Source organism: Capsicum annuum, chromosome 1, assembly GCF_002878395.1.
Source record: "Capsicum annuum cultivar UCD-10X-F1 chromosome 1, UCD10Xv1.1, whole genome shotgun sequence".
In the NCBI taxonomy this organism is placed as follows: Eukaryota; Viridiplantae; Streptophyta; class Magnoliopsida; order Solanales; family Solanaceae; genus Capsicum; species Capsicum annuum.
Window position 1 is genome coordinate 11,875,702 of NC_061111.1, and position 71,558 is coordinate 11,947,259.

A 71,558-nucleotide genomic window follows, 5' to 3' on the forward strand; every position below is an offset into this window, starting at 1 on the left:
GGACCCTCCTAGAAAATGGGAATTTACTTTATATTCAGGACCCTCCTGGAAAATGGGAATTTACTTTCAATTCAGGACCCTCCTGAAAAATGAGAATTTACTTTATGTTCAGGACCCTCCTAGAAAATGGGAATTTACTTTCAATTCAGGACCCTTTTGGAAAATGATAATTTACTTTATGTTCAGGACCCTCCTGAAAAATGGAAATTTACTTTATATTCAGGATCCCCCTGGAAAATGAGAATTTACTTTCAATTCAGCACCCTCCTGAAAAATGGGAATTTACTTTATGTTCAGGACCCTCATCGAAAATGGGAATTTACTTTATATTCAGGACCCTCCTGGAAAATGGAAATTTACTTTCAATTCAGGACCCTCCTGAAAAATGGAAATTTACTTTCAATTCAGGACCTTTGGAAAATGGGAATTTACTTATGTTTAGGACCCTCCTGAAAAATGAGAATTTACTTCTATTCAGGACCCTCCTGGAAAATTGGACTTTATTTTCAGAAACATGGAATCTTTCTTTATCATAATATTTGTTTAGATTAATCTTGTTCTAGTTTGGACTTTGATATCAGGATCCTTCCCGAAGAACAGGGTGATGAAATTGCAAGTCAGGAGCCATCCTGAAGAATAGGGTGATGAAATTGCAAGTCAGGAGCCTTCCTGAAGAACAGGGTGATGAAATGAAAAGTCAGGAGCTCGCCTGAAGAACAGGGTGATGAAATTGAAAGTCAAGCAACAAAGTGAAATTGAAAGTAAAGCAACAAAGTGAAAAAATTGAAAGCCGAAGCATAGGGCGAATAAATGGAAATTAAGCAACAATGTGAAACAATTGAAAACCAAGCAACAAGTGATGAAATTACAAGTCAGGAGCCCGCCTGAAGAATAGGGTGATGAAACTTAAGTCAGGAGCTCAACAGAAGCTGTATAGATAGGATTTTGTAATTTCATTTATGTTTTAACTTATAATTTTTATTTTTTGATGTAATGACAGAGCCGCGGACCGGAACCTCGATGGAACCTCACTCGACTCTCCAGCTTGGTATAGTTCACCTCCTTTCCATCTTGTAAGATACCGGTCACTTGATTCCCTCATAACTTGGGTAGGTAGGATGTCCATCAAGACTCGGTTGTCCTTCTTTCTTCAGTTTCTTTCTTCGAATAATGATTGGGACAAAATTCGGTCTCGTTGCCTACTTCTTTGTATGAAAACACTAGGTGTTTACATTCAAAGGGGGCATGATGTAGACACATAATTTTGTCCCGTCGATAATATTTTTATTTCCGATATCACATAATTTAAGCTCACTTTTTATAATTTTTCGCCAAGAAAATAAATACCCACCTCACCTTTACTTATTTATGCATTTATTTTTTGTTTTGTTTTTATCCAAATAACAAACCCACTAACAAACTTAATCCTCAAATATTCTTTTGGTAACAAAATTAACCACTCCTCCGATCAATTTTGGACAACACATCACCACCCCATACCTTACCCCACTACCCACCCACGTAACCCCTCACACTATCACCTCTCATATATATATCATAATATCCACGCACAAGAGGAGGATATTGAGGCATCACTCTCACAATCTCTCAAAAACACCCCATATTCTCACACTTTATTCTTCCACAACAAAACAGAATCGTCACAACCCTCACAACACACACAATTCACTCTACACAGAATCACACACACAGAGTTCACGGGAATACACAGATCGGAGAAGAAGAAAAATGCTCATCCTTTTCTTTCTATATACACATATAGGCATCCACTGAAATCGGGACGGAGAGCAACACAGTGAAGAAAATGAGCGAAATCAAGGAACTAAAATAGAGAGGTAGATCGAAAGGGAGAAAGAGATTGAGGGAGAGAGAGCGAGAGAGAGGTCGAGAGAGAGAGAGAGAACGAAAAGAGGAGAAAACGACGGGGGTGGTGTTTGACAGAAATTTGGTGGAGAAATCGGAAAACATCGAGAGACCGATTCTTTTTCGTGTTTTTCATTGATATTTGCACCGAAATCAGCACTATCGGGGGTACAATTCATCCGTTCAACGAGTTCAGTTTGAAATCCCCAAAAAATTTTCTCCATTTTTCGTTGGTTTTCAGCTGAATCTGGCCGAAAATAGTGAACCCGCAGTTGGGGTGATGCAATCGGAGTTGTTTCAGTCTATTCCAACCAACTCCCATCTGACAGAGATCAAAAAAATCAAACGGGTCAGTTGGTTCATTCGGTTCAATTCGAATTTTTGTTGGTTTGTTCAAGTTGGGGTTCGACGTTGAGGGTCCAGTTGGGTTGAGGTTCCGTTGCTCCGTGAATTCTGATCCATCACTGATTGTTTGGAGTAAAATCAACGAGAAGGTCAACTCTACTCTTTCTCTCTTTTATTTCAACGTTCATGATATTTCGTGCTTCGAATCGAATATTCATGTGTGGTTTTGATCTTCGTTGGTGATGAATGATTGGTTGTTGATTCTGTTGGGTACGAATTATGTGTGATTTGAATGACGAATATTGAGTTCATAGTGGTTGTGGATCGTTAATCTTGAATTGTGGAAAGTTTAGTGTTAAAAAAAATCGGGGTTGAATGGTAGGAATTGAAAAATAAATGAATATCGTTTTATTCTGATTTGTGGTCGTTGCTTATTTTGGAGTAAAAATGTGAATGTTAAACGTGATAGTATCATGTCATCGAATTGGATAGGCAAACGTAGGTTAGGTAGGCAAAGTTTAGAATTTGTGGTTTTGTTGAATGTTTGAAATTTCGTTGAATGTTGGAAATTTGGGTGAATGGTTTGGTTTTCTTACATTAAAAAATTGTACTGATTTGGCCGGGGAATGCCCCGAGGAATTTGTATTGATTTATCCGGGGAATGCCCCGAAGTCATCATGTACGTGAAGACGACGCACGATCAAGGCCTGAAACGTCGGGTGGAGAAAGAAATGGGTTAGAGCTTAGTCTAACATTATCTTAGAATAAGATTTATATTTTTGCATTTTTTTTATTTTTTGGATTGTATAATTGGACCGGATACTATATTTTGGATTTATTTTGGTTTGTGTGTTTGATTGATTGTTTTATGTGGTTTATACATTCATAATGCCAAAATAGCCGATACACTCCACCAAGAGACCTTGGTCAAACCACGGGACCAAGGGGTGCCTAACACCTTCCCCTCGATCAATAGAATTCCTTAGTCGGAATCTCTGTTCGCGGATCAGTTTTACAGAGTCAAAATTATTTTGAAAAGGGTTTTTCAAAGGTGACTTGGCACACCAGACTATGCCGAGTGGCGACTCTGAGTTTTGAATAAAATGAATCCTTTTCGAAAACAGATTTTCATCTTTTGTCACTTAATAATAAAAACCCTTTCAAACTTAAAAAATGAATCTTTTTAAACATGAAAAGGGGTGTGACACCAGTCTATTCCCCAACCAATGTGGGACTTTACCCACTCTAACACCCCCCTTACACCCAGGTCCAACTAGCACTGGCGCGTCGACCGGGAGCCCAAAACGAAAATGAACCTGGCTCTGATACCATGTCAAGAATGGACCTTGGGCCTAACTCAACCTCAAAAGCTAGCTCTAGAGGTGAGGATTACCTAAGTCAATATAAGCAAACTACCAGTCCATTCCCCAACCAATGTGGGACTTTACCCATTCTAACAGTTTGTGGATCGGTCTTTTTAAAATTAACGTTGAATTATTCATGGATCAATCTTTTTAAGTTCGATGTCGGATTAATCAATTTTATAAGTTGAATTTTTTATTTTACAACTATAAGTTAGCTGCTTCTTACAATAACAACAACAATAGCAGCAACAACAATGACATTCAAATAAAGAATTCACGTCAAATCAGTTATCTTATTATATAATTCCAAGTAAAAAATTTATACAAGCAATGAAGCCAATATGATGAACATATGCAGAAAGTGACGACTGCATTTGTGCATAAAAGGACATATACTAGTCTAAAGTTAACAAAAAAAATGATTATATGTCATTGAGATTTCCACTATACAAACTGATCAAGGAAAGTGTTTTGAGTTATTCATTTAAGTGCGAAACAAGACCATAATTGAAATAATATTCATAGATTGAGTACTTTTTATGTAGGGTAAAGGGTCAAATATACCCCTTAACTTTGCGAAAAGGTTTAAATATATCTTCTGTTACAAGTTTGATCCAAATATGCCCCCGCTGTTAAAGTTTAGGAGCAAATATACCCCTAAACTTTGCGAAAAGGTCCAAATATACCCTCCGTTACAAGTTTGGCCCAAATATGCCCTCGCTATTAAAGTTTAGGAGCAAATATACCCCCTAACCTTGCGAAAAGGTTCAAATATACCCTCCGTTACAACCCATAATCCGACCCATCAAATTGGACCAACCCATAAACTGACTCACCAATTTGGACCAACCCCATAACCCGACCCACCAATTTGAACCAACCCATAACCCGACCCAAATTTTGTTTTCCATCATTGAGGGTCCTTTTTCCAGCAACAAGACAATATCTCTAGTAGTCATCTAAACAAGGATCATTCTTTCCGTCTATATATCCTTCGGAGGAGAAATTACGAATCTATTCCGCGAACCTAACTGTGTAACTTGAGGCATCAAATTTGTATATTAAAGTGATTCTACTCTTCCCCTCGAGAAGTTTGTTGTAAAAATTGTCGATATTACTTTCAATGATTGAAACAAGGCCTATTTCGGATATGACAATCCATTTTTTTAGGGTCTGCCTATCTCTTAGGAGCTGAAACAGCTGGAGAAGCCATGACCCTGATTCTTCCACATTTTACAACTACTTTGAAATATTTCAGTAGATTAGAGTCCTTCGCGATAAAATCAAACCACATGGAAACAAACCAAAATTTGAAAAATGCAATATCAACACAATATTTGAAGTAGAGCACACTGATAATAAAAAAAATGCAACATTAACATAATATTTGAAGAATCATTGAACTGATGAAATATTTCGATAACATTATAAGATTGAAATTTTGATAAACAAAATTTGGGTCGATTTATGGGTTGGTCCAAATTGGTGGGTTGGGTTATGGGTTGTAACGGAGGGTATATTTTGAGCTTTTCGCAAAGTTAAGGGGTATATTTGCTCCTAAACTTTAACAACAAACCAAACTTGTAACGGAGGATATATTTGACTATCATACAGTTGTTGTGCGCTCTCTCTCTATGTATATATATATGTCTTTCTGCAAACTGTCATCAATTTTGTAATTAAGTCCCTTATGGAAAGCTTAGTTTGATTCTCCAAAGGGTCATCAGGAGAAATCATTTTAAAAAAAAAAAAAGTTGTTCGAAGCACTAGAACTTCCGCAATGTGTATCATTCGAAAAAAGCCGGACCACAAGGCCTATTTAGTCTCATCAAAGTAACAAAAGGCTAACGAGGAATTATCTCTCTGATCATATTAAAGGTCGTGGCGGCCGAAAGTAAAAAATTCAAAAGATATATACATGTCATTTGACAACATGTTAACGTATTGGATTCTCTTGTAAGCAAAATTCCTTTTCAACTTTGAATTGTACAACTTTCTTTACAAATCCTTATTGAGTGTGTATTGTTCCTTTTCAACTTTCTTTTCACATCAGAAGATTCAAAAATTTCGTTACTTCTAACACTTCATATTAAATTAAAATAAAAGAAATAAATTAAAACGAATGAGGTAGTGTATTTATGCTAGGAAGTTTGGTTGCTGAAGACATTTAGACCAAGGATCTATTTTCATTTCTTGTCTACTCTTTTCTTTCCAGTATTTATTATGATTATTTTTCAGTACTTTATTTTACGCGTCAAAGCAATTTAGGAATTGAGAATCTATATCTTTAGATCAAAGAAGAGTCTAGCTGTTGGAATAATGGTATCTATTGCTATTTGAGCCCTTGTTGTGAGTAAAATTGGTGAATTAAATGAAGGTACGAAATGAGAGGGATTCGAGCCCTTGGCCTACATAGTAGTTCCAATGCTACGCCTTGAACCACTCGACCATCTCTCTTGCATAATGATTATGATCCAAAACCGAGTGAATAACGAGTCAGTCATAATATTATAAGGGTAATACCAAAATGCAGATGATGACAAATCCACATTGGTTTTGGAAACCCTATGATTATACAAGGAAGCGCTTTATTATGACTTTCTCCATCCCCATGCTCGATTACTGACACTATCACACGTGTGAATATTCGAGCATATGAATGAAAAAAGTCGGAGTAAGAAGTGCTTCCTTCTTTAATGAGCCCTATGATTGGATATTCTCATTAATGGTTTGCCAGAACTTATGGCAGATCACCAAGAATTCATTTCTTATGGATGAGCTTAACACAATTCCTAAATAAATCACCAATCACAAATTATGTCCTAATTTCAGAACAAACGTTCATAATTTCATTAGCAAGTTTTTGCTTAAAAAATTGATCCAAATTGTTTTAAATCAACTCTAAGTATGATATTCAACTTTCTAATACCAGTTACGTTCAAACAATTGCGAATGATTAGGTTCGATCCAAACCTTGATTAAAAAAACAATATATAGTGAGTATCCTCATAATGCACTGCAAGAAGGCAAGAAGTATGATAGAAGGACAAATTGCTTCTCACCAAAACACACAGTTGTTCTAACCCCAAACACAAATTGGGAAAGTTTTAAAACTTGAAGGACCTCACTTAATTGGGAGACTTGTTTATCCATTTTAGTTCAAGGTCCCAACTGCTTTTCACCAAAGTACTTTTTCAACCAAAAAAAAAAACTAATTTTAGAAGCTTGGTCAAACATGTTATAGTTGGCAAATGTATAATCTATATATACAGAATGTATAACAGATAGAGTATAATCTATGTATCCTGCTAACAAAGCAAACTGGGCCCCAATGATTCAATGGACTTCGAATCCCCCGGCCCAGATGGCCAGTCCATTAAGCTAACTTACACCTCCCCCATCTCTTTCCAACTCCGGCGTTGCTGTTTCTCCGACGTCTCTCCGGCGTCTTTCCCCAAAACCCTAATTTCTTTCCCATAATGAGCTCAAAATTACGATAATGCCACAAAGATGAGATTTTAATCATGGGATTTTGTCAATTTTCAGTTCTTGCCATCAAAATATTTACAAATATCTGTCGAATGCTTCAAGCAGCTGATTGAAATTTTGTAGAATTCAATTTCTTAGTACAAAATTATGTTTCTTCCATTCACGTATGCTAATAGAGGCAATAAGCCAATTTTATCACTCAAGATGGTATATTTATTCAGCACTGCATCATCATCATCAGCTTCTGGAGAATTCTTGAAGCATTTGCTGAATAACAAAAATGGGTATGGTATGGAGAGAGCTTTGAATGCAGTTACGTGTAAACTAGATAGTCGATGTGTTGATGAAGTACTAGAGAAATGCGCGGTTAGTGATCCTAAAATGGGTCTAAGATTCTTCATTTGGGCTGGTATTCAATCCAAGTATAGACATAGTAGTTATATGTATGGTAGAGCTTATAAACTGCTTGAAGTAGATCGTAAACCACAGGTTATTCGTGATGTGATTGAGGGTTATAGGGTGCAGAAATGTGTTACAAGTGGGAAGATGTTTAAGGTTCTGTTGAATTTGTGTAGGGAGGGAAAAGATGCAGTCTTGGGGTTGTGGGTGTTGAGGGAAATGAAAGAGTCAAATTGTAGGCCTGATACGATAGCGTATAATGTAGTTATTCGATTGTTATGTGAGAAGGGAGAGATGGATGAGGCAATGGGATTGATGAGTGAGATGGAGGTGAGTGATCTTTATCCTGATGTGATCACGTATGTCATGATGATTAAGGGGTTGTCTGAGGTGGGTAGGTTGGAAGAAGCTTGTGGATTAACGAAAGCTATGAGGGGACATGGATGTATGCCGAATACAGTTGCCTATTCAGCTCTTCTTCATGGGATTTGTAGGTTTGGGAATTTGGAAAGGGCACTTGAGTTATTGAGAGAAATGGAAAAAGACGGTGGGCAGTGTAAGCCCAACGTTGTTACATATACTACTGTGGTGCAAAATTTTGTGGAGAAATGTCAGTCAATAGAGGCATTAAGTATACTGGACCAAATGAAGGATTTTGGGTGTAAACCAAACAGGGTACTTATATGTACTTTGATTCAGGGTCTTTGCAAAGATGGGCATGTGGAGGAAGCTCGTAAAGTTATCAACAGAGTAACTGAAAGTGGTATCCCATATGATTCTTGCTGCAGTTTGCTAGTTTTATCATTATTCCGGATTGGAAAACTCAACGAGGCAGAAATATTTTTTAGGAAAATGTTGGCCGGTGGCCTAAAACCTGATGGCTTGACCTCAAGCACAATAATACGATGGCTTTGTCAGCGAAGTCGAATACTTGATGGATGTCACTTGATTGATGCAATTGAGCAGTCTGGAAGTGTATCTTCTATAGATTCAGATATTTATTCTATTCTTATGGCTGGACTATGTGAGGCAAATCATCTTGCGGAAGCTGCTAAGCTTGCTAATCTGATGGTAGTGAAAGGAATTCAGCTCAAAGGTCCTTTTGTTAAGAATGTAATTGAATGTCTTAAGCGTTGTGGGAAAGAGGATTTAGCTTCAAACATTGATAACATTAAGAGCTGAGGAGTATTGAGATTGCATTAATATGTTGTTCCTGCTTGTGCCTTATTGTTTCCAACAAACAGTAATCTCGCCATTGAGATTGACCCGCAGTTGTATTCCATATTCCACAACTGAATTCTCTCCAGTTTTGTGCAATAAATAAAACATATTTGGGCTTCTAGTCAGGTTGGACTGATAACTCTTCCAGATATCCATTTGCATCCAATTTATCGATTTTGCAGTTTGATTTGTGTATGTGGGCCTATATTCTTATGCAGCATGAGATGGAAAGAACTGGTTAAATACTCATTTGAATATTCAGTTGAGGTAAAACTTATTGGCTGATAGGGAATGTGTGGTCAACCAACTACTGGATTTCAAATTTATTGCTCTACTTATCATATTTTAATATGCTGTTTATGAAGTTGTCCTGTGTTAATCTAGTGATCTCTATCTTTGTATAAAGTGTACAAATTTCATACATGTATCGTTCAAAATATATGCAAAGCATGCGGTCCTATTTCTTTTTATCTTGTAAGAATGTATTCCTATGATTATATCTGACAATTGTCCCTCTATTTTTGAGGTTTTCCATATTAGGAAAAGTGTATTTCAAGTTCAGCGAGCGTACTCCTCTGATACCTTTGCAGAAAAGTACTGAGAGTCAAACCACTATATAAGAATTTGCATTTATGATTCGGTCCATACGATTTTCACTCTCTGTAGAACAACAAAGCTTTGCGTATGAACTATTTGAATGAGACATTGTAAATTTCTCTTTTTTTTGAACTCATGAAGAGAAAAATAGGTAACTTTGATACCCTCGAGCCAGTCCTTTCCATCTCTGAATACTTCTCTGCTGCCCATTCTAGTAATGATACTTTTTTGGGGAGTTTTAGTTGCTTAGTTGGTTGACTACCTGAACTTTCACCTTGTTGTTGAGGGTTCGATTCCCCGCCTTGTAATCCCCTTCCCTTGGGCTACCCCCTATAAAAAAGTAATGATACTTTTAGCCTTAAAGAGAAAAGTAAAAAGTCTTGTTGCTCAAGACCTCCAATAGAATACAGTCCGACCTTGAATTTGGAGACATCTAATTCACACAACAGTATTAGAAGAGAAATATTTAAATCATGGATGTGGGAGACCAAGAGCAGAGAACTAGTACATCAGTGTCAGTATAAATGTTGTGTGTGTTTTTAATGAATCTCCAGCATTTGTTCTTGATTTTCCATGAGAATTGAGAACTATTCTAGTTGAAATATTAGTCTTAACTGTTTAAGTGTCTAATTAACTTCTTATTTGGACCTCTATGCATGAAGTTGCAATATCAGTTGACATTTGAAGCACGTTGAACTCACAATATTCATCCCATTAATCTGTTAAAACTTAAAGCTTATATAAGGATTTTCTTCCTCACATTAGCCAGGGTTCATCAAACTTGAGGAAAACGCTGTCAGTTTATTTTTCTTTCCACTTGAACTCACAGTTCAGCTATATTTTCAGTAGTCTCCCATTAACATGTGACTTCAAAGATAGAAGTAAAATATACTCTATCCAATCATATGTTTTTGATAGATAAAAGAGATCAAGCACAATGAGTTTCTTGCCAATTAGACATAAAAGCCGGAGCTTCTGAAAGCGAGAACATACAGGGGAGATGTTATACAAGATTAATATTCATAAAGTATTATTTTCTGGTCGTATTTTGAACTCTTGAAGATTGCTTTCTTCATTGAATGTTTTTGTCGATTTGTTTTTCCTTCTTCTTGATTTTGGTTGGCTAACTCTGTGCTTATTGTCAATTGGGTCGTTATTAATTTGCTCTCTTGGTTGTCAATTTGTTGTGTGCTTTTTATTGATTTGTTATTTTCCTCGTGATATCTTTTTTATTGCTCGCTGTGTCCTGCATTTTGTATATGTGTTTTTATCGTTGTGTCATGTATACTTTTTTGATTGCTGTAGCATGATAATTCATGTTTTTTTTTAAAAAAAAAAAATAATTAATGGTTGTTGTGAATTTGTTGTAATAAAATGGGTAGGTGTCCGGTCATTTTGTATATGGACAAAGGAAAAAAGGAATATCTTTTGATTTTGATGTATTAGCAAGCCATGTTTATTATGAATTCGGTTGGTGTTCCTTTTGGGTGTTGTTGCAGCTCAAAGTAGTAAGGATTAAATACTGTAAGGAGAGAAACAAAGGGAACTTTGTGTGAAAAAGTTGTTAATTTGGTTTAAGAAAAGACACTTTGGATGAATTTCTCGTCTCTTGAGTTTGGTTAGGAGGAGAAAGGTGGGAAGCTTGTGGAATGCAATCTCTTATGATGCAGGGCTTTTAACTTTATTGTATGAAATATCTAATACATTAGTTCTATCCAAGCAAAGATAAAGATTTGTATTTTTCTTCTTTTTTCTTGCGCCTACATCTCCGGTCTCCCATTCAAGTATATACATTGTTTGCTAAAAACATATTGATTGAGTATCTGTCGGAATGCCTATTATATAGAGATATGCAATCACGCGCACTTGCATAGATTCAAGTTCACATATTATTGGCTACTCACTCCAAGTAGTGAGGCAGGGAGTTTGCCATAAATTGTATGCATTTGTGATGAGTCATTTCACCTATGTAATGGTACTACACCTTTGTTGAGGAAAACAAATGGTTGCGCAGCTATGTTTGTGGTTTCCTTTTCGAGTAATGAGAAGTGGAAAAAATTATTCCCTCTGTTCACTTTTTCTTCACATTGGATGAGTAAATTCATAGCAGTTTAAAATAAATTCACTTTTACTTGTCCACATTGGATGAGTAAACTCTTGAAGTAAATTCATGTTGAAGCACGTTAAACAATTCACAGCAGTAAGAAATCTGGTCATTATTAGTGTGTAAATTACAGTTTCTGAGCTAATGTTTACCTTTTCTGGTGCATGATCTTTATTCATAGACCATGTGACAGCTCCAAGGTGGTACCCAATGAGCTATCCGCTGCATATATCCCATCTCTTGTGGTTGAATATGAGTTGGAAAATGGAAACTCTAGCCCTACAAACAAGGTATTTGATGAACGATTCCAGCGAATTGATTCCAAGCCGCCCTGGGTTGGTATTGTGACTGTCGAGAAATGTGCAACAGGACCTAGTGCTGGCCATACTATTATTTGCTTGACCAATGCTGAAGGAAATTATGGGGCTGGAAATCTGGACATGACACTGACAAGGGAGAAGATCTGCTTGCTATACTGCCATGGGGTGCTCACTTTGTTGCAACTTCCATGACTGTTTGGAACCAATAGATAGAACTATGCTTCTAACATGTGGAGGAAAGCTCAAACTATCCGACATCAGATACCACCACGCTCGCCTCAGCCTTTTTATTGGATCCCTTAGACCATGTTTTGTTTTCTGCTGGACTGAAGAAAGGGCCAGAACAATGCAGAAAAGGTTGGTGTTCCACTTCAGCAAACATGTAGAGCTGTAAATTCTAGAATTTGAACTTGTATTCGTAAAGAAGCCTCCATTTTTATGGGTTCTGCATTCTACGTTCCCAGTGACCTTGTAATGTTTGATAATTAAAGGGAACTGGAATTATTTATGGTTCTATTATCGGAAGGATTATACAAACCGCAAGGCCCCAGTTGGCTCTCCGAACAAAGTTTCAAGTCACAGAAGCTAATGCAAAATCCAGTAGTACTAGTGGAATTGCTATGCCGCAAGAATACAAGTGCACCGTAGTGCCACTGGTTGAAGCCACCGCTGGGGATTCGAATCCTGTATGGTGAACCCACCTTGATCATTAAGCTACCACGATAGATGCTTCAAAAATGATAAAAGTCAAACATATTAGTTGAACTTCATATTATAAGAAAGTAAAGTTATTAGCCTACAACTTATATTTGTTCAATATATTTATTTTTTTTCAGTACTGTTCATGCCATTGACGATCAATCGAATATGATAATATCCCTTGATTGATACTGAAAGTTTTGCTAACATCTATGTTAAGATAATATCGGTGTACCACGTATTATCAGAAGCAAAAAGCGCAAAAAGACTTCAAGGTCCATTGTGTTTAAGCATAAAGTACAAATAAAGCGTGATATTTAATTGAAAAAGGCATAAAGGGAGAATAAAATATAAATATATGCCTAATTTAAGTTGGGGTGGGCGTTCGGTACTCGATTCGGTAATCGGTAAATTAAACTTCAGTTCGGTATAGTATTTGGTAATACCATATTTAAATTGAAAATGTACGTTTAAACTTCAAAGAGTATATTTAAAAGAAATCCTATTTAGTATTCTTTTTGTTGTGTGTGTATATATATACATATAAATTCGGTATTCGGTAAATACCAAATATCAAACGATATTAATATTTTGTACCAAATTCAATCGTGAATATCGAAATGCTAAAATTTTATTCCAAACACCATACCGAATACCGAATTACCAAATACCAAATTTTTTGATTCGGTTCGGTAATTCGGTTTTCGGTATTTTATGCCGAACCCTAAATTTAAGAATAATAGTATAAGCATGAATGACAAATATATGAATCAAGAAATTGTTATCAATTGTTTAGTGTTCATCTATTAAAAAGGTCTCATTGACAAGGGAAAGTATGTCTTAAAAATTAGAACCTAAACTGCACATTAAGTGAGGCGAGCGTTCAACACACTTTGAGCCTTACTTCAGGACTTATGCGCGCCTTTGACAACACTGATGAACCCACAGACCTCAAATCCTGGGTTTGCCTCTGTTTAGCCCCCCAAATTTCGAGACCTCAAAAGTTTAATTGTAAATTTAATTATTTTCAACTTCACTTAAGATAATAATAAGGAAGATTGTGAAATACTTCTAAACAAAAGAAGTAATAAAGAAGAAAAAACTATCTAAGTTTTACCAAAAATATTTTTGAACTTTGAATTAAACAACTCAAACTTCATATTAATAAATAAAGTTTTAACAATAACATTCAAGTTAATGTATTACAAATAAATGTTTAACATTTTATTCACTAGAATTAATGCTTACTCTTATTAATAATCGTATTAATATTTGATATTAAATATTATGTATCTGTTAAAAATACTACACCCAAAACAGCTAATATGCATGAAAAAAAGAAGAAGCGACAATTTCAATGGAAAATTCGACAGCTAATATGCATGAAAAAAAGAAGAAGCGACAATTTCAATGGAAAATTCGATTTTGTGATATGTGACATTATGTAATTATAAAAAATAATATAATTTATTAAAAATAAGATATTTATTAAAATATATAATAGATACACTATGGAACAATACATAAAAAACTCCGATACAAACAAGGTATAAGTGACACTTAGCATATTTTTTTGGGCAACAACAAGGTCATCCAATCAAAATGCAAGGACCCCTACATGATTTGTTAATTGTAGTTTTGGCTTAACACGTCACCTTCAAATTCACTTTAATTAATTTTGCAATTTCGTAAAAGGGGACAAATTATATGAATTCCCAAGTAGAGTATCGTATAGGTTATTCAATTCCAAGTTATCTCTCATTCTTTTTACCAATTACTTTTCCAAATCGAGTCCTTTAACAAGATCTTGACCGTTCGATTGATACCTTTTTGTTGAAATTTGCAAACCCTACTTTGATTTTACGCAAAAATCGAACCTTTGTTACGAGTTAGCGATTCCGATCCGTCTAAGAGATAATTTGGCTAGTTTTGAGAACGGTCGATTTTATTTTTTTTTGTTAATTTTGGGATTTCTATTTTCTTTTTCTTTTTTGAATTTTAGGTGAAAGTTTATTAGTGTGGTGAAAATCTTCGTTTTATCGCTAATTTGCTAGTTTTGAGAAAAGGTTGATTTTTTTTTTTGTTGATTTTTTTTTCTTTTTTGAATTTTAGGTGGAAGTTTATTAGTGTTGTGTAAATCTCTGTTTTATCCATAATTTGGTCGATTTATTTTATGAGAATAATAGTGGTGTTTGTGTTTTTTGTTTGAATTTTAGGTGAAAGCTTATTAGTGTATTGTGTAATTCTTCGTTTTATAGATAATTTGCCCAGATTTGAGTAAATTGGCATTTATTATGAGAATCATAGTGGAGTTTATGCTTTTTGTTTGATGTTTAGGTGAAAGTTTATTAGTGTGTTGTGTAATTCTTCGTTTTATAGATAATTTGCCTAGATTTGAGTAAAGGGTCAACTTATTTATGAGAATGATAGTGGGGTTTATGCTTTTTGTTTGAATTTTAGGTGAAAGTTCATTAGTGGGGCTCTGCATCTTGTTTTATTCTCCTTTTTGGTGATCAGTGGGTTGGATAGGTCCTTTTTTTGTTTTTGCTTTCAAGTGTTATTATGTATATAGAGGAAGAGAAGGGTGGAGAGGTGGAGAGTGGGGAGGAGGAGGTGGTGGTGGGTGGTGGAGTGGTAGAGAAGGTGGAAAAATTAGATACTGGTGGTGAGGTGTTGTGTTCTAGTGATAGTAGTGGCAAGAATTCTGTTGTTGTGTTGGATGTAAGGAGGGTCATGGTTGGAGTTGGGGCTCGGGCCTTGTTTTATCCGACGCTTCTCTACAATGTTGTTAGGAACAAGATTCAGATGGAGTTTCGCTGGTGGGATTGGATTGATGAGGTAATAACACTTTTTGTTGTCCGGGCTTTAATGTATACACTTGTAATGATGTCTTCTTGTTGTTGTTTCCCTTTTCATGTATACAAGTACATTTGTAGTGAATACCGTGATGTTTTTATATGGATCTCTGTCAATGTGCAAATAATGTCAGTATGCTTCAATAGTTGTTTAGATAAATTGGAATATTTTTGTTTATAATGTCCAATCCTTATTGCATATCCAAATGCTAACTCATGTAATGTGTTGATGTTTGAACTAGTTATGTTAGAAATTCATTCTAATTTATTGTCATCTGAGGCGGGATAGATCTTTCTGAAAGGCTGTCGGGAAATATCAGTTACATATAAATTGATTACTTTGATTGGTTATGTTGAACTGTTATAATATCTTGCTGAACTTATAAGTGATGAATGTCGAGTAATAGTACTATATGCATGGTTATTTGGAAAATGAGGGGTAGAACTGAATTTTGTAGACGGTAGTACCAATCACTCAATTTATGTCTATAAGACCCCATGTCCTTAGACATGCTTTTCTATAATAAAAAAGGAGTGTATCAACATTGTACTCTATTCGGTCTAGGAATGATCATACAATTATACCTGGGGACTTACATTATTTTTGTGATAAACTGCTTCAAGAAATTTGCCTCAAATCACTAATCTGCGACAAGTGGCAAAAGATGCATAGTTATCCAGGAAGATGTACCAATAGTAAACTTGTTCACCTCTTCTTTTGTTTTCACTGCTACAGAGTTAGTTATTCTCACTAGTGTCATCCCAGATTAAATCTTACATTTGCTTCTTGGTTTCCCAACAGTTTATTTACCAGCTTACTGTATTTCTCCAGCAGTTACTTGTAGGGATCTTAAGAAATGTTCTCTTGCATCTTAAACTTACATGATAAGCTGCAATCTGTTTCTCGTAACTCCATATGCATCTATCTTCACATTGGAGATCAAGTTTGCGTGAATGCATTGACCTTGTTGGAAGATTGCATAGGTTGATAAACAGATTCTTTCAATTATTTCTTGGTGAATAGTTCGTTAGTAGTTTGTACTCCAATATTTTGCTGTATAACAAGATTGTATAACTGACTTAATCTCTCCTTTAGTTTGTGTTATTAGGTGCTGTCCCTTTCCAATCTGATGTGAAAAGGCTAAAGGAGCTTGGTGTCTCAGGTGTTGTCACCCTAAATGAGCCATATGAGACTTTAGTTCCAACTTCTTTATATGAGGTCATTTCTTTTAACTTCTGATATTTTGGTTTAATCTTTCTGTTATGCTTCATTCAGGGATAAGTCAAATTTGCTTTTGTGTGGGCTTTTTTTTTTTTTTTGTTTTGGGGGGGGGGGGGGGGGGGGGGACCAGGACAAAGGGGACGAACCCCTATTCCCGTCCCACTAAGACAGCCTTAATATTTCCATACCGATCCTTGTTTAGGACCTTTATTTGCTGATTTTCTTCTCATCTTCTTCATGGTATTACTGTTATCTATTATATAAAGATGGGATACAGTCGTCGGTGCCTTTCTACCTCACCCTACTACAAATCAAGTCTTCCACTTCCTAACTTCCACGTTTTAACTTTCGTGATTAACTAGTTGTTTAGTCCATATAGTTTTTGAACTTTGGATTTGTTATTTAAATTTCCTTCCCGTTACATGATCAAGTGTTTTTCTCCCTTTATATTCACATTATTGTTATCTGTTACTTCTTGCAGGCTCATGGTATTTGTCATTTGGTTCTCCCCACAAGAGATTACTTATTCGCTCCATCACTGAATAATATATGTCAAGCAGTAGAGTTTATCCATGGTGAGTACCTTCTGATCCCTTCTTTAATCAGTTTGGTGATTTTACACTATTGTCAACATTCTTGACCTTAATTCCTTGGTGCTTCTAGCATTTTGTCACGACATCACAGCCACTTACCATCTTGAGATCCATCTAATTTGTTCAAACTCTAGAACTATGAGCACTGTCTCCAACTCTCCGTCGTTGACAGGTTTTTTGGATAGTCAATTTTATGTTCGAGACTTGACACAGTACCTTAAATTACTTGTTTTTATTAAAAAAATCAAATGTCCTGTTATGGTTAAGGAAGATTCAACAAATCTATGGTCCAGTCAAATATTTGTTTGATTTATTAAATTGGGATTGGGATTATGTTGCTTAACATGGGATTGAGGGAGTACATTTGTTAAATTTCTGCTCTTCTATTTGGATATGGTACTTTTTGAGGCATCTGCCACATTATATATTGACTTGTTTCTCCTTTGTGCTTTCTATGGTTACAAACAAAGGTGAACAGTAGCTTACAGTAGTATTAAAATCCAAAAGAATTGTTTAAAGTACCCCTCCAGAGGAGAGTTTATTTGTAGCTTAAGCCTTTTGAGTAAACTTTTCATGTTTGTCTTTTGAAGAAAATGCTTCCAATGGACAAAGTACATATGTGCACTGCAAGGCTGGTCGAGGACGTAGCACAACCATTGTCTTATGCTACTTGGTAGGTAAACTAAGACTTGTTTGAATGGATTGTTTGAAGATCACTTTACCCGTTTTCTTTCTAAAGTTTCTTTTGTTTTGTAGGTTAAGTACAAGCAGATGACACCAAATGATGCATATAACTATGTGAAGTCAATTCGTCCAAGGGTGCTTTTGGCCTCTGCCCAGCGGCAGGTATCTCATAGATTTGCCTCATGTTTTGATCCTTTCTCTCTTAGATGCATGAATTTAATGAGATTGATGGTAGATACTCCAGTTGACTTAGTTTTATTTTTCTGGCTGTTGTTGCTGATTCTGTTTTTCCACTTTAACAATCAGGCTGTTCAGGAATTCTACCATCTCATGGTGAAAAAGACATACAGTTGTTACCCCTTGACTAGTGTGATCCCACGGAGCTCAAGGTTTTTGGCAAGACGGAATTTGCTAGCCTTCGATGATGGTGCTGTAGTTGTGATAACCGAAGCAGATCTAGATGGATATGATTCGAACCTCGACTCCAGGGTGGCTGGATCCGAGATTTGGGCTGATTTGAATTTGATTTACAGGGTTCGAGTTGCTAGTGGGGCAGCCTTAGCAAGACTCTCCTGCATGTGGTTACGTTGCCACGCCGACCAGAAGATACCGAACCAGAAGCTGAATGCAGAGAACAAGCAGCTGGAAAGTTTTACTGTAGATATACATGTATTCTCAAGTTAAAAAAGTTGTATATCTGTTTCTTCAGTATATAAAGATGCTACAAGGTGCCCAACTGTTTTCAGCTTTCTCTGCCAAAAAAAGTTGACGTTCTCAATGTAAATATGATAATACTTGTCGAGTTGCAAAAGAGAAGTTTTAAGAGTATATGTATATATAGCTTTATGCATAGTTTGAATATTTTGTGGTTTTTGAATGGGGGATTTGCTACTAAGTGGTCAGAGCATGTGCAGATGCATCAGGTTTGCATATAAATCCTCACCAATGTGTCTTTTCTGATTTGATGTGCCTTGAGCCGAGGGTCTTTCTGAAATAGGCTCTCTACCTCGTAGGGTAATATATTCCTATCGCAAAACTTGATTCAACTCTGATTACTCTGTAGACAGTAGAGGACTTGAGCAGAAGCATTCTAAAGAGCTTTTACTTTCGGTGGTGGTGCTTCATCTACCAAATATGTGACAACAGACTTGCATTTTTTTGAATGTACATTCAAAGATTGGAACTTTGTTTTGTTCTCGCCCATCTCACTCGAGTCCCACCTTTCTTCTTCCAACCACAATCAACTTTAAGAAAGATCCTTCATCTCACTAAAGTTGGAACCCCAACTCACTGACCTTCTCGGGCAGTTACTGACCGACAGCTTTAACACACACACACACCCCCCCCCCTCTGTCGGGCGGATGGCAACCCACGGCTACAATACCAAAAAAGGGTTTGGACATGCATATCGATCGAAATTCACTTGAAAAACTGGCGAAACTTAATTTTTCAAACTTGAAAATCAATTTATATCCAAAAGCTCTTTTTGATTAGTTTTTGCTGTTCGAAAAAGTAGTACTCCCTGCGTTCCATAATAAGTTAATTGTTGGATTTTGACATACATGTTAAGAGAAATAAAAGCAAAGACATAGATTTATCATGTTTCTCCATTTTTATCCTTTTCAAATTTCAAAACTTTAATAATGATACATCATTCCCAATGCACATTTAATGGAGGGTAAATTTGAAAAAAAATTCCAACATCTACCTTGAATTGTGAACCATTCACTTATTTAGAATATTAAAAAATACTCCAACAATTTATTTATTGTGAAACGGAGGGAGTATCATTTTAGTACGGACAAACAAGAGCAAAAATTCAACATCCATCCAAGTCTGAACTTTCTCCAAAAAATTTGCCTTGTTGCTTCAGGTAATGGTCTCTATTTCGAAAAGGAAAAGAAAAAAGATTAATATCTCTATATCATAGATTGGGAGAACCTGACATTCTCTATTTTGAATCAACGCGTTATTGCTTCAAGAAGAATTCTCTTCAAAGTTACTTTACGAATTTATCATTGGTCATATTGCTCTCTATCGATTATCGAAAATGGTAGAAAGTCATATACAATGCCAACGCACGCTGTTTAGACTTAGCTTTGGCCTTTGTAAAATTGAAAATGTAACTCTCACCATGATATTTCAATACCAAATTAAAGGAAACAATCAATTTGTTATTAACTAAATCCCGACTTGCAAGTACATTAAATAATCACTCTACTGATCTTCATATCTAACAAATTAGATCACTCCTCAGCAAGATTTTTTTTTATAATCAAAATGGACATCCTGAGAATTAAGCAGCTTTACTCATTGGTGCTGGTGCTGGTGCTGATGCAACTCCATCAATCAAATATGGGACAACATATTGTTGTAATTCTTGAATAGTCATTACTAGGTGAAGTCCTGGTACCTTTATGAACTTCACTTTTCCAGCTTTATCCAATGTTTGTAATCCAAACAAATCCTCTACATAAAGATTAGTCTGCCAAGAAAAGTATGAAGAAAAAAATACTCGTATATTATTACACTTGAGATGTGACATGGTTATTGATTTTAAATTAAAGTATAAACAGGAAAATAATATTCGTATTACTTCTTGTGGCAAAATTTTGGAGTAGGTTCCATCTTGATAAAACCCAAACCAAGAACTTTCTTTTGGAGTTACTATATGTTCATTTTCAAACTGTAATACATACTATAATTATTATATTAATACATACTATAGTACTGTAATGAATCTTGCAATTCGTAATTGTTATTATTGTTATACCGTCAAAGTATCAATTTAATCACACTAAGGCAAATTAGGATCACATCTTTAATATCTCTTAAATGGTAGTTCACAAAGTTAGTTAATGGTTAGTTAGTTGAGTTAGTTAAACAGCTCACTTGTTGGTTATCACATCTCTATATATACCCCTATATGAAGCACTACTAACAAGATTTTTTTAGATCAATAAGAATCATCTAATACTACATTAGCTAAAGTCTATTTTCTCTCTTCAATGTTCGTGATCATTCACTGTTACATTGCTATTGTTTCTTCTGCTACTCTGAATTACAAAATGGTATCAGAGCCCATCGATCTCTGATTATTCATTCTTCATTATGATCGTTTCTCATAGCCAGTTGATCACTCTTTTGATTTCATTGTCAAGACAGTTCTTGATTTTTCAATTCAATTCTTGCTTCCACTAATCTGTCACAATATTCAAATCAAGATCAGAGGGAAGAATGGATGCTATACCTACTCAGGTTCCAACATATGTGAATGTTGATAGATCAGGTTCATCTACTGAAGTTTCAGGTTCATCTCAGATTCCTGGTATAGACTATAATCACCCCTTATTCTTACACTCTTATGATGTTGATGGTACTCAAATCATCTCTTTTCAACTCATTAGCATAGAGAATTACTCTATTTAGGCTAGATTTATGCGTATTGCTCTCTTAGGTAGGAATAAATTGAGGTTGGTTGATGGTATATGCACTAAAGAAAAGTATCCTGATATTATGTGGAATCACTGGGAAAGGATTGATACGATTGTGCTTTCATGAATTATGAACTCTGTTTCTAAACAACTTTTTGGTGGTATCATGTATGCATCTAGTGCACAAGCTATTTCGCGAGAGTTGCTTGAAAGATTTAATAAAGTAGATGATTCACGGATCTATAAGGTTCACAACGAAATTGCTACAATGATGCAAGGAACCTTGTCTGTCTCTGTGTACTTCTCCAAGTTAAAAGACCTATGGAAAAAGTTTGAAGCTTTGGTTCCTGCACTAGGGTATGAGTGTGATAAGTATAAAGACTTTGTAGAACATTTGCAGAAACTCAAATTATTTTTATTCTTGATGGGACTAAATGACACCTATGGATAAGCAAGAAGCCAAATTCTAATGATGTGTGTTTTGCCCTTAGTTAACAAGGATTATGCCATGATTCTTGGTGATGAATGTAAAAAAAATGTGGCTGCCACAACTGGAGTTTTAGGACCAAGTCCTGGTCATGCCAATTTTGAAGTGGCCATGCATACAAGAAATTTTAATTTGGAGGAGGTAATGCCTATAATCTCAATGGTGTGAATAGTCAGACATAATGGTAACAACTTCACAATTGGAAGAAATCAGAAATGTAGGAAAATTTTTCATCTGTGTGTGACTATTGCAAGGTAAGGGTCATATCAGAGAAGTGTGTTACAAGTTAGTTGGATACCTAACTGACTTTAAAAGTAAGAAGAAAGTATCATCTTCTAATGGCCACGGGGTATATAATGTGATTACAGATTTCATCCATGAAAATTTAAACACTGAACACACTATTGATCATAATCTAGATTCTAGAGTGCATAAGAGTGCAGCCTCAGGGTCAAGGTTCTAATATGATATCAGGACAAGGCAATCACAATGAGCAAACACAATTTGGAAGGTATTCTATTCCCTTCACCAAAAGCCAATATGAATAGATAGTTCAGATGCTGAATCAAAACAGTCTAAACTTACCTTTTCAGTGCTTGCAAACAATAGTAATGCTCAAGCTAATGCTAGCACTACAGGTATGGAAGAAATTCTAGCATATATAATTTCAAATATGCCTAACTGGATCAGATACAGGAGCCACAAATCACATGGCCTCTGATCTTGATCTACTAGATAGTAATTCTGTCAAAGAAACAGATGCACCTAAAAGAGTGCACTTACCTAATGGTGATGTCTCTTTAGTCACACACACTGGTAACCGTTTATTAACTACCAGAAGCACCATATCAGATGTACTTTATGTCCCTCAGTTAAAATATAACCTGTTATCTGTTTCAAAACTAACAAAAGATCTGCAGTGTGTTGCTTTCTTTTATCCTGATTTTGTATTTTTCAGAATTTCTTCACTGGGAAGGTGAAGGATATTGGTAAGCTAGATGATGGGATTGTATATGCTTATGACTCAGCTTGAAAATAGACACAAATAAGAAGGTCAGATTACTAACTGTGCTGCACCAAATCAAGAAGTTAGCAAAGTGGATTATAGCACTTGGCATAAGAGATTTGGGCATAGTTTACAATTGATAAATGCCTCTACACATGATTGTACTGTGTGTCCTTGTGCTAAACAAGCCAGGCTTCTATTTTCTACTAGTAATATTAAAACTCAGGCTATATTGGACATGATTCATGTAGATCTTTGGGGACCTTATTAGACACCTACCTTTGATAATAATAGATACTTCCTTACTGTTGTGGATGCTTTTTTCTATACTTACTTGGCTATTCCTCTTAAAAGAAAAGTAAAGTTTGATGTATATGTTGTGCAGCAATAATTCTTCAATTTCATAAATCTGTCAAGATACTAAGATCGGACAATGACATAGAGTTTACAAAATCTTTATGTCAAGATATGCTTAGAAATCTACGTACAATTCATCAAAGAACTTGTGTTTATACCCCTCAGCAAAATGGAGTTACTGAGAGGAAACACAGACATGTTCTAGAGGTGACAAGAGCTATCAGACTGCAAGCTCATATACCTATTAAATTCTGGGGTCACTGTGTGCAAGTTGCAGGTTAATTAATGCATTACCTATTAGTGTTCTGCATAACAAATCTCCTTATGAGGTATTCTTTAACAATAAACCTACCATTAATCGTCTTAGAACTATGGAATTCTTATGTTTTGCGGATAAATTATTATCTAGATAAAAAATTGCTATACATATGGGGTACTCACACGTGCAAAAAGGATGTAATTCTCTTTGAAGATTGGTTAGACAACATATTTATGCCTTTCCATCATGATATTGACAGACACAACTCTCATGCAACAACAAATGTTTCCATGCAACAGCCTGAGCATGATCCATAAGAGCCAAAACATCAGCCCATGCAACAACCTATTCAACCTCAAGTTGCTGATGTGTTACTTACTCCTACAGCTTCATAAATCAAAAGATCCACAAGACATACTCAACCACCTATTTGGTTGAAGGATTTTGTATCCCTAAACATTCATCAAGACTCACTCTATAGTATTGATAAGTACATCTCTTATACTGGTTTATCTATTACATATATAGCAAGCTTATATTGCCGCTTTCTCTTCTGTTACAGAACCCACCATATATCATGAAGCTATTAAAGATACAAGGTGGATTCAATCCATGAAAGAAGAGATCAATGCCTTAGAATCAAATCAGACATGGAAAGTAGTTTCATTACCAACAGGGAAGATAACTATTGGTTTCAAATGGGTGTACGCGGCAAAATATAAAGCAAATCAATGGTGAAGTGGAAAGATTCAAAGCTAGGCTTGTGGCTAAGGGTTACAACTAGAGGGAAGATATTGACTTTCAAGAGACTTTTTTTCAGTAGTTAAAATGGTTACTGTCAGGACAGTGTTATGTTTGGCAGCATCAAGGAAATGGAATATACATCAAATAGATGTATATAATGCATTTTTGCAAGGTGACTTATTTGATAAGATATATATATGCAACTGCCATAAGGTTCCACTAGCCAAGGGGAGAACATGATATGTAGGCTAGTAAAATTCTTGTATGGTTTAAAATAAGCACCGGGCAATGGAATACAAAGCTAAGTGAGGCTCTAATCAAGTTTGGATTTATACAAAGTCTGTATGATCATTCATTATTTGTCAAAAACGTCAGTTCAAGGGATCACGTTAATACTAGTCGATGTTGATGATATGCTCATCACTGGAAATAGCTTGAAACTGGTTCATGAAACCAAAGATGCTCTGCAGAGTGCTTTTATGATGAAAGATCTTGGAGAACTTAGATATTTTCTAGGTATTAAGTTTGCAAGATCAGACAAAGGATTCACTATGCATCAAAGGAAATGTACACTAGAATTAATCTCAGAAACAAGTTTAGTAGGTGCAAAAACAGCAATCACACCAATGGATACTAATTGCAAACTAGCTTCAAAATAATATGATGAAGTTATACATAGATAAAAATAAAAGCCAATAGTAACTAAGGGGATTTGAACCCACAATCATGAGGTCGATAAAACTTTTGCAAGTCTCTCTACTCCACTAGACCAATAATACACTTCGTTTATTGGTTCCCAACTTATAACTCTTATATATTTACTAGATTTCTCTATATAAATACTAAATCCGCGTGAAAGTTACTGGATTCATGGGAACCCCCAACCAAGCCCCTAGATTCGCCCCTGTACAAACTCTAAGTCAATATCTACAAGCACCTAAGGTATCACATATGGAAGCAGCTCTACGAATGGTAGGATATATCAAGAAGCAACCTAGACAGGGTTTACTACTATTTAGCAACCACAAGGATGAAATTACTGCATATAGTTATGCAGATTGAGCAGCCTATCCACACTCCAGAAAATCAGTTACAAGATTCTTGATTAAGTTTGGAGACTCTTGTTTCATGAAAATAAAAAAAACAGACAGTAGTGTCAAGGAGATCTACAGATTCTGAGTATAGAAGTATGGCATCAACTGTGTCAGAATTAACATGGTTGTTGGGCTTGATAAAATAAATTGGTGTAGAAGTTACTAAACCAGTCAAGATATTCAGTGATAGCAAATCAGCTCTACAAATAGCTGCTAATCCTGTCTACCATGAAAGAACCAAGTACATTGAAATTGATTGTCATCTCATAAGAGAAAAAATTCAACAAGGTTTGGTTACAACTTACTACATTGCAACTATAGCTCAGCCGACAGATATCCTACTAACCAAAGGGCCTGCCAAGGTTCAACATGAGTACTTTAAATTCAAGCTAGTTCTACTAGACATCTTTCACTCAACCTAGCTTGAGGTGGAGTGTTAAAGTATAAATTTAATCACGCTCAGGCAAACTAAGATCACATCTTTAATATCTCTTAAATGGTAGTTCACAAATTTTGTTAATAGCTTTTCGGAAGTTAGTTACACAGTTAGTTGAGTTAGTTAAACAGCTCACTAGCTGATTATCAGATCACATACATCTCTATATATACCTCTATATGATGTACTACTTACAAGATTTTTTAGATCAATAAGAATCATCTAATACTACATTAGCTAAAGTCTATTTTCTCTCTTCTCCTTCTTCCCTCTTCAATGTTCTTGATCACTCACGGTTACATTGCTATTGTTTCTTCTGCTACTCTGAATTACAACTTATACATATATAATTATTATGTTTATACATACTATAGTACTGTAACGAATCTTTACCAATTACTGTAGTTTAACTTGTCATAACATGTTAGTTAGGAGTATCATTTTGGTGAGATTATACCAAATTTACTTATCGTAGGGATTCACTTATAATTAGTACTTTGTAATAAATTTACTGAATCTTTTTTGATACTTGTAGCGGGGTCGACTAAATTGAATTCATGCCGTGAAATCTCGAGACACTGATATAACTTCATAATCAATGTTCTTACTACTAATTAATTGAATGTTTCAAAATTACATACAATGCAGGGAGGAGCAAAAGCAACACAAGCATTAGGTCCACCAATTGAAATTCTTGACCTGTGTGGCACAATTTAGTTCCAATAAGTAAAATAAATAAGGGAAGTGCTAAATGATCACAATGTTTTTTGCCTAAATTTGGTCATAATTGTAAAAAGATTTACATAGCCTAGTGAGTCTTTTCTCAAATAAATTCCCACACAGGGTAAAAATGTTAAAAGGTTAACTAGTTTATCGTGTGAACCTAACTTTTTTCTATTGTGGCCAAAAATATTTTTCAATAAAAAAAAGAATAAATGATTAAATAAATAATTTAAATAATATAAAAATATATTGATAAGATTCTCACTGGAGGTGCTCTATCACAGAACTCGATAAGCCCTCTGCCTACCAGATTTCCCTAGAAAAAAGCATAACTAAATTTCCCATAAACAATAGTTATGATAATAGTATTAATAAGAAAGATTAGATAATACTTAATTACAGTTTATCGATCGGCTTATATTTTATTAAAAACGTAATAAAACTTAATGAAGGGGACATATTTATTACTATTATAGATGAATATTTACCATTGAAAGACCAACAAAATTATAACCTTTTTGAAGTTGCTTCATTCCCTTCACCTGTAATTCAATGCACATTTAGACCTCTCCATATGTTTTTTTCCCCATTTATTTAGTATTTTTATACTAAAAGGAAGCCAAAAAGAAAAAAGAAAAAAATCTAGTGGAGGATTATTACCTTTTCACAAGCAATTTGAACCTACAAATATAGCATGGGCAAACAGAAAGACACATATTACAATTCACAAGAATTTTATGCAATTAATAATCCAATCAAAATAATTAATCAGCAAACAGTAAGAATCACTATTATTTTTATCAACTATTACCTGATTTTCTAGAGGCATATTGACGGAATCATACGCTCCATTTCCAATTTCTCTACCAAAAACATCCAGACACACTCATAAATGATCATAGTAATAGTGTTGCATAATAGATTAATTATATAAGTACGTATAAAAAAATTATCGTATATACCAATACCAACCATATATAATAGCGAGAGTTTAACTTACGTATACTAATAATATCAGAAAAAAATTACTATATAAACAAGTTAAAGTTAACTATAATAACACAAGTTAAAGTTATCTATAAGAACAAGTATTTTTACTTACACTATCAGAATCAATGCGCATGAGTATAATAAATCCTAATAACAATCACAACTGTCGACTTTAGAGGAGTTGTGAAAAAAATGATTTTAGATAATTGCTTCATGCATGCATGAGAAGAGAATCACTTTGGATCGAAAAGAAAAGAAGAAATAATACATGCATAACTAATACAAGGATAAGTAATTCAAGCATTATTAATGCAAACATTACTAATATACTATATTTTGCATTGATCGTATGCACTCTACCAAACAACCCATTAGTGTACCGCACTGCCTGCCGCCTGGTCTTCTGTTTGGATGTAGTACTTTTGAGGTATCTGTCACTTTGTTTATTGACTTGTTTGTGTATGTCTCAGAGATTTGCCTCATCTTAGATGCATGACTCTAGGGTGGCTGGATCCAAGATTTGGGTTGATTTGAGTTTTGATACATGCAGGGTTCGAGTTGCTGGTGAGGTAGCCTCAGCAAGACTCTCCTGTATCTGGTTACGTTGCCACAGGACAAGCAAACATACATGTGTTCTCTTAAGTTGAAAGTTGTATATATCTCCTCACTATGTAAAGATGCTCCAAGGTGACTAACTGTTTCAGCTTAATTTCTCTACAAAAAGTTCTTGACATTCTCGATGCAAATATACTATCCTGCGAAGTTTAAAGAGTACATGTATATGAGAATATTTTGAATGGTACCACTTTTAAAACTAATTTTGAGGGTTAGACATCAATTTGTTTTTTGATTTATTTTTTAGGGTTAGGTCTTGAAAAAAAGTAAAAAGTGGATCAGGATTGTGGGGTCATGAATTCTTTAATATTTTTAAAACTTGAGAAAAAAATATAACTTTTTTAAAAAATACAGCATGTTCCCTTTTTATATTTATTCATTTTCAAAATATTTATTAAAATCATTTACGTAATATTTTCAACTACATTTCTCTCTCCTCAAAACTTTCCTTCTTTCGATTTTGGTTCCTATTTTTTTTGAAAAAAGAATTTGCTCGATTCTTGTTTCTTTAGGCGAAATTTTCTAGTTTCTCTTGCTCGGGTAAGTCTAACTTTCTTCCCGGATCAGTTTTAAATCCCATTTTAATAATTTTTTCGATGATACTTTGTGTTGGGGTTCTTTGATTTTGATACAATTGCACTATTCTTCGTTGAATTAGTCGAAATTTGAGTGTTTTTAGTTAACATTATCGATTTTGCATGTTTAATCGTATTTTGCTTTGGATAATGAGTAGAATTTTTTAAAATTTTTGTAGTTATATTGCGTATTGATTTTAAATTTTTTGTACTGAATTGGACTCATTTTAATGGTGTTCTTGTTGTTGTGAATTGCACTGTCAATATCTGGTGAAGTCGAAACTTGATTTGCATGTTTGATGTGAGGCGTTTTCCTGTTTTTCTTAATAAACCAGTGGTCGATAGATCGATCACTACAAATTTATTTTTGCTGCATTTGTTCGTTTTTATTAATACTCCAGTGGTCGATAAATCGACCACAACAGATTCATTTTTTGCTATAGATCATAATGGTGAGAAGAGTCCATAGAGCAGTTAAAAGGCCTGCTTCTACTAGTAGGAAGTGAAAAGTCGAAGAAGTTTTATGCATAGTTTTGATCTTTCGTGATGTAGCTTACCGCCTGTTTGAATATGTTGCGGTTCTTGTTTGGGGGATTTGCTACTAAGTGTGGTTAGAGCATGTACTTGTACAGATGCATCAGGTTTGCATATAAATTCTCAACAATCTTTCTTTTCCTCGTTCACAACTATTTTGATTTAATGCACTTATGCCAAGGGTCTTTCGAAAACAATCTTTCTACCTCCATGAGGTAGGAATAAAATTTATGCACACTCTATACTCCTCAGACCCCACGTAGGTTTGTTGTTGTTCTCTTATCTCAGTAGAGGAATTGAGCAGAAGTAGTGCTTGCTTTTGGCAGTAGTGCTCCATCAACCAAATATGGGACCACATACTATTGCAGTTTTTGAATGTCCATTCAAAGATTGGAACTTGCTTTATTCTCGCTCGGCTCACTAAGTCACACCTATCTTCTTCTGATCACTATGAACTTTTTGTTCACCTAAATTGGAAGCGGTTATAGATGCTATAACACATCAATAATAAGAGAAAAATATTTCGAACTTTATGAAAATCAAATTAGGTCTCAACGAGCGAATCATTGTTTTACTACCAATCAGAAATTTCACGTTCAATGCACTATTCATATGAAAAATTATGATCAAAGAGTTCTTTATCAACCACCATTTACTTCAGAGATCTCTATAGAAATCTTTTTCAAATACAAAAGTTTCGATATCTTCCCTGAATTAGGGAATTAGGTAAGATTTCTTTGTCCAGAATAAGAAGTTTTGGGTCAATTTTCATAAATTTAATCATAAACGTGAAATACTTGTACAAATAAAAATACGGGAGAGATCGCGTGTCTTCTTGGCTAGTCTAAGCATGGGTTAATTCATAGATCTTTACGCTTTGATTACTAAAGAGTAGAGACTTTACAAATAAAGCGAAAAGAACCTTCATTTTACTATCAATTAGAACCTAACTGACCTTCTCGGACAGTTATTGACTTTTAGTTGGGGTCTCCGCAAGATTTACCCCTCCTAACTACCCCCTCCTCCCTCCCCCACTCCACCCTAACCCAACCCCGTACCTACTCAAAAGTTCATCGGGCTACTCACAACCTATGGCTATAATACCAGGAAAAAAAAGGTTTGGACATGCTAAGCCTGTCAAATGGGCCAGGTTGACCCAACCCGTTAAGTCCGTCCAACCCGATTTGATCCAGCCCGGTAAGCCCATGGGCTAACGGGCTAGCAATCCTGGGCTGGACCATTTTTTATTTTGGGCCCAGTTGACCCAACACGAACCACGCCCACTGGTTGTCCGGTCCGCTTAATACATATATTTTTTTAATTTGCTGAAAATTAGCCGTTTGAGCTAAACTAGCCGTTGGGCCCAATGGCTCAAACAGCTATTTGGCCATTTTTTTTAATTTTTTTAATTTAAAATATTTTTTTAAATCCAAAAAATTTCCTATAAATACCCTACACTTTCAAATCATTTTTCAAACAATTTTCATTCTCTCAATATTCTTTATATCTCCTAATAAAGTGCTTAATTTTATTTTTTAATTTTGCGATTACAAATACGAGTGAAAGTTTTCTAAAGTTGCAACTTTTGGATACTTTCAAAATTTGGTATTGTCGTTCCATCTCTTACTTTTAATTTTAATTAGTGTATTAATTGTTGAATATTTATTTTTATTATTTTTGTGTATTTTGAATTTTTGTAAGTTTGATTTATATTATGGATAAATTAAGAAACCTTGGTAAAAGTGTCAAAAACTTTTGTCCTAGAAGTGGTAGTGGTAATAAAAAGCAAATTAGTAGCGATAGATGTAGTTCAATTGGTAGATATACTCGTGTGCCTCAGGTACCACTTAGGCAACCTTTTTGAGAAAGGAGTAGGTGTAGGTGTTCATAATATGGATTATTTAGAAGTTCAGGAAAATTACGGTATAGAAGAAGAAAATAAAGTAGATGCGGTTAATTTAGATGAAGATGATGAAAATATTGGTGAGGCACCCGCAGTAGAAAATGCTAATGTTAGATCTGAATTGGTTAATCTTCCTCCCCATCCTCTCGTTGTCCCTAAAACTCGTAAAAAAACTAGTATTGCATGAAAATTTTTTACACCTATAGAAAGAAAAACTAAGGTGCAATGCAATATTTGTTAACAAGTATATAAGCATAAAAGAGGAGGCAATCAAGGGGGTACGGGTTTGTTAATGAGACATATAAGAGATAATCACGCTAGAGAGTTTCTTATTGCAAAAGGTGGTGAGGCTATTGGTGCGCCAACACAAACTAGAATACTACCAACAATCAATTAGTTAACTAAGAATTATAATAAATTGAGGGACCGAGAAGAAATAACAAAAATGGTAGTTGTGGGTTGTTTGCCTTTCACTTTTCCTTTTTCGGATGTTTTTATTCATTATATTCAAGCAATTTATAATCCTATGTTTAATAGTATTCTTAGAAGTACTTGTCAGGCCGATATTTTTAAACTTCATTCACAATATGTTCATTATTTATCTACATTGTCAAAAAATATTCAATGTAGAATGACTTTAACTTCTGATCTTGGTCATGCTGTTAATAAAAATGATTATTTAACCATTACTTGTCACTGGATATATTGTAATTTTGTTATGCAAAAACGTATTCTAACTTTTTTATATGATGAAGATCGTAGACATACTGGAAAATTTGTTGCTGAATCGATTAGTAAAGTTGCAGAATTTTATGGTATTGAAAGAAAAGTCTTAAGTATTGCTTTTGATAATACTTCTAACGACAAGACTGTTATTAAAAAGTTAAAAGCTAATCTCTCTCCGTTGTTATCTGAAATATTTCACGTTAAGTGAGGTTGTCATATATATAATTTAATTGTAAGAGATGGTTTTGAATTTTTTGAGCTTTATATTGGAAAAATCCATCTTGCTGTTGGCTTTATTCAAGGAAATAATCGAAGAAAAAGAATTAGAGAATTTAAAGTTAAATGTGATCAAAATGGACTTACACCGATATTGATGCCTGAAGAATGTGATACTAAATGGAATGCTACGTATGATTATTTAAAAACTTGTAAAGCTTATAGAGTTTCTATTACACTAACTTTTAACCAATATTGTAGTTCATTTGTTGATTCGGCTAAATGTATGCTACATGATTCTGATTGGGCTGTAATTGATGATCTTGTTAAGTTTTTGGAAAATTTTTATATAGCTACGGTTAAATTTTCTGGTGCTTATTATCCTACTGTTTGTAATATTTTAGTATATATAGCCGACATTTCTGCTTTGCTCACAGAATATAAGAATAAAGAAGGTTACAAAGAAGTTGTTATTGCTATATTTACTAAATTTGAGAAATATTTTTTTCCGATTCTCCCTATTTACTTGGCTGGTGCTATACAGAATCCATGTATGAAATAAAATACTATGTGCCACTTTAGTTCTTTTATTTATTCTAACTTAGAGATAAATTCTGTACCTGAATCTGAAGATGAAGAACAACCAAATTTATTTACGGTTATGAGTGATGCGAACATTTACATAAAAAAATTATATAACCATTATGCCGATTTACTTGATGTAGTTGTAACGACATAGATCACTCAAATTGTCGCTCCTCATCCTCCCGAGGAGCCATCATCTTCGAAAAGACTGGCACATAGTGATTTTCCTAATCACTTTTACGATTTAAATGTTTGGAACAGTGTTCAGGTGGGAACTTACACAACAACTTCTTGGGAAGAGCTTAAATATTATCTTCGAACGCCGATAGAAGATCTTAGACAACGGATCAACGCATTGGATTGATGGAAGAATAATGAAAAACAATATCCTGTGCTTTCAAGATTAGTTAGAGATATACTGAATGTTCTAATGTCAACCATTGTATCGGAGAGTGCTTTTAGTCAGGGATGACAACAGCTTGGAGACAACCGACACTCATTGGGAAGCAATGCTATGAATGTTCTAGTTTACCGTAGAGATTGATTAGAGCGGAACGAAGAAACCAAGGAATGGAGGTGGAGCCGAAAGACGAACAGAATCTTGAAGAAATTTTGACTGCAAGGGAGAACTCAACACAATCAAGTCCAATGCTTAGTTTTGCCCCCATTGATTTTGACTATCCTATGCCAGTTTTCGTTAATATTAACATGGATGAATTGGAAAAAATGATGCAAAATTTGTAGATTTTTCATTTATGTACATTATAAATTTTGGATCATTTTACAATCAATAAAATATAACATTCATTCACTCCTTACTTTGTAATTTTTTTCATTTAAATTGAATTTTTAGTTTAAATTAAATACTTAGTTTTAATACATTACTAATTTACTATCAAGCTTTACACTAAGTAATAGACAATTAAACATAACAAACATATATACACATAATGAAAAAATAAACTTCTCTTAAGTTCAAAACCTCAAGTATTATTAATTTATTATATTAAGCAGCATATTTTTTAAAGTAACACATAGATTGTATGGTACGTATATATGTGTATATATTTTCTATAGACTCTAAAGTAGTATATATTTAATGTATACATGTTTATATGTTTTATAAAGTAGTATGTATGTATGTATATATATATATATATATATATATATATATATATAGTGTTTATATGTTGTATGTATATTATTTAAAGTAGTACATATATTGTATGGTAAGTATATATGTGAATATATTTTCCATAGACTCTAAAGTAGTATATATTTAACGTATACATGTGTATATGTTTTATAAAGTAATATATAACTATATATATAGTGTGTATATGTTGTATGTATATTATTTAAAGTAGTACATAGATTGCATGGTACATATATATGTGTATATATTTTCTATAGACTCCAAAGTAGTATATATTTAACGTATATATACATGTGTATATGTTTTCTAAAGTAGTATATATATAGTGTGTATATGTTGTATGTATATTATTTAAAGTAGTACATATATTATATCGTAATCGTACATATATATGTGTACATATTTTGTATACACTCTAAAGTAGTATATATATTTAAGTTTTAATGTATACATGCGTATATGTTTTATAAATTAGTATATAACTATATATATATATATATAGCGTGTGTATATTGTATGTATTTTATTTAAAGTTGTACATATATTGCATGGTACATATATATGTGTATATATTTTGTATAGACTCTAAAGTCTAAAGTAGTATATATATTTAACATATAGTCGTATACATGATTACATGTGTATATGTTTTTTAAATTCTAATGTAGTATATATATAGTGCATATATATTGTGTGTGTATTGTTAACGTATTTAAAATGTATATAGGTGGGTATATATAGTGTATATTGGAGAAAAAATTTTAAATTTTAATTAATTATTTTTTTAGATTTTGACCGAGTTGACCACGGTTGGACCAGTCTACGTGTAATAGGCCAGTCCCAGGTTGTTTTATAAGAAAATACTGTTGGGTCTGTTACCGGATTAGTCCGTTAAAATAGGCCCAAAATTGAATCGGCCCATGAACCGATTAAAAAGTATGGGCCAATTCCGGGTTAACCCGACCCGGCTCCATTGACAGACCTAGGACATGCATATCAGTCAAAAAAAAAGGGTTAAAAGTTTTGAAAGTGAAACTAATTCACTTGAAAAACTGTCAAAACTTCATTTTTCAAACTTGTAAATCAATTTATATCCAAACGTTTTTTTCATTTTTCTTTTGTTTGAAAAAAAGTGTAGTAACTTTAGTATGGACAAACAAGAGCTAAAATTCTAATTTCTCTATTTCGGAAAAGAAAAGAAAAGTAATATCTCTATATTATGAATTGGGGAGAATATGACATTCTCTATATTGACCAACGTGTTATTACTTCAAGAAAAACTCCCTTCAAACTTTTTTTTTTATGAATTTTCATTGATCATATTGCTCTCTATCAACTATCGAAGTACCTTACAAAGTTGTATACAATGCCAATACACAGCATTTAGACTTAGTTTCACCTTTGTGAAATTGAAAATGTAATTCTCACCATGACATTTCAACACCAAAAGGAAACAATCAACTTGTTATTACTAACTAGTCCTTGACTTGCAAATTGCAGTTACACCTAATAATCACTCTCCTAATCTACATTACTAACAAATTTGATCACTTAAGTAGTAGTAGTTCTTTTTTTCTTTATTGTCCTCAACAGGAACCATTTTTAATCAATGGACCACTTGAGAATTAAGCAGTTTTATTCTTTGGTGCTCCTTCATCAATCAAATATGGAACAACATGTTGTTGCAGTCCTATAATATCCATTGCTAGGTGAAGTCCTGGGACCTTTATGAACTTTATTTTTCCAGCTTTATCCAACGTTTGTAATCCAAATAAATCTTTCAGATAAAGATTAGTCTGTCAAAAAAAAAGTATAAAGAAAAATATTTATTACTACACCTAAAATGTAATATGGTTGTTGATTTTAAATTAAAGTATAAATAGAAATATAATACTCATATTACTTGTTGTGGTGGCAAAATTTTAGAGTAACTTCCATCTTGATAAAAACCAAACCAAGAACTTTCTTTTGGAGTTACTATTTGTTCATCTTCAAACTGTAAAGATATTCAAAATAAAATGAGATTATTTAGTCAATAAATTATTGAATTAAATTAAGAAAAAAGACAGAGGAGTAAAATGTACCATGATAAGGACGAGATTCTGCAAGCTAGCAAATCGTTGTTTATAAATTGGATTAGTTGCATTAGGAATTTCATTATTAATCTTTGGTAAAACTCTACATCCTTTCAAATATCCAGCAATATTCTGAAAAGAAGAAAAAAGAACAATTCAAAAAAAAAAATGCTTAATTTTTTTTTAATTTTAAATAAGAATATATGAAAACAAAGAGATGAAAAAAGCAAGAAAAAAATTACTCACATTTGGAAGTTTCGTATAGCCACTAGGAGCATAATGACCCTAAATTTGCATATTAAACTCATGTTAGAAAATAATAATTATAATAAAATTTATTTTTAAAAAAATATATATTGAGAATGCTTTGGAGAAGAGTATACTTGGACATAGTCTGAGTATATTCCAACTCCAGAGACAGCACCAGCTTGACCACACCAAGGGTGACCCTATTAATTAATGAACACAAATTATTTTTTGTAATTCGTAATTGTTATTTTTATTATATATAATTATTATACACACTAAATATTGTAAAAAAATAAAAAATTACGCTATCGTTGTAGTTTAACTTGTGATAGGTATGAGTTGTCATTCTTATGAGATTATATCAAATTCACTTACAGTAGAGATTCACCTATAATTAGGGTTGATCTAGTAAGCATCTCTTGATACTTTTAATTTATAGAATTTAAACTCTGCATTCTTGATTTTTTTGTTTTTTTAATTAAGTGTTTGATACTTGTAGTGAGACAGTAAATTTAAAATTCACGGCATGAGGTCAAACACTTTCTTACAAAAGCAATTTCATAATCAGCATTCAAATTTGAGATCTCTAATTGTTGGCATATATTTTTTATGACGTAATAATTGAATGTTATAGAATTACATACAGTGCAGGCAGGAGCAAAAGCAACGCCAGCATTAGGTCCACCAATTGAGATAAAATTCTTTACCTGTGGCACAATTCAATTCCAAAAAGAAAAATCACAAAATAAAAAAAATGATGAAAATAAATAATGTGAATAAAAGAAAACATAGTGTTAAAAATTTTAATTTTGATAAAATTCTCACTGGAGGTGCTCCATCACATAACTCTATAAGACCTCTAGCTACCACATTTCCCTGGAGAGATTAAAAACATGAAATTTTTCAACAAAATATATAGAGGGACACACATTTAATTAAAAAAACACAAGAAAAAAGTAAAACATACATTTTTGACCATAGATGAAAAATTAAAGGAGTCCCATAATTAAATATTTACCTGTGAAAGACCAACTAAATTGTAACCTTGTTTTAATTCATTCATTCCCTTCACCTGCGATTCAATTCAAACTAAACAATTATCGATAATTTTTTCTTTATTTAAGTTATTCAAAATAATTATCTAATTGGGAATGGAGATTATTACCTTTTCACAAGCAGTTTGAACCTAGAAGTACAACATGGGCAAAAGATGGGCACATATTATAATTCACAAAAATTTTACTATGCAATTAATTAATTATTCAATCAAAATCAAAATAATAAGAATAAATAATAAGAATTACTACTTTACATCAACTGTTACCTGATTTTCTAGAGGCATGTTGTAAGAATCAGAAAGTCCATTTCCAATTTCTCTACAAAAAAAGAAGAAGATATTTTTTCACAAACATTCATAAACGATAGTAACACAATAGTAATATAAGAAAATATTAAGCAATTATATATCATGCCAATAATAAGTAGTTATTAATAACAAAAATTAAACTTGTGTATATTATTGATAGATGATAGTGTCAAACTTTAATTTAACACAAAAGTAGAATATTTAGAAAATAAATAACGTACAAGCATTGACCCTTAGATTTCGACAAAATGCTTAATTGTGACGTATAAAATGTACTTCCTGCATCATTGCAAGACATTCCAATCCCTGCCATGCACACAAATACGAAATACCTCATAATTTTCCATTTCTGAAAAAAAAAAAAAAAAAAGGAGTAAAGTTTTCAATCAAGAAAAAGAAATAAAATATTACCATGCAATACTATGAAAGGAGATGAAGAAGATGGATAAATGGAACAAAAGATTGAAATGATAAAAAGAGTGAAATTTTTTGAACATAAATAAGCCATTTGAGTTTCTTTTTTCCTTCTAAAAGTAAAATTGATTTCTTCTTTTTTTCGTTTGCAGTTTTTTTTTTTTTTTTTTTGCAAAAGAAGAAAGAGTTAATTTCCCACATATAAAGCAAAGCTCACTTTGTTAAACACATTTTGTAGCCTTAAAATTGAGTTTGTGAAGGATAGCCATAAATTATTCTAATAAAAAGGTTAAACATAGAATTAAGAAAAAAATTCGTAACCAAAGGATTGATATTCAAGTAACTTTATACGTTATCTCCCAACAATCATCCCCTAACATTCTGTAGGATCATATAATTCCTTATTATCTCCAAAAAAATATAAATATAAGTTGAGAAAACTTGGACGAAAATGGCAAAAAAAAAAAAAATACCCACCAGATTTTCATCAATATATTAAAAAAAATTATACATGTGTATAATAAGTATGTAAATCAATGTATATTATATACATATTTTATAATGATTATGAAACTTCGGTGGAAATGACAAAATAATATTATCAAATCTTCACTAAAATTTTCTAGAAAATTTATATACGCATAATAAATATATATATCCATGTATAATTAGTATGTATGGTATAAACATTAATTATATAATGATTATACACTAATTACATAATGTAAATGTTGTATAATGACATTCCACATGGTATAATTAGTATGTAAATGTATACACACTAATTCTATGCCTATTACATAATGATTACACAGTGACTACACAATGTATAAATAACTTTGTTGTTCCAACTTTCATCTTCTTTCAATATTTATGTTGATTACATAGATAACAAACTAAATTTCGAGACATTATACACATTTGACTTTTTTGTTGTCCTGGCTTTTATGTATATACTTGTACTGAATGCCTTGTTGTTATTGTTAAAATTATTATAATTTTCCTTTAATATGTACACTTATAATGAATGCCTTCTTCTTGTTGTTGTTATTTTCCCTTTAATGTATACGTACACTTTGTAGTGAATTCCGTGGTCTTTTTTATATATCTATGTTAATGTGCAAGTGATGTTACTTGTCAGTTTGCTTCAATTGTTGCTTAGATAAGTTGGAATGTTTAAATTTATAATGTTCAATCCCTATTGTGTCTCCAAATGTAACTCATGTAAATGTGTTGATAAATATTTGAACTAGCTATATTAGAAATTCATCCTAATTAAGTTAACAAAAGTTGTATATATTTCTTCAGTATATAAAGATGCTACAAGGTGCCCAACTGTTTCAGCTTTCTCTACCAATAAAACCTTGACGTCTTCAATGTAAATATGATGTACTTCTCAAGTTACAAATGAGAAGTTTAATGATTATATGTCTACTGGACACAATATATGTTATTTTTTTAATCTCAATTTATGTGACACAAATATACTTTAGATAATTAATTATTAAAATAATTTTAATTTTTAATTATTGTAATTTATAATACTATTTCTTCTATTTCAATTTAAGTAACACTGATATAATTTCAAAAGTTAACTTATGTGGTAGTAATATAATTTCGATAGTCAATCAAATGCTTTATGTTGACATATCGTTTTATGTCTATTTTATGAAATATGATTAATTTTCCAATGCAATCGTAAATATTAATTAGCAGGGGTGATATAATAAAATCACGACTGAAGCAGAGATGAACTCGTGTCTCAAATGACTTATAATAACTAATTAGAAGTGATATAATAAAATTACTTTAAAAAATACTTTTGAAAAAAGCATAAATAGACATCATATAAGACATCAAGTTAATTTAAAAAATCAAAAATTAATTTATTATATTTTGTCAATTTTATATTTTTTATTAAATATTATAATTTTTTAATACTTAAATAACCTATAGTAATTAATTTGGAGTAATATAATCAAATTACAATTGAAGCAGCTGATTAAGCAACAACACAAGTAGGCAAGTTGATTATTTTATATTTTTATTTAATATTACAAATTTTAAATACTTAAATAACTTATAGTAATTAATTAGGGATAATATAGTAAAATTACGATTGAAGCAGCTGAAACAAACAACATAAGCAGACATGTCGAAGACGTGCCTGCTTATTGACACTAATAACATATAGTAATTAATTAGAAATAACATAGTAAAATTACGATTGAAACAGCTGAAGTAAGAAGCACAAGCAAGCATATCAAAGACTTACCTGCTTATTGACACTTATTATATATAGTAATATAGCTTTATACATAGTTTGTTTGAAGAGATGCATCAGGTTTGCATGTAAATTAATTATCACCAGTTTTGTCTTTTCCTTACAACTAGTTTGATTTAATGTACTTGAGCCGAGAGTCTTTTGGAAACAGTCTTTCTACCTTCACGAGATAAAGGTAAAATCTACGTACACGCTACCCTTCTCCTATCCAAAACATGATTCAAGAATTATTGATGACTTGAGCGGAAGCTCTCTTAGTGCTTGCTTTTGGTGGTGGTGCTCCATATCAACCAAATATGGGGCAACATGCTGTTTTTTTTGGTTTTTTTTTTAATATAATGTTCATTCAAAGATGATAGCCTTGCTAACTTTACAAACTAGATTTCTTACTATTTGTTCTAACCTTATTGGACAGTGTTATCTTTCCATTGGAGTGAGGTGATAAATAACTCATGAAACTAGTTGAGGTGCGCGAAACCTAGCCCAAACACCATGATTATTAATTAAAAAAAACTCTGTTTACAAAGTGCGGTTTTCCCATCTTTATCCAAGCTTTTAAGACGTATACAAAATCCTTCCGAGTTCTTCAAAAACAATTAGATTCTCTATATTGATTCAACGCGTTATTGCTTAAGAAAACCTCGACGTCCTTTTAAGAATTTACCATTGATCATATGCTTTTTATTAATTATTGAAAAATCGTAAAAGTTACTATATACAATGGCTTCGACCTTTTTAAAATTGAAAATGAAATTCTAACCATGACATTCCAATACCAAATTAAAGGAAACGATCAACTTGTTATTAAGTAAATCGATCAGGTCTTCATTACATTAATAATCACTACTGCAAATCTTCATATCTAACATATTAGATCAGTTTAGCAGTGGCAATTCTTTTTTCTTTATTGACCTCTACGTACAACAACTTTTTTTAATCAATGCACCACTTAATTAAGAAGTAGCATTTGGTGCTGATGTTGTTGCAGCTCCATCAATCAAATATGGGACAACAAATTGTTGCATCTCTGGAATAGTAATTTCTAGGTGACGTCCTTGCGCCTTTATGAACTTCACTTTTCCAGCTTTATCCAATGTTTGTAATCCAAACAAATCCTCTTTATAAACATTAGTCTGCCAAAAAATAAAAGTATAAAAAAAATATATATATACTTTTAAATTAAAGTATAAATAGAAAAATAATACTCATATTACTTGTTGTGCTGGCAAAATTTGAGAGTAGGTTCCATCTTGGTAAAAGCCAAACCAACAACTTTCTTTTGGAGTTACCACACTTTCTTTTTCAAACTGTAAAGAGATTCAAAATAAAATGGGATCAGTTATTTAGTAAGTAAATTATTGAATTAATTTTTTTAAAGAAAAACAAAGAGGATTAAAATGTACCATGACAAGGACAAGGTTCTGCAAGCTACTAAAACGCTGCTTATAAATTGGATTAAATGCGTTAGGAATTTCATTATTAAGCTTTGGCAAAAATTTACAACCGTTCAAGAATCCAGCAATATCCTGAGAAGAAGAAAAAAGAACAATTCAGAATTTTTTATTTTTTTTTTAAATTTTAAGTAAGAATATATAAAAAAAAAAATGAGATGAAAAAAGAAACAAGAAATTACTCACAGTTGGAATCCTGGTATAACCACTAGGAGCAGAACGAGCCTAAATTTGCATATTACTCTTATGTTAGAAAGTAATAGTAATAAAATTGCTATTTTAAAAAAAAAAAATTAAGAAAGCTTTTGAAAAGAGTGTACTTGGTAGTAGTCCGTGTATATTCCAGCTCCAGAACACTTGCCATACTATTAATTAAAGAACACAAATTATTTTTTGCAATTCATAATTGTAAATATTATTCATTATACACTAATAATACATTGGATTAAAAAGAAGCTTTGATATTGCTGAATCACAGATTAATAAAAAGGACGAGAGTCAATTTTCATGTAGAACCGTATGCATAAAAAATGCATGTACGGTTATTCAATTGTATCTTCTTCTTTTTTTTCTGCTTTATCATGCAAAATAGGAGAAGCTAAAAGATTTTTTTTATATACTATTATTGTTGTTTAAGACAATAGTTAGTTGTCATTCTGAAAAGCTTATATCAAATTTACTTATAGTTGAGATACACGCCTATAATAAGTACTTTATAGAGTAATAAATTTAGACAATCTTTTTATACCATCAATATGTAAAAGTTTAAATTATTTTTTATTACTTTTTTTTATTCAGTGTTTGACATCTATTATGAGGTCAATTAAATTCGGATCTCTTATAACATTTCCTAATAAAAATAACTTCATAATCAGGACTTATTTTCGAGATTTATGAATATTATCATATGCTGTTCTTACTACTAATTAATTCGATGTTATAAAATTACATACAGGGCAGGAAGATGCTGCAGGAGCAACACCAGCATTCGGACCACCAATTGAGATAAAATTCTTGACCTGTGTAGCACAATTTAGTTTCAAAAAATCACAAATAAAAAATAATAATTAAATAAATACTATAAATAATAAAAAAATATATTGTTAAAATTCTCACCGGAGGTGCTCCATCACAAAACTCTATAAGCCCTCTGCCTACCATATTTCCCTGGAAAAAAAAAAGTGAATAGATAAACAAAATATAGTTTGACACATTTTTTTTCTTAAAAAAAAAAAAAAAACGAAATGAAAAATAAAGGAGACATATTTATGATTATAGATGAATATTTACCTGTGAAAGACCAACTAAATTGTAACCTTGTTGAAGTTCCTTCATTCCCTTCACCTGTAATATAATTCACAGTCAAATCTCTCTATATGTTTCTCCTTTCTTCTTTTTTCATTTATTTAGTATTTTATTCTATAAGGAATCCCCCCCTCCCCCCACCCCCAACAAAAAAGAAAAGAGAATAATGTAGTGGAGGATTATTACCTTTTCACAAGCAATTTGAACCTACAAATACATCATAAGCGAAAAAAGGGGCACAAATTACATCATGAGCATATGATCCAATCAAAATAATGAGCAAGCTGTGAAAATATTAGTACTTTCTTCGATTTACATTAGTTGATCATCTTACTAAAAATATATGTCCCAAATTATTTATCCACTTATTAAATCAAAATGAAATTGCTTAAAATTTTCTCATTTTAGCCTTATAATTAATATTATGTGAAAGTGTAAAACTAAGTTTGTAAATGTCCAAGAAATTATTTTAAGGGATTTATTAATAAAATTATTTTTTTATTTATAATTTCTTAAGAAACGTATAAAAGTTAAAAATGATCAACTAGAACAGAGATTATTTTTTATCAAACTGTCACCTGTGTTTCTAGAGGCATATAAACGGAATCATGTGCTCCATTTCCAATTTCTCTACCAAAAACATCCATACACTCATAAATGATCATAGTAACAGTAATAATAAGATATTAATTATTTAAGTACGTATTAAGCGCTTATCAAATTTACCAATAACAACCATAATAACGAGAATTTAACTTACGTGTATACTGATAATATCATGAAAAAGAATTACACAAACAAGTTAAAGTTGACTGCAATAGGAGTAACAAATATTCTTACACTATCAGAATTGGTGGCCAAAGTATAATAATTCTAATAACAATGACAATTATGACGAATTTGGAGGAGTTGTGAGAATATGATTTTAGATTATTGTTTCATGCATTGGAAGCGGACTATTTTGGGTAGAAAAAAAAAACAAAGAAAGATGATAATATTAAAAGTTGAAAAAAGATATTTAGAAAATAAATAACGTACATGCAATAACCCTTAGATTTTGATAAGAGACTCAATTGTGACGTGTAAAATGTACTTCCTGCATCATTACAAGACATGGTAATCCCTGCCATGAAAAAGGAAAAAAACTCGTAATTCTCCAATTCTCAAATTAAAGAGAAAGAAAGTAAAATGAATAATATAAAATAAAGAAATAAAGAAAGAAAGATTGATTACCATGCAATACTATGAAAGGAGTGGAAGAAGAAAAACAAATGGAACAAAAGATTGCAATGATAAAAAGAATAAAATTTTCTGAACACAAATAAGCCATTTGAGCTTTCCTTTTTTTCTTCTCCAAATAAAATATGATTTCTTCTTTGTTTAAAGTTTTTATTTTTTGTTGTTGCAAAGAAGAAATGAAGAAATGTGCAAAGTTCTTGGTTTCTTAAGTTGAATATATAGGAGAGGATTTAGAATTTAAGTTTGTGGATTTTCAATAAAAAAAAATTGCAATAAAATCGGGCAAAATGATTGATCACTAGAAGTTGAAAGAAGAACCAATGAAAGTTTCATCCAGGAAAAAAAAACGTGAGGTTTTGCGTTTTAGAACAAAAAACAGAAAAGATTTTTACTACAAATAATAATAATAATAAAAAAGGATTCTTAGAATCTAAAAACGAAAAGGAGTTTGCCTAGTGATTTCGAACCCACATTCACATTCACAATTTGCCTAGGAATTTCAGGAGTTCCTTACATTCTGTTTGGATGAATATATCATATTGTTTCGTAACGTATCGTATTATATTATATTTTTAATCAATACAAAGTTCGAATAGATAGTATCTTTTTCTATCGTTACATAATTTCACACATCAATAATTTGAAGGGTAAATCTATCAGAAAATAAAGTAAGATTCGGAATAGAGCTACTATAAAAAGGTAAGTAAAGGATAAAATAGAATTATTAAAAGATAATTAAAGATAAATAAAAAAAAAATTAAGGTAAATTATGTGATTGCACCAAATCGATAACAGCCATCCAAATAAAGTGTTACTCGTTACCAAACCAATTTACCAAAACTACCCATGTGGTTATAAGTTCTCCTCTACATATACTTATTCTCTTAATATATTATCTATATAATTATAATATAATTATAAACTTTAAGATAGTAGGTGGAGTTCCGAAGAAACTCGATCCTCTATAAATTTTGAAATTTACTTTGTTTTCTTTATACCAATGGCCACATGAGTTTGATTTGACAATTCCGAAATTCTCGTTAATCGATTTGATTTGTTAGCTTGTAAATTATAATCATGTCTAATCCAAGCAATAAAGGGTATATTTTACAGTATGTTATTAGATCATAATTTATTGGAAAAGTAAAATAAAATTAAAAAAACAAACAAAATGGTTAATGTTATAAACTAATAAAGAATAAAGAAGAAGAGCAGAGAGAATAGAGAGTATTTCTTATTTTACTTTAGGGATGAATTATAATGAGGAAAAATTTCTTTATTTATAGGGGAAAACTACCCTTGAGTTTTGTATCTTTTTCATAAATAGACATACACAATATATGGTAAAGTAGGTATTCACTATATATGGTAAAGTAGACATTCATTATATATGGTACATTTATAACATTTTCCCTTGAATGTCTAATTGATAGATAATACGCATATATACTGCCTCATTAAAAACCTTACAAGGAAAACCCAGTGGAATAAAACCTCGTTAGGGAAAAAAAGTACAACGCCTATTAACTCCCTCTAATGAGAACATCCTTGAACCTTTGCATTCCGATCATGTGTACCATCTTCTTGAAAGTTGCAGTTGGAAGAGACTTGGTGAATAGATCAACCACATTGTCACTTGAATGAATCTGTTGCACATTAATATCACCATTCTTTTGAAGCTTATGTGCATAGAAAAGCTTTGGCGAAATGTGTTTCGTCCTATCTCCTTTTACGAATCCTTCCTTAAGTTGTGCTATGCATGCTGCATTATTTTCGTATAAAATTGTGGGTACTTTGTCATATTTCAAAACGCATTTTTCTTGAATGAGATGTATTATGGACTTTAACCACACATATTCTCGGCTTGCTTCATGAATAGCTATAATCTCAGCATGGTTCGATGAGGTGGATACGATAGACTGCTTTGTAGATCTCCAAGGGACGCCCCCCCCCCCCCCCCCCCATATGAACACATAACCTGTTTGAGACCGAGCTTTATGCAGATCAGATAAGTACCCAGCATCAGCATAACCAACAAGATCGGGACTGCAATCTTTAGAATAAAATAAGCTCATATCGATAGTCCCTTTTAGATACTGTAATATGTGTTTGATCTCATTTCAATGTCTCCTAGTAGGAGCAGAACTATACCTTGCTAAAAAAATAATTGAAAAGGTTATATCAGGCTTATAGTATTTGTAAGATACATTAGTGCACCAATTGCACTAAGATATGGTATTTCAAGACCAAGGAGTTCCTCGTTCTTTTCTTGAGGTCGGAATGGATCCTTGTTCACATTAAGTGATCGAACAACCATCGGAGTACTTAATGGATGTGCACCATCTATATAGAATCTTTTCAACATCTTTTCTGTGTAGGCAGATTGATGGATAAAGATACCATTTGTCAAATGCTCAATTTGCAAACCAAGGCATAATTTTATCTTTTCGAGATCTTTCATCTCAAATTTTTTCTTTAGGTAATTAATTGCCTTTTGAAGCTCGATTGGAGTTCCAATAAGGTTTATGTCATCAACATAGACAACAAGTATAACAAACTCCGACGTTGTTTTCTTTATAAAAACACATGGGCAAATTTCATCATATGTATAACCTTCCTTAGATAAATATTCACTAAGACGGTTATACCACATGCGTTCAGATTGCTTCAAATCATATAATGATCTTTGCAATCTAATGGAATACATTTCTCGAGTCTTTGAACTATATGTTTTCAGCATTTTAAATCCTTCGAAAATTTTTATGTATATCTCATTATCAAGTGATCCATATAGATAGGTTGTTGTCACATCCATCAAATGCAGTTTTAGTCTCTCATGGACAGTGAAACTAATAAGATAACTCAATGTTATTGTGTCCATAACTGGTGAATATGTCTCGTCATAATTGACATCAGGCCGTTATGAAAAATCTTGTGCAACAAGGCGTGCCTTATACCTTTGTATTTCATTTTTCTTTTTTTTTTTTTTTTTGCACAAAGACCAATTTATGGCCAACAGGCTTAACATCATTAGGTGTTTGAGTTATAGGTCCAAAAGCTTCACGTTTGACAAGTGAAGTAAATTCATATTGAATTGCTTGCCATTTTGACCAGTCATTTCTTTGTCGACATTCTATGACAGATCGAGGTTCAAGATCCTTATTGTCTTGCATGATTTTCGTTGCAACATTATATGCAAAGACATAATCCACTATTATTTTAGATTGATTCAAATTAATTCCAACATCACTTGAATTTAAGGATAGTTACTCATTTTCTTCAGTCTCAGACTCATTGATTCCTTCAGAGATATCAACATTGCTCAAATCTTGAACTTCCATATGTGGATCTTTCGTAGTGTCATCTTGACCATTTGTTTTTCTTTTTCTAGGATTTCGATCCTTAGAACTTAATGATCTACCACGCTTCAAGCGTGCTTTAGATTCATTAGTTATGACACTAGTGGATGGTCCTTTAGGGACATCAATTTGAATTGGGACATTCTCTGCAGGAATATGTGATTTAGTGATACTTTTTAAATTTGTAAATGCGCCTGGCATTTGATTTACAATTTTCTACAGATGAATAATCTTTTGTACTTCTTACTCACAAATAGAAGCATGTAGATCAAGATGAGATAGTGATGGATTTTTTCACAAAATTTCTCTTTTGATGTCACTATCTTCTCCTCCTAATTTTGGAAAAACTATCTCATCAAATCGATAATCTACAAATCGAGCAGTGATCATATCTCCCGTTAATGGTTCAAGATAGCAAATAATGGAGGGTGATTCAAACCCAAAATAAATTCCTAATCTTCTTTGGGGGACCATCTTGGTGCGATTTGGTGGTGCTATAGGCACATATGCACCACAGCCAAAAGTTACCAAATGAGATATATTAGGCTCTTGACCCAAAACCAATTGCAACGGAGAAAATTTATGATAATTTGTCGGTCTATAACGAACAAGTGTTGCAGAATGCAAAATTGCATGACCCCAAATAGAAGTGGGCAACTTAATTTTCATAAGCAATGGTCTTGCTATCAACTACAGACGTTTAATTAATGACTCGTCAAGGCTATTTTGAGTATGAACATGAGATACAAGATGTTCCACTCTTATCCTAATCGATAAGCAATAGTCATTAAATGCTTGGGATGAAAATTCTGCAGCATTATCAAGGCGAATAGATTTAATCTGATTATCAGGAAACTGTATCCGTAATCGTATTAGTTGTGCGAATAATTTTGCGAATGCCAAGTTAGGAGATGGCAATAGGCACACATGAGACCATCTATAAGAAGCATCTATTAGGACCATGTAAAGTATATAAACGACCCACTAGGTGGGTGAATGGGTCCACAAATATCCCCATGTATGCATTCTAAGAATGCGGGGGACTCAATCCCAACTTTTATTGGCGATGGTCTCACAATCAGCTTGCCTTGATCACAAGCATTGCATGAAAATTCACCATTCGAAAGAACCTTGAAGTTCTTTAATGGATGCCCATTTGAATTTTCTATGATTCCTGTCATCATTATAGATCCAGAATGTCATCAATTGTCTTAATATGATAACCATTTTCACGGATATCTTTAAAACTCATCAAGTTTCTCCAAGACTTAGGAGAAAATATGACATTATTTATGATGAGTTTAGTTCCCTTGGGCAAGATTATAGTGGCTTTTCCGAAGCCTTCAATCAAATTAACACTACCATAAATTGTAGTAACATTAATCTTGCCCATGTTTAGATGAGAGAAATATTTATCGTCTTTGAATATCGTATGTGTAGTGCCAGAATTAATCAAACAAATATCTTCACAATTGGACAACTTACTTTGAAATTATCCATATTTTCAAATAAAAAAAATATACACACAAAATAAACAAATATATTATTGCAGAAAGTGAAATTCGTTCATAAATTATTAATTACTTTTAAGTAATTAGTTACTACATTAGAATATAAGTAACTAAATTATTAATGCCAGTTGCCAGGCATAAGTAACATCACTCTAGCTTAACTCGACTTTAACTTTATCAACTCAATTCTAGTCCTTGAATATGCTAACCAAAAAGGATATATATATACGAATAATTAAAAAGAAGAGGACAAGAAAAGCAAATTGACCAAGTTGTTCGATGCTGTTTTCTTTTGTTCACACTATTTTCTTAAGAAAAGTAGTATTAAAGCAATTTGATTAATTTTTAGTGACGTCTTAATTCATTTGTTTACTCTGTTGTCTTTTTTTTTTCTTTTTTTTCTCGATAGTAAATAATGACAAGAAAAATATTTAATCAAGTTGGAATGCAATTAAATTCAACAATGAATTTCAATAACATAATTAAACTAACTAATACTAATACAAAAAAAAAAAACTAATACTCATGCAAACAACTACTTTTACATAGTGTTTTATTCACTAACTCTTATCAATAAACAAATTGAAAATCATTCATTCTTCCATATTTATGGAAAAATAACCAATCAAGTGATCAATCTTTCCTTCAGGGTGCTCGAAAAAGTCTGCTATATCCAAGCTTGTGATGTCAACATTATTTTCAGAGAGAAAATTAGCCTTGGAATTTCTCTCTTTTTTCTTTAGTGATGCTTGATAAATATCAATCAAGTGCTTAAGAGCACAGCAGTCACGCGAATAATGTTCTTTTCCACCACATTGGAAATAAGTAATTGCTTCACGTTTGTCATCTTTTCTCTTTTTGTTCGATGAGTGATTAACACCTGGAACAGAGTTTCTTTCTTGGTCATCACGACCACGACCGCGACTTTTTCCACGCCTAGCATGGTGAGCATGCACATCATTCACCTCAGGAAATGGTGCAGATCCAGTAGGTCAATTCTTGTGATTTTTCATCAACAAATCATTATTTTGTTCAGCCACAAGAAGATGAGAACTCAGTTCAATATACTTCTTGAAACCCTTTTCTCAATATTGTTTCTGTAAGAGCACATTCGAGGCATGAAAAGTGGAGAGCGTTTTTTCCATCATATCATCATCATTGACCGTCTCTCCACATAGTTTCAATTGAGAAGAAATTTTGAACATGACAGAATTATACTCATGAACAGACTTATAGTCTTGAAATCTCAGATGCATCCATTCATCTCGTGCTTTTGGGAGAATGACCATCTTTAAGTGGTCAAACCTCTCTTTTAGGCTATTCCACAATATGAGTGGATCCTTAGTAGTAAGGTATTCAATTTTTAGTACTCCGTTAAGATGATGATGCAAAAAAATCATAGTCTTAGCACGATTTTGACTAGATGTTATATTTTCTTTCTTTATGGTGTCTCCAAGACCCATAATATCTAGGGGGATTTCAACATCCAGCACCCATGAAATGTAGTTCTTGCCCGAACTTTGAAGGGCAACGAACTCACACTTTGTAAGATTGTTAGCCATATGAAAAAGAGAAGAAAAATAATACCTTAGCCTTAGGCATCAAATTTGAGATGGTAAAGTCTCGTGCTAATAATGTGTTATAAACTAATAAAGAATAAAGAAGAAGAGTAGAGAGAATAGAGAGAGCATTTCTTATTTCTTTTGAGGGATGAATTACAATGAGGGAAAACTCCTTTATTTATAGGGGAAAACTAACCATGGGGTTTGTAACTTTTCCATAAATAGACATACACAATATATGATAAAGTAGGTATTCACTATATATGGTAAAGTAGGCATTCACTATATATGGTATATTTATAACAGTTAATATGATACTTGTGCATTTTATTTCTTATCAAATTTATGTCACTCAGTAAAGGAGGGGTTATTTTGGGGACTTTGGATTAAAAGGGACAAACAAGTTGTCCAATTAAGTGAGGGTCCTTCAAGTTGTTAAAATTAGGTGGGAGGGACAAAAATTTTTTAAGTTTTTTTTTTAAAGTTTTTTCGTTCCAACAACTTCTCCCAGTTGTCGAACAATTTTGATAATTGTTCAACAACTTGGTGAAGTTGTTCGACAACTACGCTAAGTTGTTCGACAACTGGGCGAAATTGTTCGACAGCTGGGAGAAGTTATTCAACAACTGTACGAAGTTGTTAAGACAACTAATGCAGTTGTCGAACAACTGTCCCAGTTGTTCAAGAGACTTAATTTTTTTAAAAGGGACAAGTTGCGAGAGCCACTTATCCGCTTTTTTTAATTGCAAACTTGGGAAGGGTCTTCTACCTCATTTTTCTCGATTGTTTTATTATATATTTCATCAAATGGAAACCTTTAACTTAATAAGGAGTGATTATCTCTACCCGGGTGGTTTGAGGGTGTGAGAATGGGTAGTTTAGGTTGGTAGGAAAGTCACGTTTAAAAATTATTTTCTTTTTTTTTTGAAGATAAAAAATAATAATACTAAAAATATTGACTAGTTGACTTTTTATAGTAAGAAAATATAAGAAAAGTTAATAATTATCCTAAAATAAATATAATTAAGAGAATAATAAAATTACTAGCGTATTTATTAAAATCTAATATATTTTTTAAAAATTTCATATTATTTGAAAATAAAAGTAAAATATATCCTAAAATATAACTCTATTTTTTTAATCCTTTTTTCACAATCTTTTAAATGAAACCTACTAAAAATGAAATAAAAACTAAACTAATATTTTGATGTAAGTAAATATTTAATGCTAAAAAATAAATTAAAGTTTGAGAAGGATCAACAATCACGTTCTATAATTTTTATTGTTCTTATGAAAAAGGAGAAATTCACATGGAAAGACGAGTGAAAATTAGGTCACGTGAATAAACAAACTTCCGTAAGGAATGTATGGAAAATATAACAGAGGGATGTTTTTGGTCAAGTTTTTAAAACTTAAAGAATGTTTTAAGTGACATATTATAAGGATAAAGTTAAAGTTTGGGTGAAATAATAAGAATGATTTTGTCAAAAACTCGGAATTTCGAAGATGGTTTTCCAATCTTTATCCAAGTTCAGGTAGTTATTCCTATAATTGAAAATCCTTCCAAGTACTTTTATAAAATTCTCCAAAGAGAGTCAGCTTCTCTATATTGATTCAACATGTTACTGCCTCAAGAAAAACTCAGCGTTTTTTAATTAATTTAGCATTGATCACATCCTTCATATGAATTATCTTTTTTTTTTTATTTATTAAATTGGAGGAGGGAAGGGGAATAGGGGAGGGGATTACAATGTGGGGAATCGAACCCTCACAAATAAGGTGGGAGTTCAGGTAACTAACCAACTAAGCTATTAAGATTCTCCCTTCTTATTAATTATCAAAAGGGAAAAGGACATGGGATGACCATTTTAAAAAAAAAAAAAAAAAAGGCCCATAATTGAAAAGGTGGACAACCTTAGCCAGTCGACCCAATTTAATTCCCTTTTTTACCTATTTGACCCAATTGGACACATGCAGTTTCTACACTCAATTGATACACTTTTATACCAAATTGATACACTTTTATACTATATTGATACACTTTCTAAGAAAGAGAAAGGAAATTTTATGCAAACACATGCAGTCCCTATACCCAATTGATACTCTTTTATACCATATTAATACACTTTTATACTACATTGATACAATTGCAGTGTCCATATACTCAATTGATACTCTCTTATACTAGAATGATACATTTTTATAACAGAAAAAGACATCCGCTGGCCAATAGCAAAGATAATGGTCCAAGTTTGATCAATTGGACATAAAGTATATCCTCGACCCATTTTATTTTCATTGTGTAGCCTATCGACGATAATTAATTCCATTTTGCAGCTTTTACATGTATACCTTTCTTTTGTCATTTTCTTTTCAAAATAGGTTTTCTCCATTTTTTTTATTGATTTATATGTTATTTTTGCATTTACCCCAAATTTTCTTCTTGCTTTTCCTCCGCTGTAAGCTCGATATGATTTCATTATTTATGAGCTTATGATGTAAAAGAGAAAAATCAAAGTGTTTTATGGCGTTCTCTTTGGATGATAAACAATTCAAATTTAGATGTTGTTTAGGTGTTGGTTTGATGCTAGTTACACAGTTGGTTTAGCAACAGCTATTGTCCATTTTAATGTTGAAAGACGGTGGTGGAAGGGTGGAGAAGGAGTCAGCCGATGTTAATGGTGTTTGGGTTGATTACATGTTTTTTTTTTTTTTATGAAAGATTTAATGATGTTTATGGGATAGAGAAAATGACAAAGATAACAGAAAACTACTGATCTTTCATGGTGGAATATGAGTAGTGGTTTCATGAACGATGAAAGTATAGGGGAATAAGTGGAACAGTGATAAATGTATCCCAGCTTCTCGCGTGCATTTCTTATTGGCTATTTACCGGGTTTTAAAATTTAGGTGCTAATTTTGTGAAATTATTTTAGTTTTAAGTGTTATTTTTGTCCTTTCCCCTTATCAAAAGTCGTAAAAGGTTATATACAATGTCAATGCATAATATTTAGACATATAATGGATTGACTTATTTTTAGATTCTTTTAGCTTTAACCACAATTTCTGTTTTGATGATGTTTGGCAAAATAAAAGAGTGCTTTTAAGCACTTATTTTTACGTCAAAAAGTATCAAAATAAATCAAAAGCCAAAAATAGAGAATAGTACCAACTTATAACTTTTAAGCTCCTTATTAAAAGTGAATCCATAACCTTGGACCATAACATTGAAAATGTAATTCTGACCATAACATTTCAATACCAAATTAAAGAAAACGATCAACTTGTTATTAAGTAAACCCGGTCTATATTAATAATCACCACATAATCTTCATATCCAACAAATTAGATCACATTAGTACTAGTAATTCTTTTTTCTTTATTATCCTCAACAACTTTTTTTAATCAATGGACCACTTGAGAAGTACTAGTATTTGGTGCTCCATCAATCAAATATGGGACAACAAATTGTTGCATCTCTGGAATAGTAATTTCTAGGTGACGTCCTTGCGCCTTTATGAACTTCACTTTTCCAGCTTTATCCAATATTTGTAATCCAAACAAATCCTCTTTATAAACATCAGTCTGCCAAAGAAAATATAAAAAAAATATTATTGCACTGACATGGTAATTGATTTTAAATTAAAGTATAAATAGTAAAATAATACTCATATTACTTGTTGTGCTGGCAAAATTTGAGAGTAGGCTCCATCTTGGTAAAAGCCAAACCAACAACTTTCTTTTGGAGTTACCACACTTTCTTGTTCAAACTGTAAAGACATTCAAAATAAAATGGGATCAGTTATTTAGTAAGTAAATTATCGAATTTTTTAATTTTTTTTTAAAATAAAGAGGATTAAAATGTACCATGACAAGGACAAGGTTCTGCAAACTACTAAAACGTTGCTTATAAATTGGATTAAATGCATTAGGGATTTCATTATTAAACTTTGGCAAAAATCTACAACCTTTTAGGTATCCAGGAATATCCTGAAAAGTAGAAAAAAAGAACAAGTAATTTCAAGTAAGAGTATATAAAAATAATGAGATGAAGAAAGAAACAAGAAATTACTCACATCTGGAAGCTTGGTATAACCACTAGGAGCAAAATGAGCCTAAATTTGCATATTAGAACTTGCGTTAGAAAGTAATAATAAAATTATTTTTAAAAAAATAAATTGAAAAAGCTTTTGAAAAGAGTGTACCTGATTGTAGTCTGAATATATTGCAGCTCCAGAACACAAATTATTTTTCTCAACTCATAATTGTTAGTATTATTCATTATATATATACTAATGGTACATCGAATTAAAAAGAAATTGATATTGATAAATCTCAGACAAAATAAAAAGAAATATAAAAAGCAATGGAGCCTTCATAGTTTTTTTTTTTAACTCCTCCGAAAAAAGGATGACAATTTCATTATTTACTCATCGCAGTCTAATAGATTCTATATTTCTCTTTCTTCAATAAAAAGGAAGGAAATTAATTTTCTTGTAGAGTCGAATGCATAAAAGATGTATGTAAGATAATTCAATTCTATCTTTTTTCTATTTTTTTTCTTTTTGATTTATCATGCTAAGCAGGAGAAGTTAAAATATTTTTTATACTATTAGGACCCGTTTGGTAGGATAATAATCCATGGATTAAATGATAGGATTACTTAGTACATTGTTTGGTAGCAATTTTGAAGCTATGTATAACTAATACATGGATTAGTTATACACCCTACATGGTATTATAGGTTGTATAACTAATACATCCAACTTGGTGGGATTAGTAATCCATGGATAAATATGTGTCAAGACAAAAATGCCCTTAAATTTCTTTAATTTTTTTTCTAAATCTTTTCAATTTATTCAATGTGAGTTATTTCTTTTCAATTTATCAAGATAATAATATCCCTCCAAATAATTTAGTCATAAAAAAACTACTCCATTAACTTAAAAAATAATTATTGGTCACAATCCGAAAATAAATTGCATGATTGCATACAAACTTTAATTTTGTAAATAGAATATCATAAATAAAAATAATTTTTTTCTACTTAGCCATGCACTCTACAGAACACAAATTTATATCAATAATAATTCTATTGTCTTGTTCAAGAGTTACACGTATCTTCCTCCAACGTAAGAACATCACAAAATGGAAACAACAAAAAAATGATGAACAAATAAAGAAAAGATAACAAAAAATATATATATAAGTGAATGATTGAATCTTAAAATTCCAAAGTAAATAATTAGTTATATTTTTACTTTTTTTTTTATTTTTTTAAAAAATTTTTTTTGCAAAGAATAGATAAAGTTATAATATGTCAAAGGGTATTTTTGTAAACATACAATATTCTTTTTAAAATATAACAATACATATTGTTTTCAGTACATCAAACCAAACACTGCATAAAAAATAATCCCAGTATTACTAATCCCTGCACTACTAATCCCAACATTACTAATACAACCTATTCAATATTATCTTATACACTCTATCAAACGAGCCCTTAGTCTATTACTTTAGTTTAAGTCAACAGTTAGTGGTCATTCCGAAGAGATCATACCAAATTACTATCTTTGAGATTCACCTATAATTAATACTCGAGAAAAGACATGTTTTCCCTGTAATTGTCCTCCAAATTCACTTTAACACTTAAATTTATCTTTCATTTATTTATCCTCTTTAACATCTTTAAAACGTATTAATTTCACCCCTCAAGCTGACGTGAATTTTTTTTTTAAAAAAAAGAAAAAAACAACACGTTTTCTATTAAAAACTAATATGGTCCCACTTATATATATCTATATCTATATCTCTCTATATATATAAGAAACTCACCCATTACCTCTCACACCACCCAATCTTCATCTTCTTCATAAGCCTCCCGCACCACTCCTCACTCCATTCCATTTTCTTGTATTTCTTCTTACACCCCACCTCAATTTCCTTTCTCTTCTTCTAACTCTCCATCTCCACTTCTATTATCTTCATTAATTTCTTCAAGAAAGAAAAAAAATGTGTGTGAAAAGTTATGAATTTTAATGAGTTAGAAAATAATTTTGGAAAAGAAAGTCTTTCAATACATGATTGTTGAACTAAATTATTTATGTGAATTTTCAAGAAATCTGTTGTTGGATTTATGAGATTGCCTTTTGTATCCACCATTATTGAATCTTGAAAAAGCTTGAAGACAAAAAAAAATGAGTGTAAAATTCATGGTTGATGTTCAAATTGATTATTGGGGTTTTCCGATGATGATGTGAAGTTGTACTTGAATTTTAAGTTTGATTGGTATGAATTTTACTTGTTTAATTTTGTATCTGCCATTGTTGAAGCTTGAAAAAGCCTGAAGACAAAAAACATGAGTTCGGCGAATTCAAGATGAGATTGATGTCGAAATTGATTATTGAAGTTTTCTGATGATGTTGTAAAGTTGTATTTGAAATTTGAGTTTGATTGGTATGAATTTTGCTAGTTTAATTTTGTATTCACCATTATTGAACCTTTAAAAAAGTTTAAAGACAAAAAAAAATGAGTTTATTGAATTTATGGTTGATTCCAAATTGATTATTGAGATTTTCTAATGATGTTGTGAAGTTGTAGTTAAAATTTGAGTTTGATTGATATGAATTTAGCTAGTTTATGTTGAAATTTGAGACCCAAAAATGAAGAATCCATACATGGGCAATATTGAAGACGACAGATGACGGCGGGATGGGTGAGTGTGGCGGGTGGGGGCGATTATTTATGATTATAGATGAATATTTACCTGTGAAAGACCAACTAAATTGTAACCTTGTTGAAGTTCCTTCATCCCCTTCACCTATATATAATTCAATTCACAAACCTCTCTATATGTTTCTTCTTTCTTCTTTTTTAATTTATTTAATATTTTTATAGTAAAAGAAATTTCCAAAAAAAAAGAGAGAGAGAACAATGCACGTTGTGGAGGATTATTACCTTTTCACAAGCAATTTGAACCTGCAAGTACATCATGAGCATATGATCCAATCAAAATAATGAGCAAGCTATAAGGATACTACTACTACTAATTTCTTCGTCCCATATTAATTGATCACCTTATTAAAAATATATATATATTTCAAATTATTTGTCCACTTACTAAATCAAGATAAAATTAGTGTTAAAATTTTCCCATTGTTCCCTACAATTAATATTATTTGAAAGTGTAAAATCAAGTTTGTAAAGTTCCAAGAAAGTATTTTAAGGGATAAATTAACAAAATTATTCTTCTTATTTATGATTTCTTAAGAAGCATGCAAAAGAAAAAATGATCAACTGATATAGAACAAGGAACTACTCTTTATCAACTATTACCTGTTTTTCTAGAGGCATATGGACGGAATCGTGTGCTCCATTTCCAATTTCTCTACCAAAAATATCCATACACTCATGAATGATCATAGTAATTTAATACATAAGATATTAATTATTTAAGTACGTATTAAGTGATTATCTAATATACCAATTAATAACAACCACAGTAACTTGCGATAATATTGAAGAAAAAAATTAAACAAACAAGTTAAAGTTGACTACATTAACGAGTATTCTTACACTATCAGAATTGGTGCGCAAAGTATGACGAATTTGGAGGAGTTGTGAGAATATAATTTTAGATTATTGTTTCACGCATCAGAAGCGGACCACTTTGGATAGAAAAAAGAAAGGAAGATAATAATATTAAAAGTTGAAGTTGAAAAAGTATTTAGAAAAATAAATAACCCATAGATTTTGACAAGAGACTCAATTGTGACGTATAAAATGTACTTCCTGAATCACTGCAAGCCATTGTAATCCCTGTCATGAAAAAAAAATCTCATAGTTCTCCACTTTAGGGAGAGGAGAGAGAGAGTAAAATGCACAATATAAAATAAATAAATAAATAAAAATAAATTACCATGCAATACTATGAAAGGAGTAGAAGAAGAAAAACAAATGAACGAAAAGATTGCAATGAAAAAAAGAATAAAATTTTCTGAACATAAAGAAGCCATTTGAGCTTTCCTTTTTCTTTTCCAAGTAAAATTAATTTCTACTTTGTTTAAAGCTTTTCTTGTTGTTGTTGTTGCAAAGAAGAAATGAAGAAATGTACAAAGTTCTTGGTTTATTTAAGTTGAATATATAACGGAGGATTTAGAATTTTAATCTTGTGGGTTTTCAATAAAAAAATTAAAATGCAATAAAATCGGGCAAAGTGGTTGATCGCTAGAAATAAAAAGAAGAACCAATGAAAGTTTTCTCTATGAAAAAAACGTGAGGTTTTGTGTTTTAGAACTAAAAACAAAAAGTTTTTTACTTTAAAAAAAAAAAAGTGCATTTTTAGAACCTAAAAACGAAAAGGGTTTTAAATTTTAAAAAATAGAAGGACGATGTGTTTTAGAACTAAAAATGGAAAAAGATTTACTTTTTGAAAAAGGTGAAAATGAATTGAGAAGGGACACATTAATTGGGGTTCGAACCCACATTCACAACTTGCCTAGGGATTTCAGGGGTTACTTACACTCTGTTTGGATGATTGTAACATATTATTTTATAATGTATTGTATTGTATCCTATTATATTTTTTTAATCAATATAATGTTTGGATAGATTACTGTATTATTTTCTGTCATTATACATTCACACATTAATAATTTGAAGGATAAATCGACTAAAAAAGTAAGATACGGGATAGAACTGCTATAAAAAGGTAAGTAATGAATAAAATAAAATTATTAAAATAATAATTAAAAATAAAATTAAGATAAACCACGCGATCATATCAAATCGGTAATATCCATCCAAACAGGGACGAATCTATTAAAATCCGTGGGGGTGGCACGCCACCCACAAATTTCGAAGGAAACTCTATATATATAGCTGTATATATATACAAATATCGTTAAATATTAAATATGGCACTTAGAATAACAGAGTGTTGTCTAGTGTAGTTGGCAAAGTGCTGCTTTGGTAAGCCCAAGGTCGTGTGTTCGAACTTGGCTAGTAATTTTTGTTTTTTAAAAATTATTTTGGCAGCAAGCCAACAATCAACAGGCATAATAATAATTTTCCCCTAAACAGAGCACATCCGCACAAAGCCACAAACTATTACCAATTTTGTATCAAAGTAATCTTATTTTCTGACCTTTTTTTTATTTAATTGTTTAAAAGGTACTTATCTTTCATTAAAATCAAAACAAAAACTCTATTTTCAAAGGAAAGGACCAAATCAAAACATCTATGTTCTTGAGTTTTGCTGCTGCTGGTTGCTCTTTCTCTCTACACTCTTGCTTGTTGCTTGCTCTATTTGTAAGTTATTTTGAAAAATTATTTTGTTTCTCTTTCTTGAACCAAGAAATTCAAATTTAAAATTATCTTGATTTAGGAGAAAGTGTTGTAATTTTGTGAATTGAGATGGAGAATTTTTTTAAGAAGGTTAATTATTCTCAATCTAGTTCTAGTAATATCAATGTCAATCATTCTTGTCTTATAACTGACCTCGATTTGGGTTCACTTAAAGCCAATAAGGGAGAAAGAAGATTTATTTCTGATTATGATCCTCGAATACGAGATGAAGTGAGGAAATATTATATTGAAAAAGGGTCTTGATTATTTTGGCAGCAAGCCAACAATCAACAGGCGTAATAATAATTTTCCCCTAAACAGGGCACATCCGCACAAAGCCACAAACTATTACCAATTTTGTATCAAAGTAATCTTATTTTTTGACCTTTTTTTTTTAATTTAATTGTTTAAAAGGTACTTATCTTTCATTAAAATCAAAACAAAAACCCTATTTTCAAAGGAAAGGACCAAATCAAAACATCTATGTTCTTGAGCTTTGCTGCTGCTGGTTGCTCTTTCTCTCTACACTCTTGCTTGCTGCTTGCTCTATTTGTAAGTTATTTTGAAAAATTATTTTGTTTCTCTTTCTTGAACCAAGAAATTCAAATTTGAAATTATCTTGATTTAGGAGAAAGTGTTCTAATTTTGTGAATTGAGATGGAGAATTTTTTCTAAAAGGTTAATTATTCTCAATCTAGTTCTAGTAATATCAATGTCAATCATTCTTGTCTTATAACTGACCTCGATTTGGGTTAACTTAAAGCCGATCCGGGAGAAAGAAGATCTATTTCTGATTATGATCCTCGAATACGAGATGAAGTGAGGAAATATTATATTAAAAAAGGGTCTTGTCAACCTGTCTTGAAACCATATCCTTCAAGTAAAATAGGAGGTAGAATGCGTCAATTTGCTTCAAGTTGGTTGAAAGGTTCACATTCGACTTGGTTGGAGTATAGTGTGGAGAAAGATGCCGCATATTGTCTTTGTTGTTATTTATTCAAAAATAAATTTGTTCATGAAATTACGGGTGATTTTTATGCATCGAAGGGTTTTAGGGGTTGGAGTAAGGCTCTTGAAAGATTTCATTTGCATGTCGGTAAAGTTAATAGTGTTCACCACAAATGTTACAATAAGATGCTAGATTTATCAAATCATCGCCAATCAATTCAAGTTGTTCTTGACAAATATTCTGAAAAGTCAAAAAGTGAGTACTGAATGCGTTTGAAAGCTTCAATTAATGTGGCAAGACTTCTTTTGTATTATGAATTGCCTTTTCGAGGTCATGACGAAAGTGAATCTTCAAGTAATCAAGGCTACTTTTTAGAATTTTTGCGGTGGCATGGAGACAACCATCCGGATGTGGGAAAAGTAATATTAGAAAAAGCTCCACAAAATGATACCTTGACTTTTCCTATGATCCAAAAGGATATTGTCAATGCTTGTGCTAAAGAAACATTGAAAGTTATAATTGTGGACTTGAATGGAGATTATTTTGGTATATTAGTTGATGAATCCAAAGACATCTCACACAAAGAACAAATGACTCTTGTTTTGAGATATGTTAATAAAAAGGGTGAAGTAGTGGAGCGATTTATCGGTCTTATCCATGTTAGTGATACATCGGCATGCTCATTGAAGAAAGAAATTCATTCTTTGCTTTCCGATCATTCACTAAGTCCATCTAAAATACATGACAAGGTTATGATAGAGCTAGTAATATGAAGGGAGAGATAAATGGTCTTAAAATTTTAATTATGAAAGATAGTCCTTCGGCGTACTATATTCACTGTTTTGCACATCAGTTGCAAATAACACTTGTAGCTATTGCTAAAAAACATGTGGAAGTTGAAGACTTTTTTTATCATGTTACTAATGTGTTAAATGTTGTTGGAGGATCTTTTAAACGTCGAGATTTACTTCGTCATCACCAAGCCGAAAATTTGAAGCAATTACTTGAGTCCGGTGAAGCTCATACTGGACAAGGATTACATCAAGAGCGTGGGTTTCAAAGACCGGGTGATACTCGTTGGGGATCACATTTCAAAACATTGGATAACTTTCTTGTTATTTTCTCATCCACTGTTCATGTGCTTGGAGTGATTGAAATTGAAGGTTCTACTTCAAGTGATAAAAATCAAGCGGAATATCTTTTGACAAAGGTTAGAACATTCAAATTTATTTTTATGCTTCACTTGATGTTGGAAGTGTTGGTCATGTCAAATGAGTTGAGCAAGATTTTACAAAAAAAAAAAGATCAAGATATTGTTAATGCCGTGAAGTTTCTTAACATCTCCAAGAAAAGATTGCAAGATATGAGAGAAAATGGGTGAGAATCTTTGTTGAATGATGTTTCTTCATTTTGTGATTCACATGATATCTTGATTCCCAAATTAGATGAGCCTTATTTTCTCGGAAAGTCAAAGCATAAGTGTTTAGATGTTTGTTATTCGCACCATTTGCGTGTTGAAATCTTTTGTGCGGTCATTGATGTGCAACTTCATGAGCTTAATGAACGTTTTGATTTAGCAAGTAGTGATTTGCTTCTTGGGATGGGTAACTTGAATCCTGTCAATTCTTTTTCTAACTTTGACAAAGGTAGAATTGTGACTTTAGCAAAGTGTTATCCAAATGAGTTTGATGATGAAAAGCTTCGAGATTTGAGTTACCAACTTGATACCTTCATAATTCAAATGCGATGTGGTAATTCCAAGTTCTCCAACTTCCAAGGAGTTCGTGATTTGGCAAAGGCATTAGTTGAGGCAAATCTTGTGGAGACTTATTCACTTGTTTATTTACTTGTGAAGTTGACTTTGATTTTACCCGTTGTTACGACAACTGTTGAAAGAGCATTCTCTTCCATGAAGCACATAAAAAATGAAGTGCGAAATAGTATTGATGATCAATATTTAAATGATTGTTTAGTATGTTACATAGAGTGTGATATATTTGCAAATGTAAGTAATGATGTCATCGTTGATCGTTTTCAGAATATGAAAACTCATCGTGGGCAATTGTAATGAATTATGGATATTATGATATTAGTAATATTATTAGAAGTTTTAAGTTTGGTCATTTTATTATTGTTCTTTTATTATTGATTGATTTGTTAATTGTCTTATAGACCAAAAAGATGAATAATCCGATTGAATTATTTGGCACCCGATGAGTTCGAATCCTGGATCCGCCTCTGCATCCAAACAAAGTGTTACTCGGGGTCACCAAACCAAACTACCATGTGATTATAAGTTCTCCTCTAAACATACTTATTCTCTAAATATATTTTTCTATATAATTATAAAATTAATGGCAGTGTGTGGAGTTTTTCAAAAAAAACTCATCCTCTACTGTAGATTTACTTTTACTTTAAAGAAATTACTGTGGGACAAATTGTGAAATTTACTTTGTTTTCTTATATAACAATTTCGGCAATTCTCAATTTCCCATCAATTGATTTGGTTTGTTACTTTTTAAATTATAATCATGTCTAAGCAATAAAGGGTGGAGTATATTTTATGTTATTAGCTCTTATTTTATTAAAAAAGTGAACTAAAATAAAAAACAAACAAAATGTTAAATATGATATTAGCCTCCTAATTTTATATTTTAATAATGATAAATTAATGATTGAAAATCTGCAGGATAATTAAAGATCTCCACTGATAGACACAAGGCAAGGAGGTATGCTGAAGATTGAAAAGATTCTTGAGAAATCGATCAGAAGATCCGAAAAGGAAGCAAGGAAAAGAGAATCAATCAAATCACCAACTTTTAAATTTATGGAAAACAGATCAAAGGCAGAAGGAAAGAAAATCACACCAAGATTGAAGTAGCATTCATCACGCATCATCGGCTTTTTAGATGTATGGCAAATAAATCAATCAAGATTATTACAAATGAAAGAAGATCACACCCTCTACATGGATAGAGTTGTCGATACAAGTCAACCCAACCCATCCGGGCTAGCTCACACGGGTTTTGAGTTTGACGGGTCAGGCCGGATCGGCCCATCAAAATGAGGGGCCAAAAAACACCAAGCCCACACCATTACTCTGTGGGCTGCGGGCCTCACGGGCCATCCCACTTTGTAAAAATTAATATTTTATAATTTAATTTTAGAATGTTAATAAACATAAATATTATCAAACAATATTACATAGTGTTAATACTTGTTAATCAAATCTCCAACACCCTAAAAATACTTCTAATAGCGAAATTAAATAACTTTTGATATGATATCCTTCAAACCAAAAAAAAATACTAATAAGCAATCTAAATAGTTGCATGCATTTGACTTACGAAACGGCCCACGAGCTAGCCCAACCCACATTGCTCAACCCCATGGATTTATCCGGGGCGGGTTAAAAAGCCCTGTTCTTAAATAGACTGCAAAAACTGAAGTCCAGCTCCATCAAATTACAGGCCGAGTCGGGCCGGCCCTATGGACCTGACCCATATTGACGGCTCTATACATGGACATATATGACTGTGAATGATGTACCAAGTATAGACATATCTAATATGGACATAATCTGCAATCCCTCAATCGAGGAATCACCCTCAAATCTTTGATTGAGAAGAAATTTCTTGGGTTCCTTATAAAGAGTAGCAGCTGAAGACTATAAAAGAAGAAGACTAAAAATAGACAAAAATTATGCAACTTCAAGGAGAAATCTCAAAGTGTCTCAATCTTAGTCTCACAAATATAAATAGTAAAATCGAGTCAACTTTGTAATGTAAACTGAAGTTGTGTCACAAGATTTGAAGAACAAAATAAGTCTTCCAAACTTGTTTCTCATCATTGTACTTGATCCAACACTGAAAGATCTAAGAAATGTTGAAATTCAAGGGGACTGAAAGTAGGCACCACATTGATATTTCGAACCAGTATAAATCTTTGTGTTCTTTACTTTAAATTCAATTATTTATTTACATGTTATTTTAAGTCTAATCTGTTTTGTAAAGTATATTAATCTGCAAGCAAGTCGACTATGAGAAATCAATAGTCGACTCACAGAAATTTTCAATTCACTCCCTCGTAAATTTCATATGATACTTGTGTATTTTGTTTCTCATCAAATTTATGTCACTCAGTAATGGAGGTATTGTTTTATTTTATACTTCTTCAAATGGAAACATTTAACTGATAAGGAGTGATTAAAACTATTAAAAAAATTAATTTAAGATTACTTGAAAAAGTAACTTTTTCACGATATTACCAATAAATAGACCTTATGTCAATCATTTAATTCTTATCACATATGTACAGATTTTTGTTTCATTTATCATGACCATTTTTTTTCCTTTCACGTGCCCACAATAATTTAAAATATTAAAATAAAATTAAGGGATGTCCAACATTTGTAATTGCTATAACCAAATCGTTAGTAACTAATTAAGCTTTTGTCAAATTAAAGAGGCCAAAATTATCTTGGAAATAAATACACGCATTCAATCCCCAGTAATTAATTTGGCTTCTTTGTAAGCTTTTGCAAAGAAGAAATTAAGTTGGATGTATATATATACTGCCACTTCTGCATCAATTAGTGCAAGAATTTTTTATTTTTTTTTATGTACCTTATGAAAAAATATATAAGATGTCTTTCTTTAAAAGAATTAATTGTAGAAGTAAAATGAACATTTTTTTTTACTAATTTTGCTTTGACAATAGTAGATATGAAGAATTTATCATTCATCATATTGACATTTCAATGTACCAATTTAAAGGAAACAATCAACATGTTATTAGCTGTTGATGCAATATACCACAATAATTAAATTACAGCTGCGCCAACATTAACTAAACCCAATCTTGCTATTGCATTAATAATCACTCTATTAATATATTATAAACCCAAAATTACCTAGAACTAGGGAGATTACTTGTAGACACTAAAGTAGAATAGTAGTAGTAGTTTTTTACCTCTATTGTCCTCAACAAGAATTTTTCTAATCAATGAACCACTTGAGTAGCAACTTTATTCTTTGGTGCTCCATTAATCAAATATGGGACAACATACTGTTGCAGCTCTTGAATATCCATTCCCAAATGATATCCTGGTACCTTTATGAATTTTATTTTTGCAGCTTTATCCAATGTTTGTAATCCAAACAAATCCTCTATATAAATATTAGTCTGCCAAAAAAAAGAAAAAAATTATATCCTCAAAAGCAACATGGTACTATAACAACAATAAACCTAATGTTATCCAACTTATGGGTATGTAATTGAGGAAAGAGAGACTGTTTCCGATAGATCAAATCCTCAAATTTAAAATTAAAATAGGAAAAATAATACTACCTGTTGTGGTGGCAAAACTTTGGAGTAGGTTCCATCTTGATAAAAGCCAAACCAAGAACTTTCTGTGGGAGTTATCACACCATCATTTGCAAACTGCAAAGATGTTCAAATAAAAAGGGATTAATTATAATGATCAGTTTTCAAAATTTAAAAAAACAAAAAAACAAATAGAAGAAGAGGAGTAAAATATACCATGATAAGAACAAGGTTCTGCAAGCTAGTGAAACGTTGTTTGTAAATAGAATTATTTGCTCCAGGAATTTCATTATTAAGCTTTGGTAGATATCTACAACCTTTCAAATATCCAGCAATATCCTAAAAGAAAATAAAAAATAAAAAATCAATTTAAAGAAAATATTTTACATATTTTAATTTTAAATAAAAACTTTACGAATTAAAAACGAAAAAAAAAAAAGAAGAATTACTCACATTTGGAAGCTTAATATAGCCACTAGGAGCATAATGAGTCTAAGATTTGCAGATTAATTAAATGTGTTAGAAAATAATCACTTGACAAAAATTATAATTAAAAAAAATAATTAAGAGTAGCATTTAAAGATAGTATACTTGAACATAGTCAGAATATATTCCAACTCCAGAGACACCACCAGTTCCAGCACACCAAGGGCCACCCTGGCAATTAAGTCCAAAATTTAAGTCATTCACGTCACAAAGTTTCACATTGATAAGTAAAAGTTTTCCAATAGAGGTAATTTTATTAATAGAAAACTCAAACTCGAGATATTTAATTATTACTATATATATTGTTCTTACTACTACTAATTGAAATTTGAAAGTTACAAAATTACATACAGCACAGGTCGTAGAAGCAACGCCAGCATTAGGTCCACCAATTGAGATAAAATTCTTTACCTGTGTCACAATTTAATTCCAAAAAAAAAAAAATAATCACAAAATGGAAAAATAATACAAATGAATAATGTAAACAAATAAAAGATAGTGCAAAATTTAATTTTGATAATAATTCTTACCGGAGGTGCTTCATCACAAAACTCTATAAGCCCTCTGGCTACCATATTTCCCTGAAAAAACATGAATAAACTTTCCATAAATAAAAATATAATTGGCATACATTTAATAAGAAGGCAAAAGGAAAAAGTGTTCGAATTTTTTCAAAAAAGATATCATGTTTGTATATGATCCTCCAAAAATGCATTATTTTAAAGGATCGACAAACATCCCACAATAATTTTTAAGAATTCAAGCAATATAAAATATTTACCTGTGAGAGACCAACTAAATTGTATCCTTGTTGTAGTTCTTTCATTGCTTTCACCTATAATTCAATTCAAACTAATTAAACAATTGTCAATAAATTTTTCTTTATTTATTTTACTCTGGACAGTTCAAAAAAATAACCTAGTAGAGGCTTGTTACCTTTTCACAAGCAATTTGAACCTACAATTCATAACAAAGAAAGGGACATAGATTACAATTCACTAGAATTTTTAGTATGCAATAATTAATAATCCAATCAAAATGATAAAAATCACTACTTTATATCAACTGTTACCTGATTTTCTAGAGGCATAGTGTAGGAATCATAAGCTCCATTTCCAATTTCTCTATCAAAAAAGACCAAAAAAAAAAACGCATTCATAAATGATAGTAACACAATATTAATATAAGAAAATATGAAGCAATTATTATGTGTATGTTAACAACAACAATAATAACGAGAATACTAATACCAACAATGTCAAACTTCTTTTTCAAACAGAAACATTTTAAAGTTACTTGATATGACAAATCCAATTCATTCACATAGAGAAATAGGGTGAATTACCTTTTTACTAAGAGGTGAAAAATTTAATACTATCCATGCACATAATTATTTAATAATCACAATAACAATAATAACAAAATTGGAAAAGTTACGAAAATATGTTTTAGATCATTGTTTCATGCGTGAGAAGATGACCACTTTGGATTGTAAAAAAAATAAAAATAACAATATTAAAAGTGGAAAGTTGGAAAAAGATATTTAGAAAATAAATAACATACAGGCAGTAACCATTAGATCTCGACAAGAGACTAAGTTGTGATGTGTAAAATGTACTTCCTGCATCATTGCAAGATTGTCCAAGTCCTGTCATGAAAAATAAAAACCCTCATAATTCTCCATTTCTCAAAAGAGATAGAGAGAACAAAATGCACAATATAAAAAAAATAAATTAAGATTACCATGCAATACTATAAAAGGAGTAGAAGAAGAAAAACATATGGAACAGAAGATTGAAATGAAAAAGAGAATTAAATTTTCTGAACAGAAATAAGCCATTTGAGCTGCTTTTTTTTTTTCTCTCTAAGTAAAATTGATTTCTTTTTTGTTTAGAGTTTTTTCTTGCAAAGAAGAAATGGAAAAGATGTGCATAATTCTCAGTTCTTTTAAGCTGGTTATATAGTACTATTTCTGAAGAAATCAATGTGGGGACAGATTTTGAAATTTACTTTATTTCTCTTTATACCAATTTTCAACTTTTCCATGGATGAGTTTGATTTGGCAATTTTGGATTTCCCATTAATCACTTCATTTCTTACCTTTTAAATTAATATCATGTCTGATCAATAAAGAGTGTGCATGTTTTGGAGGGGGGGTGGGAGGGGGGGGGGGGGATGAAGAAAAATAAAATTATAAAAAAACAAAAAACAAATAAGACGGTTAATGTGATGCATTTTGTTTCTCTCCAAATTAACGGCACTAAGTAGAGGAGGAATTGTTTTATTTCATATTTCTTCAAATGGAAACATTTAACGTATAAGGACTAGTTAACACTATTTTACAATTTTTAATTTAAGATTAGTTAAAAAAAAGTTCCTTTTTCAAGATATTAGTAAAAAATAAAACTCATGTCAATTATTTTATTCTTTTCATATATGTACAGATTTTTGTTTTGTTTATCTTGGAAATGGCTATTTTTATTTTATTTTCTTGCTCATCCACTGTTCACGTGCCCAAAAAAGTAAAATACTAATAAAAATTAATTGATGTCTTGCAACAGCTATAGGCGGTCCATTCAGTAACTAATTATTCCTCAATAACTTTACTTCCTATAGTGGTTAAAGTAATCAAACAATTAAGGAAATAAATAAAGATAGAGTTAATAACTTAAATGGCCACTCAACTTTGAATTTTTATCTCAGAAAGTCACTCAACTTTGAACTTTTATCCCAGAAAGTCACTCAACTTTGATCTTTACTCAGAAAGTCACTCAAGTTGAGTGACTTTCTGGGATAAAAGTCCAAAGTTGAGTGACTTTCTGAAATAAAAGTCCAAAGTTGAGTGACCATTTGAGTTATTAACTCAATAAAGATAATAAGAAAAGATGATATATATGGATGACAATAAATTAAACGAGGAAACAAATACTAAAGAATAATGATGGATTATTCATAATCAAAGATTAAAGAAGGAATAAGCAAGGAAGGAAAAAAAATCACATAAGAAAATAAATAAGAAAAAGGGTTAAAAATGGAAGGAAACTATTTCAAACAAGTAAACAAATAAAAATGGATGTGAGGAAAAGGGATATTCATGGAAGGAGATATATTAAATTCAAGGAAATAACAAATAAGAAAAGAAGGTAAAAATAAATCATACAAGGAAAACACAAATTAAATACAAAAACCAAAAAGTACTACTAAACCCCGCACAAACAAATCATAATCATCTTCATGAGTGGCAGTGATGGAGCCATTATTTTCATTAAGGGAGTTTAGAAGTAAACATACTTTCTAATAAAAGGGAGTTCAACATCTATTATATATATATATAAAATATTTTATAGCATGTAAAATAGTGTAAATTTCCATCGATGGGTCGTCATGATGTTGTTACTGTTGGAGTCCCATATCGATGGACTAAAGGGTCCTTGATCTCCTTATATAGTCTTGGGCAATCCTCTCCTCATGAGCTTTACGTACAATTTGAGTGCAAACGATAGGAATCATCACCTAACTACTCTTTTAGGATATATATTAAAAGATAGTCATAAATGACTTCGTTTAATATGAGTTTCTATCGGATTCAGTTATTATGTAATATGTATTGGATATATTTGATTTATTTAGTTAACCTGAGACAAATCTTGAATGAACTAAGTAGACCAAAGTTATTGATGTTAGAAAACCAATAAGAAAGTAAGACAAGTAGCTAAACAGTTCTCTTACTATAAGAAATATGACTTTTAACGATCACTATTTAACGAAGGGACTTGAATCCAGTCGTTATAAATATATTTAGTGATCGGTGATGACCAAATTTTTTGCTCTGTTATTGATTGATAGCGATCAAGTTAGGGCTTTAAAACGATTAAATCTCCCCATCACTAAAGACTTATTTTCTTGCTGTGAATTTGCTCGTTTCCAGGAAAATGGTATAAGATCTTCTCAAGCGCAGGTTTATGTATGAAAACAAAGATAAGATGGATGAGGTGTGGATAAATTATTGTGGCATGCCTGTTTGTTTTGGTTGGAAGGAGTTTGTCATAGTTACCGGACTAAAATGTTGTCCTCCTTCTCCTTCTCAAGTTATACCTACTCTGATCCAAAAAAGCACCCCGCACACCCAAAAAAGGAAAAGGCAAGTCGAGTGATCGTGATGACCTGGTGTAAATTATTGGTCCAAGCTTCAAAAACAAATATCTGATAAAAGCGTTGAAAAGTAAAGGACTTTCAAAGAAGCACAAACAATCATTGTTCTTGATTTGGTTTGTACATAATGTTCTTTGGGCAAGAGACGTTAACAACAACATAAGCCTAACAACAACATAAACCTCAGTTTAATAAATCTCTCCGAGGATCTTGAGGCATTTAACAGCTATCCTTGGGGTCATGAAAGCTTCAAAATGACTGTCGAATATTTGTTGACTCCGTTAAGGCCAAAAACAGTCAACTTATATGGATTTCCATGGGCCTTCATGGTAAATATTTTTTTTATCATGATATGATTCATCATTTTTTTATTCAATAATGCTTTTGATTTATTGACATTATGTTATAGGCTAGGGCATTTGAAGTCATTCCTTATTTGATACAACAAGTGAACTACCAGAAAGAAGTTCCCTGTCCAAGAATTCTGAGATGGTTGTCGGTCAAAACCGATAAAAATGCAAAATTTCTTAATCTTTTCAATCCCCCAAGGAAGCAGTAAGTTCAATTCTAATCAAGTTTTTATTTTAATTAATGATTAAATGATTTCATCATCATTCTTAATATATGTACCGATTTATTTTAGATTGTCCATTCGTGGCTTGTTCCGACCAACCGAGAGTTGAAGATGCCATTTTTTCTTACTTACGGTATGTGCAAACTTTATCGGACCCTAATGTTGTTGATGGAATAAAAATAGAATTGTTTGGAGCAACAGTCATCACAAGAAAAATAATTTTGGAGGGTGGGGCTAATAATACTCCTCTTACAGTTTTTGAAACAACAAGTCATTATGATCATAATCATAAT

The 71,558-nt window shown here is 32.0% G+C and overlaps 6 protein-coding genes and 1 long non-coding RNA gene across 11 annotated transcripts; 3 read left to right on the top strand and 4 right to left on the bottom strand.

The window, feature by feature from the left end:
* Positions 1–6,656: 6,656 nt before the first annotated feature.
* On the top strand, positions 6,657–12,237 carry LOC107856707 (pentatricopeptide repeat-containing protein At5g47360). Of its 3 annotated transcripts, none has more exons than XM_016701687.2 (2): positions 6,657–8,969; positions 11,585–12,237. In XM_016701687.2, the coding sequence occupies exon 1, from the start codon at positions 7,230–7,232 to the stop codon at positions 8,661–8,663; it is 1,434 nt and encodes a 477-aa protein (XP_016557173.1). In that variant the 5' UTR covers positions 6,657–7,229; the 3' UTR covers positions 8,664–8,969; positions 11,585–12,237. The 3 variants fall into 3 exon arrangements, with proteins under 3 accessions (XP_016557173.1, XP_016557174.1, XP_047249823.1); XM_016701688.2 differs by having other exon boundaries at positions 6,657–8,828; XM_047393867.1 differs by having other exon boundaries at positions 6,657–8,828; positions 11,597–12,237.
* A 1,720-nt stretch (positions 12,238–13,957) lies between these two features.
* On the top strand, positions 13,958–18,637 carry LOC107856706 (phosphatidylglycerophosphate phosphatase PTPMT1). The gene is made up of 6 exons (XM_016701686.2): positions 13,958–15,260; positions 16,374–16,496; positions 16,981–17,074; positions 17,683–17,765; positions 17,849–17,938; positions 18,083–18,637. The coding sequence occupies exons 1-6, from the start codon at positions 14,985–14,987 to the stop codon at positions 18,458–18,460; spliced, it is 1,044 nt and encodes a 347-aa protein (XP_016557172.1). The 5' UTR covers positions 13,958–14,984; the 3' UTR covers positions 18,461–18,637.
* Positions 18,638–19,904: 1,267 nt separating this feature from the next.
* Positions 19,905–27,012, bottom strand: LOC124885656 (palmitoyl-protein thioesterase 1-like). Its single transcript, XM_047393877.1, has 2 exons — positions 26,805–27,012; positions 19,905–20,261 (listed from the first exon to the last, which is right to left on the bottom strand). The coding sequence occupies exons 1-2, from the start codon at positions 26,874–26,876 to the stop codon at positions 20,073–20,075; spliced, it is 261 nt and encodes an 86-aa protein (XP_047249833.1). The 5' UTR covers positions 26,877–27,012; the 3' UTR covers positions 19,905–20,072.
* Positions 27,013–34,897: 7,885 nt separating this feature from the next.
* LOC107856708 lies at positions 34,898–44,203 on the bottom strand. The gene is made up of 24 exons (XM_016701689.2): positions 43,994–44,203; positions 43,799–43,883; positions 43,339–43,390; positions 42,947–42,967; positions 42,746–42,799; positions 42,572–42,622; positions 42,409–42,474; positions 41,776–41,820; positions 41,642–41,680; positions 41,408–41,530; positions 41,219–41,311; positions 40,961–41,137; positions 37,718–37,901; positions 37,528–37,612; positions 37,265–37,316; positions 37,106–37,126; positions 36,959–37,012; positions 36,766–36,816; positions 36,585–36,647; positions 36,075–36,140; positions 35,938–35,976; positions 35,701–35,823; positions 35,520–35,612; positions 34,898–35,412 (listed from the first exon to the last, which is right to left on the bottom strand). The coding sequence occupies exons 1-24, from the start codon at positions 44,088–44,090 to the stop codon at positions 35,242–35,244; spliced, it is 1,905 nt and encodes a 634-aa protein (XP_016557175.2). The 5' UTR covers positions 44,091–44,203; the 3' UTR covers positions 34,898–35,241.
* Positions 44,204–53,731: 9,528 nt separating this feature from the next.
* On the bottom strand, positions 53,732–55,316 carry LOC124885658. The gene is made up of 4 exons (XR_007043035.1): positions 54,508–55,316; positions 54,299–54,421; positions 54,109–54,201; positions 53,732–54,016 (listed from the first exon to the last, which is right to left on the bottom strand). It is a non-coding gene; the product is annotated as an uncharacterized LOC124885658 (long non-coding RNA).
* A 115-nt stretch (positions 55,317–55,431) lies between these two features.
* Positions 55,432–68,451, bottom strand: LOC107856709 (palmitoyl-protein thioesterase 1). Of its 3 annotated transcripts, XR_007043023.1 has the most exons (15): positions 68,283–68,451; positions 68,103–68,187; positions 67,612–67,663; positions 67,476–67,496; positions 67,321–67,374; positions 67,070–67,120; positions 66,891–66,950; positions 66,645–66,710; positions 66,507–66,545; positions 66,270–66,392; positions 66,078–66,170; positions 65,700–65,912; positions 57,770–57,821; positions 57,392–57,412; positions 55,432–57,254 (listed from the first exon to the last, which is right to left on the bottom strand). XR_007043023.1 is itself a non-coding variant. In XM_016701690.2 (12 exons), exons 1-12 carry the CDS (start codon positions 68,377–68,379, stop codon positions 65,730–65,732), a joined length of 924 nt encoding a protein of 307 aa, XP_016557176.1. In that variant the 5' UTR covers positions 68,380–68,451; the 3' UTR covers positions 65,445–65,729. The 3 variants fall into 3 exon arrangements, 1 of the variants encoding a protein (XP_016557176.1); XR_007043020.1 differs by having other exon boundaries at positions 55,432–57,412; XM_016701690.2 differs by lacking the exons at positions 55,432–57,254; positions 57,392–57,412; positions 57,770–57,821 and having other exon boundaries at positions 65,445–65,912.
* LOC107856704 (zinc finger MYM-type protein 1-like) lies at positions 60,995–62,796 on the top strand. Its single transcript, XM_047409919.1, has 3 exons — positions 60,995–61,477; positions 61,582–61,938; positions 62,197–62,796. Exons 1-3 carry the CDS (start codon positions 60,995–60,997, stop codon positions 62,794–62,796), a joined length of 1,440 nt encoding a protein of 479 aa, XP_047265875.1.
* Positions 68,452–71,558: the final 3,107 nt, after the last annotated feature.

What these genes read in the sequence shown, in the direction of transcription:
- LOC107856706 (XM_016701686.2), top strand. Translation starts at nt 14,985, where the DNA reads ATGTATATAGAGGAAGAGAAGGGTGGAGAGGTGGAGAGTGGGGAGGAG. An exon ending in TTCCAACTTCTTTATATGAG is followed by an intron (nt 16,497 to 16,980) that starts GTCATTTCTTTT and finishes TACTTCTTGCAG; the next exon opens with GCTCATGGTATTTGTCATTT. An exon ending in CCATTGTCTTATGCTACTTG is followed by an intron (nt 17,766 to 17,848) that starts GTAGGTAAACTA and finishes TTTGTTTTGTAG; the next exon opens with GTTAAGTACAAGCAGATGAC.
- LOC124885656 (XM_047393877.1), bottom strand. Translation starts at nt 26,876, where the DNA reads ATGTGCATTGAATTACAGGTGAAGGGAATGAAGCAACTTCAAAAAGGT. An exon ending in ATTTTGTTGGTCTTTCAATG is followed by an intron (nt 20,262 to 26,804) that starts GTAAATATTCAT and finishes TTTTCTTGGCAG; the next exon opens with ACTAATCTTTATGTAGAGGA.
- LOC107856708 (XM_016701689.2), bottom strand. Translation starts at nt 44,090, where the DNA reads ATGGCTTATTTGTGTTCAGAAAATTTTATTCTTTTTATCATTGCAATC. An exon ending in ATATGCCTCTAGAAACACAG is followed by an intron (nt 42,968 to 43,338) that starts GTGACAGTTTGA and finishes ATGTATTTGTAG; the next exon opens with GTTCAAATTGCTTGTGAAAA. An exon ending in TTCAAATTGCTTGTGAAAAG is followed by an intron (nt 42,800 to 42,946) that starts GTAATAATCCTC and finishes ATTATATTACAG; the next exon opens with GTGAAGGGAATGAAGGAACT.
- LOC107856709 (XM_016701690.2), bottom strand. Translation starts at nt 68,379, where the DNA reads ATGGCTTATTTCTGTTCAGAAAATTTAATTCTCTTTTTCATTTCAATC. An exon ending in TCCTTTTATAGTATTGCATG is followed by an intron (nt 68,188 to 68,282) that starts GTAATCTTAATT and finishes TTTTCATGACAG; the next exon opens with GACTTGGACAATCTTGCAAT. An exon ending in TTGCTTCTACGACCTGTGCT is followed by an intron (nt 66,711 to 66,890) that starts GTATGTAATTTT and finishes CTTAATTGCCAG; the next exon opens with GGTGGCCCTTGGTGTGCTGG.
- LOC107856704 (XM_047409919.1), top strand. Translation starts at nt 60,995, where the DNA reads ATGCGTTTGAAAGCTTCAATTAATGTGGCAAGACTTCTTTTGTATTAT. An exon ending in CATCTAAAATACATGACAAG is followed by an intron (nt 61,478 to 61,581) that starts GTTATGATAGAG and finishes TTTGCACATCAG; the next exon opens with TTGCAAATAACACTTGTAGC. An exon ending in CGGAATATCTTTTGACAAAG is followed by an intron (nt 61,939 to 62,196) that starts GTTAGAACATTC and finishes TTTCTCGGAAAG; the next exon opens with TCAAAGCATAAGTGTTTAGA.
- LOC107856707 (XM_016701687.2), top strand. Translation starts at nt 7,230, where the DNA reads ATGTTTCTTCCATTCACGTATGCTAATAGAGGCAATAAGCCAATTTTA.